Source organism: Phocoena phocoena, chromosome 16 (assembly GCF_963924675.1).
Source record: "Phocoena phocoena chromosome 16, mPhoPho1.1, whole genome shotgun sequence".
Lineage (NCBI taxonomy): Eukaryota > Metazoa > Chordata > Mammalia > Artiodactyla > Phocoenidae > Phocoena > Phocoena phocoena.
In genome coordinates this window covers 73781229-73853317 of record NC_089234.1, presented here as the reverse complement: position 1 = coordinate 73853317, position 72089 = coordinate 73781229, and the positions used below count along the sequence as shown (strand labels likewise).

Genomic DNA, 72089 nt, shown 5'->3' with positions numbered 1-72089 from the left:
TTCTATTTTTATTGCATGTTAGATGTTCATCTTTCAACTGATTTGTAAGAGCAGTTTATCAAAAGTGTGGAATCTGTGTCTCATAGTTATTAAATATATTTTCTCAGTTTGTGTTTTAACTTTCTGTTATATCCTTTCTGGTTTCTGCCTTTTGTTTCATGCTATATCAAATTATGTTCTTTAAAATCTTTTATTTATCTTCTAGGTAATTGATGGTTTACTTTTTAAATTTACATGCTGAATTCATGTACCATTAACCTTATTTTCTCAAATCATTAACTGAACATTCCAAACTATCTCCATTGTTTGAAATAACAATGAAAAAATAAATTTATGTATTCATTTATTTTTGGGTGCGTTGGGTCTTCGTTACTGCACGCGGGCTTTTCTCTAGTTGCGGCTAGCGGGGGCTACTCTTCATTGTGGTGCACGGGCTTCTCATCGCGGTGACTTCTCTTGTTGCAGAGCACAGGTTCTAGGCACGCAGGCTTCAGTAGTTGTGGCTCGCAGGCTCTAGAACACAGGCTCAGTAGTTGTGGTGCACAGGCTTAGTTGCTCTGCGGCATGTGGGATCTTCCCGGACCAGGGCTCGAAACTGTGTCCCCTGCATTGGCAGGCGAATTCTCAACCACTGCTCCACCAGGGAAGCCCTGAAATAACTATTTTAACATATACTCAATTCTTATGTATTTGGATCTGTTTCCGTTCTTCTTTGAAGCCAGCACCAAACTTTTAAATTATGTTTATAATAATATGCATTTCCAATAAAATTTCCTCCCTATTCTCTGAGGTTATATATTTCCTGATGAAGTTTAAAATTATTTGTCAATGAAAACAAAACCAAACTCTCAGAAAAAAATTGTCATTTTGAATTAAATTGTTAAGTTTTATAGTTTCCTGTAAGAGTAAACACAAATATTTAAAAATTGAATTTTCCCTGGTTCAAAAAGGGGAAAAGATTTTCCTCCCCTCTTTTCTTAGAGCATTTCCTTGAGAAAACTGAAATCCTTTTTTCTGTCCCTTTGAGATGCATGCGAATGTTTTTAAAAAGTAAATAAACCTCTTGTTAGTTTTACAACCCAGGATTATCTTTGTTAAAGGCCTTGGAGCTATGTCTTTGAAATGTAAATAAACATCAAGGAAGATAGCACCCCATCTCCCTGTGTCTGTGGTAAACTCCTAGGCTTTTGGCTACAAGTTGTAGCTACTTGCTTGTCATAGAGATGCAAGAAGCTTTACTTTTCATTTGGATAAAGGCAATTAACTAATAGAAATGGCCACCCCAATTACCATGTGAATTTAGGATGAACAGTGTGTAGTAAATGGTGTTGTCAAGTTCTCTTAGTACAAAGAAAGGGTTGTATCTGCCTGGCTACATAAAAGTGTGATATTTCTGTCTGCAAACTCATTAGCAGATTGCCTGGAATGCGCACTGCAGTCTAGTTTAATGCTTAGTTCATTAATAAAATAATTAATAATAATTAATAATTTTTCTTTCTCCATTTCTGGAGAGGATTTTCTGGGTTGGCAAGAGACTATTTTTAATCATTTCCCCAACACCTCCCACCCAGGATATTGGTGTGTGTGTGTGTGTGTGTGTGTGTGTGTGTGTGTGTGTATACAGCTATGCACACATGTGCACACATTATTCAGATATGTATATATATTTTCTCTATATGAATTCCACGTTTTTTAAGTTAATTTTATTATAAAAATTTAGTATTTTTGTCATTACCTTGAGAGGAAACATTTCTATTGTTGGCCCAGAGTAAACTGATGTCATAAAGTTAGATCAGAAAATCAGCATACATTCAGTATATATTCCTTAGTGAAGTAATAGTCAAAATATACCATTAGCGTAAAATTTGAGTAAAAATCTCAGAAGAGTGTGCACCTAACATTAAGCGAGGTTTTTTCCTTTTGTAAAGTGGGATGTGTGCGACTCGTCTTCTGTTTTAGCTTATTCATGTTTTCATCACGTTTCATGTGTCATTTCCATAATTCTGAAAGCTAATACTCCTAAAATAAAGTCAGCTGTTACAGGGTGTTATTCTTTGAATGTACTACTGTACTTAGTTCCGAGTACTACCTTTCGATTACTATCGATATTCATCGCACTACCTCAAGGTAGCTTCCTGCTTTCAAGCGGGTGGCCAGTTCTAATCCGTTACCGCTGCGAGTGAGGAAAGGACCGGGCCAGCAGAAAACACTCGGACCGCGGGAAGAAGCCGACCCTCGTGACGTCATCCGAAGTGGAGGCGCCGGGAGCCTCCCGGGACGCGCAGTGCCTGCGTGGGGCGCGGGAGTGTTTCGCGCATGAGCAGTTCCACCGCCCCTCAGCAGCCGCCATTCTCCGTCTCGCTCCCCGGCGGGGAGAGGGCTCAGGCGCCTCCACTCTGCTCGGCGCCGCGGAGGGCGGGGCCTGGAACCTGCGCGGGTCGGGAGCTGAGGCCGAGCCCCTGCAGGTGTGTCGGAGGCTTCGGTGCGGGTGCTAGGCCGGGGGCAGGGGGAAGCCGGTCTCCACGGCCGCGCCGAGTCGGAGACCCTGGCAGCCACCGCCCCCCACCCCGACTCTGAGCGCCGGACTGGCCTCCGAGGAGGGCTGGGGAAGAGGCCAGGCAGGGGGCCTGGCGGGGAGGCTGGCTGTCCGCAGTGCGGTTCCTCCCCAGAAGCCTTGTTTCTCGACCTGCGTGAAAGGGGCGGCTGGAGGAGGCCTGGGGCGCCGGGCTTATAGCGGGACGTACGCGCGCGAGAACAACCGTTTGTGACGTGGATGCCAAACCCGTCACGTCGGCGCTGGCGCGTGGGCGGCGCAGGCTGTTGGAGATGTGGGTTGTAAAGCCTGAGGGGCTCGGGCTTAAGGCCACCGCCCGCCGGTAAATGGGCAGGTTAATCTGGGTACGACTCGGATACTCATCTGTAAAATTATAATAGCCTTTAGGGTCGTTTTTTGTATTGAGTAGGGTAGTGTATATAAAGTACGTTAAGGATTCAATAAAGGTGAGCTGCTTTTCTCATTAAAAGGTATGCTGTTCTTTTCATTATTGGCTCATTTAATCATCTTAATCATCATGACCATCCTTTGAATCCGTATTTACCACCTCCATTTTAATAAATACAAGTACCGAAGGTTCAGAGAGATAACTGGCTTAGCCATCATTAGCAGGGATTTGTTTTACTCTGTATCTCATGCTGTTTTCCACCCTAAAATCCACAGGCTTGGGTTGTATTTAATCCAGTGACTGTCCCTGAGCACCACCAGAGTAGAGTGTAGTGGACCTAATTGTACAATGTAGTATTCTATTTTCAAAAATTCTTGAGGCTTCCTTAAAACTCCTGTGTAAAAGGTTAATTAAGGCCTTTCCTGCATTCTCTAACCTGTCTCGATACCCAGATGACTGTTACACATGTGAATTTAAACCATAGTTGAAACCCTGAATTTTAAGTTTTACTGGAGAAGCTGAGAATCCTATCCAGGCCAGAGGGGAAATGGGACAGACTTTTTTAAAGATGAAAACTGCGATTTCATCCATGCTCCATATTATGAAGGTGATATCATAATGCCTCTGATTGGATGGTGTATCTAGGCTCTAGTAAGTAGGCATCATGTAAGCACCAGGGAAGTGGTTTCTTCTGCATATGAGAAGGACCTCGGCATCTGGCACCTTTTGCTCCCCATGTGAAGTGCCTATTTTGGGATTATGGTGCCAAATTGTTATTTTAGAAGTTATATTTGTGTTAGTGTCAACAGTTTAGATGGCCATGTCAGAATTCATCAAGGCCTAATTAACATTTTACTCTAGGCCCCAGCCCAGGGTTGGAGGGGACAGTGAATTCTGGGGTTCTGTTGGATTTGTGGTACTGAATGAAGACTTATAGAATCAGAATAGTGCATGATTGTTTAAAATTACCTAATTCCTTCTCATGTTAAAGATAATAGCATAAGTGGGAAGCAGCCACATAGCACAGGGAGATCAGCTCGGTGCTTTGTGACCACCTAGAGGGGTGGGATAGGGAGGGTGGGAGGGAGATACAAGAGGGAAGAGATATGGACATATATGTATATGTATAGCTGATTCACTTTGTTGTACAACAGAAACTAACACACCATTGTAAAGCAATTATACTCCAATAAAGATGTTTAAAAAAAGATAATAACATAGAAACTAAGATAGTCACTAGGTTTGTTAATAGCAGAGCTTAGCATAGAACTGAAGCCTCCCTGTCACTGTACCATATTTTAGTCAAAATAGGGTTTTTGGAGAAGTGATTCTGGAGAAACTGAAATTTAGAGAGATGAAACATCTTATTTTCAAGAGCTCTGAAGACTTTCTAACCTTGTGGGGTTTATAGTATCAATAGGAAAAATTGTTATGACATGTAACTTAAAAGATTTTCCATATCAATAGATGTTTCTCTTCAACATCATTTGTGATGTCAGCATAGGGTTCCATACTTTGGATATATATTATATACCTTGCTTAACTAATCTGCTATTATTGGACATTTAAGTTTTATATTCTTTTGTGTTATTTAGTAATGGACATATAATTTTCAAAACAGCCAATAGGAAAGAAATGTTTAGATTCAAAAATGTCCCAGATTCATCAAGATTATATGAGAGTCACCAGTGGACAGGTGGGTACTCCTTTCTCATGGTCCTTCCTATTCCTTCTAATGGCTCAAAGAGACATTTTCCCAGAGGTTTATCTTTTACTAAAATGTTGTATGTAAATTTCTCACAGGTGATTCCTGACTGCAAGATAAGGTCTCTTATGACTTCTGTCTTCCAACTTTCCCTGTTTTGACTTCATAGTTTCTATACTTTCCAATAGCAGCAGAAAATGAACAAGTTCCGGGTGAGTCATTTATTTACCTCTTAACTTTATTTCACTCTGTGTGTGTTTTCAGTGAATTTTATGAACGAGAGCCCATATATTAAATTAGAAAAGTGGAAATCATTAAAAATCACCTTCAGGGAAAATACTGTTTGAATACAACAGCAATTCCAAGGTGTGGTCTGGGAGCCCCAAGACCCTTTCCGAGGGTTTGTGAAGTCAAAACATAATACCAGGATGCAAATTGCCTTTTACACTGAGGACATTAGCACTGATGGTGTAAAAGCAATAGATTGCTGCCTATCTGGCATACATCAGGATGATGACACCAATGACCTTGTCTTCCTCTGCAGTAGTAAAAAAACTGCTACCTTTACTTAAGGATATCTTTGATGAAACAGTAAAAGTTCCTAATGTTATTAAATCTTGACCCTTGAGTACACATCTTTTTAATACTCAGTGGGATGAAATGGCAAGTTCACCTAAAGTACTTTTGCGGCATACTGAAGTATGATGGTTGGTTGTCTTGAGGAAAAGCACTTGTGTGATTGATTTGTGAGCTCACCTAGCCACTTTTTTTCATGGAATATCATTTTTATGTGAAAGAGCAACTGGCAGACAAACTACGGTATTCACATGGTATTCAAACATTTTCTCAACAATGAGTGATGTGAGCCTGTCATTTCAAGGAAAATAACTTAGTATTTGTTGCTAATATTAAAAGTTGAGCTTTCAAGTGAAAATTAGAATGTTGGAAAACTTGTGAAGTTGACAAATGCTGATACTTAAAGACTTTTCTGATGAGATTGGTAAGGATATTAACAAATGTGATTCTTTAATATTAAATAATAAAATGTGTCAACATTTGAGTAATATTTCTGATGTATCTGCTCAGAGGCAAACTCAAGCAGTTTAAGAGGACAGAGTGTTAGAAGTGAGGAACAGGGAATAAGTTGGTTAGGGAATGCCACTCTAAAAGGTAATATTTGAGGAATATCTTGAATTAAATGAGAGACAGCCAGGTAGAAATCTGGAGGAAGAGCATACTACATAGAAGGAATAGTAAATGCATACACCCTGAGGCACGTTCCAGAAACAGTATTTAGGATACTGAAACTAGAGAGAAGTGAACTTGGGGGAGAACAGTAAGAGGTAAAGAGGTAGAAGAGAGTAGAATGTATATGACTTTATAGGCTGTAGAAGACATGAATTTTGATTTTATTGGTTCATTAAATATTTAAAAAATCATACTTTATGCAAGTAATGTACATAATGTATATGTATAATTTAGGGAATACTGATTAAGTAACACCACTGTATCCCATATCTGGCTTAAGCAATGAAAATTACTAGTACTTTTGAAGCCCCTGTATGCCCTTCCTTAATCTCATCCCACCATTACCCAGAGAAAAGGAATCCTGAATTCTGTGGTAACCATTTCTTTGCTTTTTAAACTTAATTTTTAAAAACAAAATAGCATATTTAGCAATTAATTAAATGCCCAGCCCTTTGGTAAGCCCTTGACGTAGTTTATCTTACATAATTCTCACAGCCAACTTCTGAAGTGTTGTTATTATGACTATAACATAAATTTTCAGTGTGGACATTATCTATTATTAATTAGAGATCATAGCCTTTAGGCCTGATGGTGGAAAGAAAGAGACTCTAGAAAAATTTAACCTATTCTATGGTTCTGCTTTGGTCAGTCTTGAACTCATTTATACCTTATATATGAAAATTTCCTTATCCAGCATTTGTTCAGGTGTGGCACATGATGTTTTTCTTACCTTATGCTCTGTAATTAACTGCTGAGTGGTCAGTCTGGAACAAAAGAAATAACTAGTGAGCCTTTTTGTTTTTTGAAGTAGTTTTAAGTACAGTCATCACTACCTACTCTTGGAAAAATTTATTTTGTGCAGATAATTGGATTTTTTAAGGCATTTTGGCCAGATTAGAAAGTCTTTTTTATTCCTTCTTGCATCTCTCAAGTTCTGCTGCCATCAATTTCTGCTGTTTGAAAACATCCTTTATAGTTACTGTTTTTATTCTGCTTGCTTGTTGTTTTAGTGAGGGTCTGCTGGTGGAAAATTCTCAGTTTTCTTTATATGAAATATCCACGAAGAGCTTTTTCACTGTGTATAGAAATACTGGTTGACAGTTCTTACCTTTTAAAACACTGAAAAGCATTCATTGTCTTCTACTGGTACTATTGAAAATTCACCTGTTAACTTGTCACACCTTTGAAATAAATTTGTGTTTTGGGCTAGCTGCTTTTTAAGATCTCTTTTATCCTAGTATGTTTATATCTATATTTCTTTTTATCCTAATTAGATTTACTGTACTTCCCTTGGGTTGAATATTTGAGTATTTTGTGTATTACACTGTATCTCCTTTATTGACTTTGAAGCTTTTTTTGTGTGTGTTATTTTGCTTATTGCTGAATCTGGAGATTACAACATGCACCATTAAAATAATGGTGTCTTCAAATACTGTATTCATGAACAGTGTAATAAACTTTTATCAGTATAATTCTCTTTACAGCCTCCTCACCCTGTGGTCCTTGTCTTATATCTCACTTATACATATATTTTTAACCCCCAATACTTGTTATTTTTGCTTTAAACAGTATTCATCTTTTAAAGAAACATGTGTGTGTTTGTGTGTGTGTGTGTGTGTGTAAATAAAACTCTTTTGTGTTTATGTACATATCTGCTTTGGGAGCTCTTTATTCCTTCCTACAGGTCTGGGGTTCTCTCTGATATCTTTTCCCTTCAGCCTAAGCAACTCATTTTATTATTTCATGTATTATTTCAGCACTGATGGTGACAAATTTACTTGGCTGGTCTTTCTGAAAATGTCTTTATTTCACCTTGGTTTTTGAAGGATATTTTGCCGGATATAGAACTTTATCGAGAGTTTTCTTTGTATCTGCATTTTTAGGATGTCTTTGTCTTCTGGCTTCTGTTGTTTCTGATGAGAAGCTAGTCTTCATCTTACTGTTACCCACCTGAATATAATGTGTTCTTTTCCTCTGTGCTTAAGATTTTCATTTTATCTTTAGTTTTCAATAGTTAGACCATGATGCACACAGGCATGATTTGTTTTGCATTTATCCCTTTTGAAGGATGACAAAGATTTGTGGGTTGTTGCCTTTTTTTTTTTAACATCTTCATTGGAGTATAATTGCTTTACAATGGTGTGTTAATTTCTGTTGTATAACAAAGTGAATCAGCTATACATAAACATATATCTCCATATCTCTTCCCTCTTGCTTGTCCCTCCCTCCCACCCTCCCTATTCCACCCCTCTAGGTGGTCACAAAGCACCAAGCTGATCACCCTGTGCTATGTGGCTGCTTCCCACTAGCTATCTATTTTATGTTTGGTAGTGTATATATGTCCATGCCACTCTCTCACTTTGTCCCAGCTTAAGCTTCCCCCTCCCCGTATCCTCAAGTCCATTCTCTAGTTGGTCTGCATCTTTATTCCTGTCTTGCTCCTAGGTTCTTCTGACCATTTTTTTCTTTTCTTTTTTTTAAGATTCCATATATATGTGTTAGCATACGGTATTTGTTTTTCTTTCTGACTTACTTCAGTCTGTATGAGACTCTCAAGGTCCATCCACCTCACTACAAATAACTTAGTTTCGTTCCTTTTTATGGCTGAGTAATGTTCCATTGTATATATGTGCCACATCTTTATCCATTCATCTGTTGATGGACACTTAGGTTGCTTCCATGTCCTGGCTGTTGGAAATAGAGCTGCAGTGAACATTTTGGTACATGACTCCTTTTGAATTACGGTTTTCTCAGGGTATATGCCCAGTAGGTTGTTGCCTTTTATCATTTTTTAAAATTCTTGGAACTCACTCTTCAGATAGTTTCTTTGCATCATTCTCTTTTTCTTTCTAAAATCCCAATTACACAGTGTTGAAATATGTACATATTGTCCTAAATGTTCAGATGCTCTGTTCAGTTTGGGTTGTTTTTTGTGTGTGTGTCCTTTAGTTTGGATATTTCTGTTGAGCTGACTGTTTTCAAGTTCATGGCATCCTTCTTTTGCTCTGTCAGTTCTCTTCACTCATAAGCCTGTAGAATCCACTTCTGATATTGTATCATTCAGTTCTAAAAATTCCTGTTTTTTCTTTTGTCTTTCTTTCTCTGCTAAGATTTCGCATCATTTCATTTATATTCTCAATTTTTTTCTTCACTAGGTCATTTGGTTTTATTTATTTAGTTTTAGTGTAATTACTTTAAAATCCTTATCTGCTAATCCCAACATCTAGGTTAATCTGTAGGTCTGTTTCAATAGGCTCCTTTCTTCAGTATGAATCAAAATTTTCTACCTCTTTACATGTCTCCTATTTCTTTATTATTGCTAGACATTATGTATAAAAGTACAGTAGGGATTGAAGTAAATAATACCTCCAGAAAAAGTCACGTCCCTTCCTCTGTCTGCTCGCTAAGTCAGATATGTAGCTGAGACGGCCCTGGGCTTTAGTGAGGTACTGTTCACCACCAAGCTTCACATGATTGAGGGCAGTATCAAGGCTTTCCCTTCAGGGGGCTTGGGTTGTGAACACCACCAAAGCTCCACTGATGTGCTTTTAGCTTAGCCACCAGCTTTTCTTTTGGGTGACTGAGGAGTTGCTGCCCTGTAGAGCTTTAAGTACCAGAGACATCTCTTCCTGCCCTGGTGCTCTGCTCCCAGCCTTTGGAGGGTTGTGGCCATGCACTCAGTAAAGGCCTGTGGGGGGAAAATGGTGAGTGTTTGTATTTCAGAGCATCCATATAAATTATGGAGCTTTCCTTTGGTTCCAGAAACCGCTTCCCCAACTTAAAACAAACTGACCACTTTGAGACATTTGATAGGAAGTAAAAAAGTTCTACAGAGGGGGCTTCCCTGGTGGCGCAGTGGTTGAGAGTCCGCCTGCTGATGCAGGGGACAAGGGTTCGTGCCCCGGTCTGGGAGGATCCCATATGCCGCGGAGTGGCTAGGCCCATGAGCCATGGCTGCTGAGCCTGTGCATGCCAAGCCTGTGCTCTGCAACAGGAGAGGCCACAGCAGTGAGAGACCCGCGTACCAGCACGACCACAACAAAAAAAAAAGTTCTACAAATACTAAGCTTATGTTTGGGGACCTCTTGAATATGAAACTCCCACTCAGTCACCAGGTAGTATCAAAAGGCAAGTTGGTGTTGACTTGCTTTGTGACCAGGGGTCTTAGGGATGCTAATACATCACACAAGACCATAAGCAAACATTAAAAGTTTGTTAAAAGTTGAACCAGTTTCCTCTCTTCCCTACTTGCCCCCAAGAATGAAATAAGTTGTGGTTTTCTGTTGTCTTTTGAAATATTTGTCTCTTCTGAATTTTATCTTTTGTTCACCTTTGGATTCTCAGATCTCTGATTTTAGAAAACACTAGGTTAGAGGCTTGTTCTCATTAAGGTTAAGATCAACTTCTCCTTTGCTTCTCAGAATTTGTTTCTATTCAGAATTTCTTTCTTTATGCTTATTTTAGAGATGCTGGCTCTGAGCTGCTTTCTGCTCTACATTTTTGCCCTGGCTATGAAATTGGAAAATGCCCTGAAAATGCTAACCAGAGGTATAAGACTCATCATAATTAATTTCACTTTTTTCTTGGATCTTTACCTCTCAAATTCTAGTGCTTAAGTTAATATTTGATGCTTTTGTATAGCTATTTTTAGTGTTTTGTAGTTTTTTTTATTTTTCTTTTTTAAAATTAAAGTATAGTTGACTTACTTTTAATTGTAGTAAAATACACATAACAAAATTTACCATTATAACGAATTTTAAATGTATAGCTGTGTGGCATTAAGTACATTCACATTGTTGTGCAACTGTCACCACCATCCGTCTCCAGAACTCTTTTCATCATCCCACACTGAAACTCCGCACAAATTAAACACTAACTCCCCACTCCCCCCATATGTTGGGAACCACCATTCTACTTTCTGTCTCTATGAATTTGACTACTCTAGGTGCCTTATATAAGTAGAATCACATAGTATTTGTCCTAGCTTATTTCACTCAGAACAGTGTCTTCAAGGTTCATCCATGCTGTAGCATGTCACAGAATGTCCTTCGTTTTAGAGGCTGAATAATATTCCATTTTGCTTATGTAATGTACATAATTTTGTTTACATTTGTTGATGGACACCTGGGTTGCTTATACCTTGTAGCTATTGTGAATAATGTTACTGTGAACATTGGTGTACAAATATGTTTGTGTCCCTGCTTTGAATTCTTTTGGATACATAACTAGGAGTGGAATTGCTGCATCATATGGTAATTCTATGTTTAATTTTTTTTGAGGAACTGCCATACTATATTCCATAGTGGCTGGACCACTTAACATTCCCACCAGCAATGCACAAGGGCTCCAGTTTCTCCACATCCTTGCCAATAGTTGATATTTTCTGATTTTCTTTGTTTTTTGGGTCTTCTTTTTTTTGAGAGTAGTAATGGGTGTGTCATGGGTGTGAAGTGGTTTTAGTTTTGTTTTTATTTTTATTTCTAACTTACAGCAAAATTCACTTGTTTTGGATGTACATTTCAATGACTTTTGACGTATGCATAAAGACATGTAATCATCACCACAGTCAAGATACAGAACAGTTTAATCACCTCAGCATTTCCTTGGTTCCCTCTATGTAGTCTCCCCATCACTAATTCCTAGCAATCACCAATTTATTCTTCATCTGTATAGTTTTGCCTTTTCGTGAATGTCATGTAAATTGAATCACATAGTATGTAGTTTTTTGAGACTACCTACTTTCATTTAGCATGACGCATTTGAGATTCGATCATGCTGTTGCATGTATCAGTAGTTCTTTTTTTACTGCTAAATAATATTCAGTTGTATGTGTATACCCCAAACACCAGCTGAAAAATATTTGGGTTGTTTCTGGGGTTTTTTGGCAATTATGAAAAGAGCTGTTATAAACATTTGCATTCAGATGTCTGTGTGTACACAGATTTTAATTTCTCTTGGGTAAATACCTAGGCATGTGCTTACCATGTCATATGGTCCTGTTATAATTAACTTTATAAGAAACTGCCAAACTGTTTTCCTGAGTAGCTTGTATTCTTACCACAATGTATCAGAGTTCCACTTGCTTCCCATTCCTTTGTTTTTGTCTAATTTATTTCTTTATTTTTGGCTGCATTGGGTCTTTGTTGCTGCATGCGGGCTTTCTCTAGTTGAGGCGAGCAGGGGCTACTCTTCCTTGCGGTGCGTAGGCTTCTCATTGCCGTGGCTTCTTTTGTTGCGGAGCACGGGCTCTAGGCGCACGGGCTTCAGTAGTTGTGGCACGCGTGCTCAGTAGTTGTGGTGCACGGGCTTAGTTGCTCTGCGGCATGTGGGATCTTCCCGGACCAGGGCTCAAACCCGTGTCCCCTGCATTGGCAGGCAGATTCTTAACCACTGAGCCACCAGGGAAGTCCCTTGCTTCCCATTCTGGTCAGTACTTGGTATTTCAGGGTTTTTTTTCATTAAGTCATTTTGATAGGTAGGTATTGCTATCCCATTATGGTTTTAATTTTCATTTTTCTAATGACTAATGATACTGAAAATCTTTTGATGTGCTTGTTTGTTATCCATATATTTTCTTTTGTGAGTGTCTTCAAATCTTCTGTTCATTTTTAAATTGGGTTGTTTTCTTAATGTTGAGAGTTCTTTATATGTTCTGGATACAAGTACAATGCTTTGTTAGATTTGTGATATTCAAGTATTTTCCTCACTATCTGTGGCTACTCTTTTCATTCACCTAACAGTGTCTTTCACAAACATGTGATGAACTCCAAATTTTTCTTTTTAGTTTCTTTTGGTATCATTTCTAAAAAGTCTTTGCTTATCTCGAGGTCACAAAGACTTTTCTTCTAAAAAATTTTGGAGTTTAACATTTCATATTTAGGTCTATAATTGGTTTTGAGTTGATTTTTGTATAAAGTATAAGTTATTGGCTAAGCTTCATTTTTATATATAGATGCCCATTATTTCCAGTGCCATTTATTGAAAAGCAAATGTATATATGTTATCTTAATACATATCAACTTAGCATGTATACGATAGATACAGAAATAATTAAAGATATGTGTATACACATGAGTTAATATGCAAACATACATTTACTAACTGTCTGCTGAAAGGGCCTATAAGCAGTGACACCTCAGTAGCCATGAGCAAACCCAGCACACAGATCTTGGTTTCTAACTATCTTTCTACAATAAAAGGAACCAGCATTCCGTGGAGAAATTGATTGATTTTGGGGCTGAGGCAAGGGTAGTACAAAATAAGTCCAGAGCATTTTGTACTGTCAGAAATTAAGGAAGTGCTCAAAAACAGGGTGATGGGGACATGTCAAATGAACATGGGCACCAACCCAAAAGAGCTTCTCATGGCAAAGCTAGAACAATTTGAGCAACAAAGTAAATAACATGGTATTGGATTCTAACCCAAAGCATTAAATATTTGAGAACATACTTATATAAGTAAATGATTGAATAAATGGGAAAAGAGAGCCCTTTGAAGGATTCCAAGTAATATATCTAGATTCTGCCCCCTCTTAGAGGTGGGGCTTATTCCCTCCTTTCTCGATTATGAGCTAGACTTAGTGATTTGCTTTCAAAGAATAGACTATGAAAAAGAAACATAGTTACTTTACAGTGGAGAAAAGTGGCAAACACTACCTTAAAAAGTGATCCAGGTTAACATCACCCATGATATCATGTACCCCCTGATATATTGTGATAAGAAGCATTCTTTGTTATTCTCCCACAAAACCTAAAATCTCAGTCTGATCAAGAGGGAAAAAAAACACCAGACAAATCCAAATTAAAGGGCATTCTAAAAAGTATCTGTTTAGTATTCATCAAAATTGTCAAGGTCATATAAAACAGGTAAGACTGTCACAAACCAGAAGAGACATGACAACTAAATGCAATATAGTATCCTGAATTAGATCTGGAATAGATAAAGGGACATTAAAGAAAAGACTGGTGAAAGTCTGGAGTTGGCTTAATAATCCATTTGTTCCAGCACTTGTTTTTTGAAAAGACTATCCTTAATCCACTGAATTTCTTTTGAACCTTTATCAAAATTATATGTGTGGTTCTATTACTGGACACTGTTTTTGTTCCAATGATCTGTGTGTTTATCCTTTTGCTAGTAACACAATTAATATAGCTTTGCAATAAGTCTTGAAATCAGGTAGTGGATTTGCTGATATTTTGTTGAGGATTTTTGTACTTATAACTATGAAAGATATTGGTTGGTAGTCACTATGGTGGTAAATGTTTAATCAGATTTTGGGGACTGGGAGAGAAATCTGGTTTGTACTGTTTACCAATTTCTATGGTATAAATACCCCTGCCAGGGCTAATTTCAAGCTACAAAATGCTGTTAATCAATTGCCCAAAATTTGACAATCAGCACTCTTGATCTGGTACAAACAGGTGCAAGCCACCACTGTAGTTTTCTTTCCTGATAATCCTTTTGTTAGGTTTGGGTATCAGGGTAACGTCGGCTTCATAAAATGAATTGAGAACGGTTCTCTCCTCTTTGTTTTATGAAAGAGATTGCATATAATTGGTATTGTTTCTGCCTTAAATGTTTGGTGGAATTCACCACTGAAATGTTTGGTGGAATTCACCACTGAGACCTGAAGATTTCTTTGTTAGAAGGTTTTGTTGGTTTAAATGAAGTGAAATTCACATAATATTGACCATTTTAAAGCGTACAGTTAGGTGACATTTAGCACATCCACAATGTTGTGGGACCACTACAACATATAGTTCCAAAACATTTTTGCCATCCCCAAAGAAAACCCCATTCCCATTAAGCAATCATTACCTAGTCCCTCTCCCTTTAGCCTCTGGCAATTACCAATCTACTTTCCGTCTCTGTGCATTTACTTATTCTGGATATTTCATATAAGTGGAATCATATAATATGTACCTTTTCTATTTGGCTTCTTTCACTTAGCATAATGTTTTCCAAGTTCATTCACCCTATACCATGTATCAATACTTAATTTTTATGGCAAAATAATATTCCATTGTATGTTTATACCACAATTGTTTATCTGTTCATCCACTGATGGGCATTTAGGTGGTTTTCACTTTTTGGCTGTTGTGAATAGTGCCACTGTGAACTTTTGTGTACAAGTATGATGGGTTGTTTGGTATTTGTATGTTTAACTTTCTGAGCAACTGCCAAACTTTTCCACAGCAGCTGTACCGTTTTACATTCCCACAAGCAATATATAAGGGTTACAGTTTCTCCACAACTCCCCATCACCTGTTATTTTCTGTTTTTTTTTTAAAAAAAAAACACCCATCATAGTAAATATGAAGTGGTATAATTGTGGTTTTGATTTGAATTTCCCCTAAGGACTAATGATGCTGAGCATCTTTTCATGTGCTCATTTGTATAACTTAAAGAAATGTATGTTCAATTTCTTTGCCCATTTTCTGGCTGGGTTATCTTTTCTGTTATTGAATTGTAAGTATATTTTATATATTCTGGATAATAACACCTTTATCAGATACGTGATTTGCAAATATTATATTACATTCTGTGAGTTGTCTTTTTCCTATTTTGGTAATATCCTATGATGCATACAAGTTATATATATATATATATATATATATATATATATATATATATATATATAAAATTTCATTGGCTGCCACGCCACATGGCATGTGGGATCTTAGGTCCCTGACCAGGGATCAAACCTGCGCCCCTTGCATTGGAAGCGTGGATTCTTTACAGCTGGACCGCCAGGGAAGTCCCCATAAAAATTTTAAATTTTGATAAAGTCAGCTTATTTTTCTTTTACTGCTTGTACTTTTGGTGTCATATCTAGAATCCATTGCCAAATTCAAGGTAAGGAAATTTATTCCTATGTTTTCTTCTGAGTTTTATCTCTTAATATTTAGGTCAGTGATCTATTTTGAGTTAATTTTTTTTTATATGGGGTGAAGTAGAGGTCAGGTTTCGTTCTTATGCATGTGGACATTTGGTTGTCGCAGTGCCATTTGTTGAAGAAACTATTCTTTCTCCATTGAATGGTCTTGTCTTCCTTGTTGAAAATCAGGTGGCCATAGATGTATGGTTTTATTTCTAGACTTTCATTTCTATCCCATTGCACAATATGTCTATCTTTATGCCAATCACACTGTTTTGATGCTTTATAGTAAGATTTGAAATAAGTGTGAGTCCTTCAACTTTGTTTCTTTCCCAATTTTGTTTTGGCTATTAGGGACTTCTTGCAATTCCATATGAATTTGCGGATTGGCTTTTCCATTTCTGTGCAGAAGTCATTGGGATTTTATTAGGGATTTCACTGAACTTGTAGATTCCTTGGAGTAGTACTGTCACTTGAACCATATTAAATCTTATAGTCTATGAACATAGAATGTCATTTCTTTTATTTAGGTCTTCTCTAATACTTCCAGCAATGTTTTGCAGTTTTCAGTGTATAAGTCTTACACCTCCTTGAGTAAATTTATCCCTAGGTATTTTATTCTTTTTGGTGCTACATTAAATGGAATTGTCTTAATTTCTTTTTTGGATTTTCATTACTGGTATATAGAAACACAACCAATTTTTGTGGGTTGATCTTATAATTCTGCAACATGCCGACTTTGTTTATGAACTCTATTAGTTTTCATTTTTGTGGATTCTTTGGGATATTCTATATGTAGATTAATGTCATCTGCAAATAGAGATAGTTTTTTTTTTTTTTCCTTTCCAGTTTGGGTGCCTTTATATCCTTTTCTTGTAAAACTGCTCTGGCTAGAACTTCCAGTACAGTGTGGATTAGAAGTGGCAGAAGCAGGCATCCTTGACTTGTTCCTGGTCATAAGGAGAAAGTTTTCAGTCTTTCACTACTGAGTATGCTATTACCTGGGGTAGAGGTGGATTTAAAATGTTGTTTATCATTTTGAGGAATTTCCTTCTATTTCTAGTTTACTGAGTGTTTTTTTTTGTTTTTGTTTTTTGTTTTTTTTTTTTTGTTGTTTTTTTTTTTTTTTTTTTTTTTTTGTGGTACGTGGGCCTCTCACTGTTGTGGCCTCTCCCGTTGCGGAGCACAGGCTCCAGACATGCAGGCTCAGCGGCCATGGCTCACGGACCCAGCCGCTCCGCGGCATGTGGGATCTCCCCGCACCGGGGCACGAACCCGCGTGTCCTGCATCGGCAGGCGGACTCTCAACCACTGCGCCACCAGGGAAGCCCTTACTGAGTGTTTTTATCATGAAAGAGTGTTGAAGTTTGTCAAACACTTTTTGTGAGTCAATTAAAATGATCTTCTACTTTTTCCCCTTTGCTCTATTACTGTAATTGATTGACTTTTGTATGTTGAACCACTCTTGCATTCCTGGGATAAATCACACAAGGTCATGGTATAGATTATAATTTATTTTTTTATTTTGTTGGATTTGATTTACTAGTAATATGTTAAAGGTTTTCGTCTTTATATTCATAAAAGATATTTTAACTCTTTATAGGGTAGAATACTTATCTCCACTTCATTTAATTCTTTTTCTGAGGTTTTGTCTTGTTCTTTTGTTTGGAACATATTCCTCTGTCTCCTCATTTTGCCTAATCCTCTGTTTTTATTTCCATGCATTTGGTAGGTTGGTTACATTTCTCAATCTTAGAGAAGTAATCGTATGTAGGAGATGTCCTCTGAGGCCCAGCAGTATATTCCCCTGTGATCACCAGAGCTATAAGCTCTACGGGTTCCCTATATGTGGGCTACATGAATCCTTCCTTGTTGCGGGGCCGACTATTGTGGGCACACTGGTAGGCAGGGCTGACCCTCAGCCCTGTTGGAAGCCAGGCCCTGCCTCATCCAGTGGCTCCCGGCCCACTGTTGGGAGGGGCTGAGTCCCTGCCTGGCTAGCTGCACGGCCTGTGGGGTGCCTGGAATGGGACCCAACGTGGCTGGCTGCATGGCCTGAAGTGTCCTGGATTGGTGATGACCCATTGGTGGGCATGGAAGCCTCCAGCACTAATAGGCTAGAGGGAGGACTCCAGAATGGTCCCTATTAGCACCAGTGTCCTCATGGTAGAACAAGCTCCCAAAATGGCTGCTGCCAGTGTCTGTGTCTCCAGGGGGAGTTCCAGTTGCCTCCTCCCTCTCCAGGAGGCTCTCCAAGGTCAGCAAGTGGGTCTGAGGAAGGCTCCTTTCAAATTACTCCCTCTGCACTGTGACTTGGAACGTGTCAGATTTTTGCATGCACCCTTTAAGAGTGGAGTCTGTTTTCTACAGTCCTCTGGCTCTCAAGCCGTACTGGCCTTCAAAGCCAGATGTTCTGGGGGTTCGTCTTCCTGGTGCAGGACCCCCCAGGCAGGGGAGCCCAATGTGGGGCTCGGACCCCTCACGCCTTGGGGACAACCTCTACAATTTTGGTTATCCTCCCATCTGTGGGTCACCTACATGGGCGTGTGGGTCTTGACTATACTGTGTCTCTTCCCCTCCTACCCATGTCACTGTGGTTCCTTCTTTGTATCTTTAGTTGTGGGGAATATTTTCTGCTACTCTTCAGATAATTTTCAGAGATTGTTGCTCTGTGAATAGTTGTAATTTCAGTGTGCCTGTGGGAGGAGCTCAGCTCAGAGTCTTCCTTCTCCACCATCTTGGCCATCCTTTGTGACCATCTTTCATCTTGTACATACTTCTGTCATAGCACCTGCTATGCATATTGCATTTAAGAATTTAATCTTTGCCTCCCTGTCAGCATGTAAGCTCCTTGATGACAAGAACAGTTGCTTTCGGGACTTCCCTGGTGGCGCAGTGGTTGGGAGTCCGCCTGCCGATGCAGGGGACACGGGTTCGTGCCCCGGTCCGGGAAGATCCCACATGCCGTGGAGCAGCTGGGCCCGTGAGCCATGGCTGCTGAGCCTGCGTGTCCAGAGCCTGTGCTCCACAACGGGAGAGGCCACAACGGTGAGAGGCCCACGTACCACAAAAAAAAAAAAAAAAAAAAAAAAAGCTTTCATTCATCTCTGTATCTCTGGCAGAGTTCCAGGCATGGAGTGATATCTGAGTAAATATATACTGAACAAATATTTTATATATGTATAAAGCAGGGTGGCAATATATCTAACTGCAGAATAAATACTATAGTTAGCACATTAACAGTTCACATGTCTTTTTGATGGTACTGTATTTTGATCGCTTCAGTTTTAACTGAAATACGTTGTTTCAGGGACCAGTAACATTCAAGGATGTTACTGTGGAATTCACCCAGGAGGAGTGGCAGTTGCTGGATGCTGCTCAGAGGACCCTGTATAGGGAGGTGATGCAGGAGAACTATCGTCACCTCATCTCAGTGGGTGAGGAAATCTTCCCTATCTGTAGCTCCCAGTAGTTTGCATTTCCTTTCTCAGTTACTGGAATTTGTTAAGTCCCCTATAGCGTTGAATACTAGCTTTGTTTTAGGGGTCAAAGTTGATGAATCCATTTTGGGTACCAGAAAAATGTGTGTGTCCCCATGCACTCCACTGATACAATCTAAATTTGCCAAGCCTGTGTGGGACCTTCCTTGTTCTGCTCCTAAACTGCACTTCCTTATCCTTCAGAGTTGCTGTATTCCAAGCAATTTGTATTGTTTTCTTTATCTTTCTATTAATAGGTTATTGTGTGAATAAGCCAAATGCAGTCTTCAAGTTGAAGCAAGGAAAAGAGCCATGGATATTAGAAGTAGAATTTCCACGTCAGAAGTACCCTGGTAAGTTAGAAATTATAACCTGTGAGGAGGTTGGTGCCTTTGACTTTTGAAATTTTTTTTTTCAGGAATCTCTTTTTTAAATGCCCTGTACTTTTGGAAATGATTGAGGATACTTGATCTGCATATGTAAGCAACATAAATCACAATTCCAGTTTTCGTTCTCCATCTAAATTCCCTCTTTTGCTTGACATTTTTTAAATAGATTTACTTCTCTTCCCTATATACTAACTTTGACTTAAACTTTCATTTTGTCTTTTTTCTAGAATTCCCAGTTACTACTTGCCATTAAAGTATGCAACTATAATCTTAAAATCTGTCTTATAAATTTTGTCAAATGGCATTTTCCTCCTTTCATTAACAACAAAATGCCTTAGTTTTTTCAGCACCCATTTTAATTTCCTATTCTCTCTTTAAACTCTGAAATCAGTTTACAAATCATTATGCCTTTCATCGGTTATATTATTTCGGAGTAGATACAAAATACACCTAATTTTCTGTCAAGAGCTAGTCTGGCACTTTATTGCCTACTGCATCTTATTATTTATTTATGTATTTACTTTTGGCTGCGTTGGGTCTTGGTTGCTGCACGCGGGCTTTCTCTAGTTGCGGCGAGCGGGGGCTACTCTTGGTTGCAGTGCACAGGCTTCTCATTGTGGTGGCTTCTCTTGTTGCGGAGCATGGGCTTCTAGGCGCGCAGGCTTCAGTAGTTGTGGTTCACGGGCTCTAGAGCGCAGGCTTGGTAGTTGTGGTGCACAGGCTTAGTTGCTCCGTGGCATGTGGGATCTTCCCACACCAGGGCTCGAACCTGTGTTCCCTGCATTGGCAGGCGGATTCTTAACCACTGGGCCACCAGGGAAGCCCTGATTCTTATTTTTCCTTGTGGCCCCAAAACACATGCTAATTTTCATTTCATCTGCTCTCTTAAATGTCTTTCATATGTAAGATCTTATGTCATGAGTATCCAAGTTAACCTTGTACATGTCCTTATCAAATAACTTTTTTTATGTTTTCCCCACAAATGCCATGAAATTCTAACCCCAAGCCTCTGCTCATAATCTTTCACTTTCTTTCAAGCATTTAAAGATGAATAAATATGAAGGTCCATAAAGATTCTAGAACAATGTTGAATAATTACTCTTTAAAGATCAGGCAGCAAATTGAAGCAGACATGTGGGAGCTAAGATGTGAAAGCAGAATAAAACTAGTGTTGAGTCATAGGTAACTCTCTTTTGGAGATGCAGTATTTGGTGGTCAGCATTGAAAATCTCTGGTGCTACAACTGGGAATTCGTTCTGTTATAAGGATGGCTTGCACTCTGCTTTTCTTTAATCTTTCCTTTTGGATGTATGTGTTTCTGGGTCTTCTGAACCAGCAAAAATTAAGCCAACTAGACAGAGCGGAATTTTCCTCTGAACGTTAGGAAATGGATGTTTTGAGAAAGTCACTTTAGTGTTGGCATCGAGATTGTTGTATTATGGGTAAAGAGAAATAAAGTGGAAGTTTATAGTCTACTGATTACTAGGAATCCTAACACAGTAAACTAGGTTTGAGTGGGTAAAGACCCTATACTTTAGCTCTTTCATCCAGTTTAATCTTTCCTCTGATATTTGCAGTGAACACAGTTGTCTACTAATTTTTATTTTCACCCTACTTACTATTCATTGTCCTTAATGGACTCAGAGCATTCTCTGTGTCTCACATTACTGTTCAGCAGCACTTTGAATGTCCTTTGTTCTCTGCTCCCTATTCTTTGTTTTTTTTTTATTTTTTGGCTTAACCTTCTCCAGGTTTTTAAGATCATATTTGTAGTGTCAAAGATACTTGGGTTTATAACCAGGTCCCTTCCCCTCTGCTATAGCAGTTTTTAGTGTTATTTATGTTTCTTCTAAACCACTGAGATAGAGGAAGTTTGCACTTGAGAGTTCCTTCATTTGAGGATATTGGCCTGAAGCCTAAGAATCCACCCTATGACCATAATAATGTGTTAAGATTTATACGGTATTAAATTTTGGATTCCTTTGTAGAAGACCTATGGAATACTCATGACCAAGGAGCAAGATACCAGGAAAGCCAAGCTAAAAATTCAAGGCAAGTTCAAGAATTCAATTTTGAGATTAGAAGCTTCGTAAGAAAGGGTCTTGATGGGGGTACTAGAAGTGAGAGAGCACTAGTTAATAATAAATGTGAAAAAACTAACACTGGAGAAAATTCCAAATAACATAATCCAAATGGGAAAGCCTTGTTTCATAATAGAGACCTTGTTTATAATTCAAGATCAGGAGATTACAACTTTGCAACAGTCTTTTGATTCTTCTTACTTACATGATAAGGGAGGCTTTATTACACAAAGTGGAGTTCAGGCAGTTGAGAGACCTATAATGCAAGTGAAATTCCTTCTACCAAATGTTAAGCCATAATGTATTTCAACATAGAATATTCACAATGGAGAAGCCCTATGAATCTAATGAATATTGGAAAAATCTCTAGAAATTGGTTCTCAGAGTTACTTGGAAAATATACACAGCAGACCAAAAAAAAAAAAGCCTTATACATTAATGAATCTGGAAATTTCTCTCTAGGAATGGAGAACTCACAAAACATCAGAAAACTCATACCAATGAGAAATCCTATAAATGCAATGAATGTGGAAAGTCCTTCTGCCAGAAGTCTGTCCTCATAATACATGAGCATACTCATTCAAACGACAAACCCAGTGAATGTGGGAAATTTGTCTCTCGGAATGGAGACCTCACAAGACAACAGAAAACTCCAACCAGAGAGAAGACCTATGAATGTAAAGAATGTAAGAAAACTTTCTACCACCTGTCATCTCTCAGTAGACATTTGAGAACTCATGCAGGAGAGAAACCCTATGAATGTAATCAGTGTGAGAAATCCTTCTACCAGAAGCCACACCTCATGGAACATCAGAAAACACACACAGGAGAGAAACCCTATGAATGTACTCAATGTGGGAAGTTCTTCTACGTTAAGGCATACCTCATGGTACATCAGAAAACACACACAGGGGAGAAACCATATGAATGTAAGGAATGTAGGAAATCCTTTTCCCAGAAATCACACCTCACAGTACATCAGAGAACACATACAGGGGAGAAACCCTATAAATGTAAGGAATGTGGGAAATTCTTCTCTAGAAATTCACACCTCAAAACTCATCAGAGAACTCACACGGGAGAGAAACCCTATGAATGTAGGGAATGTGGGAAATGCTTCTACCAGAAGTCAGCCCTAACAGTACATCAGCGAACTCACACAGGGGAGAAACCCTTTGAATGTAATAAATGTGGAAAAAACTTTTACTATAAATCAGACCTCACTAAACATCAGAGAAAACACACAGGGGAGAAGCCCTATGAATGTAATGAATGTGGTAAATCTTTCTCTGTGAATTCAGTCCTCAGATTACATCAAAGGACTCACACAGGAGAGAAACCCTATGAATGTAAAGAATGTGGGAAATCCTTCTCTCAGAAATCACATTTTGTCATACATCAGAGAAAACACACAGGAGAGAAACCCTATGAATGTCAGGAGTGTAAGGAAACTTTTTTCCAGAAATCAAAACTCACTGCACATCAGAAGACACACACAAAGGGAAAAGCTTATAAAGAGTATAAATTGGGAAGTTCTTCTGTCTGAATTTATCCTTCAGAATAATCAGGTAATTACATGAGACAAAAACCTTATGAAATATCAGTATGGGAAAATTTCAGCCACAGTCTTTCATCATGGAGAGAAAGTCTGTAAATATTTTAGGGAGAAATTTTTACCATATTTCAGACTTTCACTAAGTATCAGACAACTTAGATGGTAGAAACACTACAAATTGTAAAACATGAGGGAAACCTCTCTTTCAGAAGTCATACTTTATTGTACAGCATAGAAACCATACGAGAGAAATCCTGTAAGTAAATGAATGTAAGGAAATTTCTGTCAGGGTAGCCATCATTTAGACATCCAAAAGCTCACATGAGTGAGAGATTCCTATCAGTATCCTGACCATTCAGAAATCTTTTTATATCAGTTGGACTTAGAATACTGTAAAAGGGGATAATCACAAAGACTGAAACACATATGGAAGGTTTTATCAAGAAGTGATGTTTTGGTGAATGTCAGATCAGTGATAAAGTATAGAACCTTTATAAGTATTTAAATATGTGAAAGCTTTTTAACAAAAATTCCAAGAGAATCTGTACCTAGGGTAACACTTTTACTAGAAGTCATGTTGCAGAAATCTGATTACAAGGTGGTTGTTTTTCTTTTAAAGAAACCTGCAAATATCTAGATATATGGAGCTTCTTAAAAAGCACAAATAAATTGAATAACCAGGTGACATCATTAAACACATGTGAAGAGTCCTGTAGTATGTAGGACTTATGTGTGAATGTCAGTGTGCTACAGAACACAGATTGTGGATGTTTGATGTGCATGTGGACCCATCCATAACTGTACATAGGGAAATATGTAGCCTTATTTAGTTCAGTAACTTTTTTTTTTTTGCGGTACACGGGCCTCTCACTGCTGTGGCCTCTCCCGTTGTGGAGCACAAGGCTCCGGACGTGCAGGCTCAGCGGCCATGGCTCACGTGCCTAGTCGCTCCCCAGCATGTGGGATCTTCCCGGACCGGGGCACGAACCCGTCTCCCCTGCATCAGCAGGCGGACTCTCAACCACTGCACCACCAGGGAAGCCCTTAGTTACGTAACTTTTATGTATATGAAGATATTAAGTCTCAGCAGTGACCCTTGTTAATAGAATGTGTATTTAAGTGTAATACTCTTTTAAAATTATAATGTATCTTTTCCTCCTATTTCTGAATGGATTTGGATTTTACTGAACTAATCTTTCAGAAAGAAGCTAAAAATGTTTTTGTAAATTTTTCAACTCATGGTCAGCCAAATTTTACATTAGGGATACATTTATTTATAGGAAAAACCTAAGTTCATTTTAAGAAACAGCTGAAAACACCCTACACAATAAAAAAATGCTATGTAAAGAAACGTCTGTCTTAGTGTTGTTTTAGCAGATTGCAGAGCTGTCTGAATTTGTATTTTGTATGAGAGTCCTAAACATTCTTCACTACCTTTTTCTTCCTGGTAGAAGCAACATGATATAGAGGTTAAGAGTGTGGACTCTGGACTCCTACTGCCCAGGCTCAGTTTCCAGCATGAAGCATGCACTTAACCTCTCTGTGCCTCAGTTTCCTTTTCCATAAAAAAGAAGTGATAATGTGTTAGGATTGTTGTGAGGTGTAAAAAGTTAATATTTTTAAAGCACTTAGAATAGTGTCTGAGACACAGGAAGAGCTATATGTTAGATACTATCATCATTATAATTTGTATTTCTTGAATTATGTTGCAAAATAAATAAAAGGTTGACTACCAGCATTCATCCCTCACTTCATTGCTGTAGTGCTTTGGTTTGGTTTGGTTGTACATTTTTCCACAAGTGATTCAGATCTGGCCCACTGCCTGCAAACTAAGAATGGTTTTACATTTCTGAATGGTAGAAAAATTAAAGAATATCTTGTGACATGTGAAAATTATATGATATTCAAACTTAAGTGTCTATAAATACGAATTTTATTACAACACTAATACAAAAACAAAGCAAAAAACATTTGTACCTGTTTTGCCTGTGGCTGCCTTCACATTACAGTAGCAGAGGTGAGTGTTATGCCTCACATGCCTAAGATGAGCCTAAGATAGTTACTATCTGGTGCTTTACAAATTTAAGTTTTCTTAGAGCTGAAAACATCACAGCCAATGTAAAGGTATACTTTTATATATGGTATGTGTTTCAGAAATGATGCATATAGCAATCTGTGGGTAGGTGGGGGGTTTTCCAATATATTATGTGCATTATATTTATATGTTACAAGACTAAGCATTAGAATTTTTTTTCAAATGTGTTTTACCTGCTGGACTGTTGTAACATCAAAGCAAATTTCCTGATGGAATGTAGCAGTAAATTATGAAATAAACATTGTCTAAGTTAAATTAATTGATCCCTACTCACAGTATTCCTGTATTTTCTTCCATGTCAGTGGCCAGTTTTCCCTGTATCATTTTTAAAAATATATTTATTTATTTTGGCTGAACCAAAATAAGCCAGGTCTTAGTTGTGGCATGCGGACTTCTTAGTTGTGGCACACAGACTTCTTAGTCGCAACATGCAGACTCTTAGTTGTGGCATGCGGGATCTAGTTCCCCGACCAGGGATCGAACCCAGGCCCCCTGCATTGGGAGTGCAGAGTCTTACCTACTGGACCACCAGGGAAGTCCCCCTGTATCATTTTTTAATTTTCTCACTATCTCATAATAAACTACATCTTTATGTCCTACTTAACTAATGCAACCCAATAACAAAAGCAAAATAGAATACCCAACTCCACCAGCTACATTACTAGTAAAATTATTTTATTGCCCACGCTTCATAGAATTGTTAAATGCTGCTCCAATCTAAATTCTGCCATCTTGGACCAATGCAGCCTGTGGTGGGGGCCTTGGAGGGCAGGGGACCCAGCCTGGGAGCCCAGCAGGCTTCCTGGGCCTGAGTGGGCAGAGCAAATGCCTTTTGCTGCTCCTCTCCTCCTCCGGTCCTGGAGGGCCCCTCCTGCCTGCCTCTCCTGTTCTCCCCCGGCCTCCTTCCTATGCCCCCAGGATCAACACGGACCGGAGGGGGCCTCTGGGGGCACAGGACCTGGCCTGAGAGCAGGGCAGACTTCCCTGGCCGGCTGGGCAGGGGAAATGCTCAGTGTGCTCCCCACTGATCTGAGCCCCAGAGGGTCCCTCCAGGTGTGGGAACCCCTCCCCCTTCTCAGCCACCCCTCAGGGGTGCCAGTCCTGTCAGGCCTCCACTTCTCCACATCCCCCAGTCCCCGCACATCCTACTGGTTCACTTGGGGTTCCTCATATCTCCTTGGGTGTTGAGGTCCCTCACCAGCATCTGGCAGGCACTGGTGGTGTGGGGAGATACTAACTCTGAGTCTTCCCATACCGCCATCTTGACTCTGCCTTGGGGGCATAAGAAGGAAGCCAGGACGAGAACAGGAGACACAGGTGGGTGGGGCCTTCCAGGACTGGAGTGGGAGAAGGAGCGGAGGATGTCTGCCCCGCACACTTGGGCCCAGGAAGCCTGCTGGACTCCGAGGCAGGGTCCCCCACCCTCTGAGAGCAGGGGCATGCCTGGGCCCCTTCTGTTCCGCTGAGCTTAAACCCCACCCCCCCACACACCCCAAGGCCTTTTCTAGCCCTGTGTCTCCTAAGCATAAACCCTGCCCACCACCCAAACACCACCTCTGATTAGGCCAGGCCCTCCACAGCCAAGGCCCTTTCCACCTTTTTGTTGTTGTTCTCCTCTTTTTTACTATTGTGGTTTTACTTTCTGGTTGTTGTTTCATCTATATTTCTATTTTTATATTCTAATATATCTGTTAGTTTTCCAGTCTAATTTTATATTTTACTCTTTGTTACTGTTTTTTTTTTTTTTTGCTGCCCCATGTGGCTTGCAGGATCTTGGTTCACAAGCTTGTGGTCGGGCCAAGCTCCTACAGTGGGAGCTCCAAGTCCAAACCACTGGACAAATAGAGAACCTCAGACTCCAGGGGATATTCGCTGGAGTGACGTCTCCTGGAGGTCCTCATCTCAGCACCAAGACCCAGCTCTACCCAACAGCCTACAAACTCTGTTGGAAGCCTCAGGTCAAAGAACCAGTAAGACAGGAACACAATCCCACACACCAAAAAAATAAAAAAAGAGACATGGCAAAAAAATATGTCACAGATGAAGAAACAAGGTAAAAACCTGCAACACCAAATAAATGAAGAGGAAGTGGGCAATCGACCTGAAAAAGAATTCAGAGTAATGATACTAAAGATGATCCAGAATCTTGGAAATTCCTAGAATGGAGGCACAGATTGAGAAAATACAAAAAATGTTTAACAAAGATCTAGAAGAACTAAAAAACAACAAACAGAGATGAACAACACAATAACTGAAATGAAAAATACAACAGAAGGAATCAATAACAGAGTAACTGAAGCAGAAGAATGAACAAGTGAGCTGGAAGACAAAATGGTGGAAATAACTGCTGAGGAGCAGAATAAAAAAAAAAAGAATGAAAAGAATTGAAGACAATCTCAGAGACCTCTGGGACAACACTATACACACCAACATTTGAATTATAGGGGTCCCAGAAGAAGAAGAGAAAAAGAAAGGGTCTGAGAAAATATTTGAAGAGATTATAGTGGAAAACTTCCCTAACATGGGAAAGGAAATAGTCACCCAAGTCCAGGAAGTGCAGAGAGTCCAATACAGGATAAACCCTAGAAGAAACACACCAAGACACATATTAACCAAACTAACAAATATTAAATTCAAAGAAAAAATATTAAAAGAAGCAAGGGAAAAACAAAAAATAACATAAAAAGGAATCCCCATAAGGTTATCAGCTGATTTTTCAGCAGAAACTCTGCAGGTCAGAAGGGAGTGGCAGGATAAACTTAAAGTGATGAAAGAGAAAAACATACAACCAAGATTACTCTACCCAGCAAGCATCTCATTCAGATTTGACAGAGAAATCAAAAGCTTTACAGACAAACAAAAGCTAAGAGAATTCAGCCCCACCAAACCAACTTTACAACAAATGCTAAAGAAACTTCTCTCGGCGGGAAACACAAGAGAAGAAAAAGACCCACAAAAACAAACCCAAAACAATTAAGAAAATGGTAATAGGAACATACATATCGATAATAACCTTGAGTGTAACTGGATTAAATGTCCCAACCAAAAGACACAGACTGGCTGAATGGATACAAAAACAAGACCCATATATATGCTGTCTACAAGAGATCCACTTCAGATCTAGGGACACATACAGAATGAAAGTGGAGGGATGGAAAAAGATATTCCATGCAAATGGAAATCAAAAGAAAGCTGGAGTAGCAATACTCATATTAGACAAAATAGACTTTAAAATAAAGACTGTTACAAGAGATAAGGAAGGACACTACATAATGATCAAGGGATCAATCCAAGAAGAAGATATAACAATTATAAGTGTTTATGCACCCAACACAGGAGCACCTTAATAAATAAGACAAATGCTAACAACCAGGAAAGGGGAAATCAACAGTAACACAATAATAGTAGGGACTTTAACACCTCACTTACCCAATGGACAGATCATCCAAACAGAAAATAAATAAGGAAACACAAGCATTAAATAACACAATAAACCACATAGATTTAATTGATATTTATAAAACATTCCACCCGAAAGTGGCAGAATACACTTTCTTCTCAAGTGCACACTGAACATTCTCCAGGATAGATCACATCTTGGGTCACAAATCAAACCTTGGAAAATTTAAGAAAATTGAAATCGTATCAAGCATCTTTTCTGACCACAATGCTATGAGATTGGAAATCAATTACAGGAAAAAAACTGTAAAACACACAAATACATGGAGGCTAAACAGTGTGCTACTAAATAACCAAGAGCTCACTGAAGAAATCAAAGAAGAAATAAAAAAATACATAAAAACAAATAACAAAAACACGATAACCCAAAACCTATGGGATGCAGCAAAAGCAGTTCTAAGAGGGAAGTCTATAGCAACTCAATCTCACCTCAAGAAACAAAAATCTCAAATAAACAATCTAACCTTACACCTAAAGCAACTAGAGAAAGAAGAACAAAGAAAACCCAAAGTCAGTAGAAGGAAAGAAATCATGAAGATCAGAGCAGAAATAAATGAAAGAGAAATGAAGAAAACAATAGCAAAGTTCAATAAAACTAAAAGCTGGTTCTTTGAGAAGATAAATAAAATCGATAAACCCTTAGCCAGACTCATCAAGAAAAAAAGGGAGAGGACACAAATCAACAAAATCAGAAATGAAAAAGGAGAAATCACAACTGACACTGCAGAAATACAAAGGATTATAAGAGACTACTACAAACAACTATATGCCAATAAAATGGACAACCACGAAGAAATGGACAAATTCTTCAGTTTGTCCATTTGATCTAGGTCATCTAGATTGTTGTCATGCAACTGCTCATACTATTCTTGTATAATCCTTTCATTTCTGTAAAATCATAGTAATATCCCCACTTTCATTTCTGATATTAGTAATTAAATTCTTTTTTAAAAGTCAATCTAGCTAAATAAAGATCTGCCAATTTTGTTGATCTTTTCAAAGAAATTTTTTACATTTTGTCTTGTTTTTCTATTTTATTTATCTCAGCTGTAATCTTTATTGTATCCATCTGATCTATGAATGTAAGATGTTTTTCCCAGGTACTTAAAGGTCATTTCAAAGTTTCTTTCAACAGTGTTTTGCATTTTTCAGATTATAAGTTGTGCAGTTCTTTTGTCAAATTTACTCCTAAGTATTTTATTCTTTTTGATGCTATGTAAATAGAATGACTTTTTAAATTTCATTTCTGAGTTGTTATTTGCAAATGTGTAAAAATACAATTGAGTTTTCGAATACTGATGTATCCTGCAAACTTGCTGAACTGGTTTATTAGTTCTAATTGTTTTTTAGTGAATTAAGATTTTCTATATATTAGATCATGTCACCTGTGAATACAGATAATTTTACTTTAATTTTCTATTGGTGTGTTTGTGGAACGTTTTCGATACTTTTGTTTTCACTCATTCTATATCACTATGTTTTATATCTACTGTAAATAAAATGTAGATACTATTTTTAAATGGGGTCTGTCAAATTCTGTACTCTATTTAGTCAATCTATAATTACTGTAATTAATATTGATATATTTAAAATTCCATCTACTCTGTACCTTCTATTAGTTTTACCTCTCCTATCCATTCCCTTCCTTTTTCTCTTTTTTATGAATTCTTTTATTTTTTCCCAATTTTACATTTAACCCTCAATATGGTTAGTCCACAATTCTGCTTTGTTGGGTTCTACTGGATCAGTCCATAGTTCCACTTCAAGAACTGCTGGTTTTGTTGGTGTACTCCTAAGGCCTTCTCTTGGCTACTCCAAAGGACCATTTCTTTGATTACTGCTGGTGTCCACAGTTCTGTTTCTTCAATTACTGTTGATTTCTGCTAATGTACACATGACATAAAGGAATAACAGATCTGTTATTAATGGGAATCTCACTGAGAAACCAAACCTGCAAAATTGGTGAGCATGGGTTGAACGCTTAAATGGTGTGTTCTCCACCTAACTCTTAAGACTCCTGTGCTAAAATAAACTAGTCATGGAATGGGGTAGATTGTCACTAGGTCAGCTGTCAGCCTCGAGAAAATTTCCTTGCAATGAGGTATACTGTAAAGCACCGCAAAATCCCCAACCCAATGGCACATCCCTCTTAGGTATTAATATGGTTCTGAGAGATCCAAGATTAGTTAAAGAAATGGGATCTTCAAGTTTCAAAGAATTGAGTGTGCCACCTTCCAGCACACCTCAAGAACTGTGCTCCTAAAAGCTGTGGTCCCAAAAATGGCAAAATTTTACTAAGATAACCTAGAATTACAATGGCCATAATGGGGAATGTTCCAATTAGATATGATCATTCATTTGAGAAGTACACTTGAAAGCAAGGGCTCCCAAATCAAACAAACAGAATGGGATACTTATTTTATATGCAGAAGCCTCCAAAAGACTTCAGGATTCCAAAACAGCATCACTGAAAGACTCATTACAAAGGCTAATGAAAAATTAAAGACACAAATGTACCTAAAACAAAAGACTAAATGACTGATGTGTCTCCGACCACTCCCTTTCTACCCTCATTTACCTGAGTGCTCAGTCTACTATCTTAATTGCCTTTCCACTCTGAAGACATTGTAAGGCTATAAACAAAAGACTACCAAGTTAGTCGCCTTATAGCTGCAACAGCTCCAAGGCCAGAAACCTAGAACACCTGAGCCTCCCCTGTTGCACCCTCCTAGGGGTCCATCACCAAAACACTGGCCCAGAAACTAGTGTCTCATTTGTAGTAAACTGGGGTAGTGAAAAAAGATTGTCCTTTGTCAAATCCTTCCATAAAAACTTGAATGCCCCCATTTTCACCCCCAAAGAAGACACCATATGGGGCACTCCCAGGGCTGACAGGACTCCGGGGAATCCTCCAGCAAACTTCTAGCAATTATTCCCTTAAACAGCTAAGAGAAACTGAGAAAGGAACGAAGGGGGACAGGGCACAACCACTAAAAGAATGAGAAGGGGGACATGGCCTTTAAGAAAAACAGAATATGACAGAAACTTATTAGAACCAACTAGACCCAAGATGGCAGAAGATCTGACTTCCAGGAGACCTTATGCCTCATTGTATGCTCACTGTAATACATAAGCATGCTAAATGACACACCAACCAGTGCCACGACAGGCACCATGACAGTTCCAAGGCTGACCATAAAAGGTCAAAAAGTGGGCAGTGGCCCAATTCCTGGAAATTTCCATCCTTTCCCCAAAATAGTTAAAACATTTCTCCCACTCATTAGCATATTAAATTACCCAGCTCATAAAAACTAACAACCCTATACCCCGGGGCCATTCTCAGCCCGTCTGCATTCTGCCTATGGAATATGTATCTCTCTAAATAAACTTGCTTTAACTTTACTTTGGCTCACTCTTGAATTCTTTCCTGCTTGAAGCCAAGGACCCTCACTTGGTGGTCCATCCCAGGGATTCACTCACACGTCCCAGGACATGACATTTCTCTCTCCTGCAACAAAACTAAAAATTAGTGGAAAACTGCCAAAGTATGGTAGGTTCTGGGGCAACTCTCTCTCTACCCAACTTGCTCCACAGCCTGTAGATGGGATCCTAGGAAAACTGGCAGAGCCAGCAAAGGGTGAGAATTCTTACCAGAGTCAACTGTCCTAGATCTATGTAGTGCCTGGTTGAGAGAGAAAGATAAAATTTCATATTGTCCCTTTCTTTCCAAATTCAGATTCTTGTGAATTTGGTTTTGAGATACCCATTGGTTGTCATCCTTTCTCTTCCAAGGACAACTACTGCCTTCTTGTTTGTCTTATATTGTGTTCTGAGAACTGGCTTGGTTTTCTGCATGCCTGGGACATGGAAATTGTTGGTTCTTACATATGCAGGCAGCTCAACAGTCAGGTTGGAGGCCAAAAAATGTGGCCTGACAGAAAAGGTGGGTTGCACCCCATTTGCGGCTAGGATCCTATCAACCATTGCTAGCTCCCAGAGGGACTGTCTTACTTTCTTTTGGCTATCTTTGGAACTGGTTCTGCATCTTGGGAGGGCAGTATCTTTTGCACCCGCTTTTTGGGAGGCCTCTTGTGTCCAAGAGGTTATTCAATACTGACAGGTATATTTACTGTTTGTCTCAGCTGAAACCTGATAAGATATCGGAAAAAAAAATTTTTTTAAGGGGCACTATGATCAAAAGTTGACCAAACTGGAAGCTGATATTCAGAGCCCCATAGGAACTTTTTAAAGGCCTTCTCCCCTAAGCTAAAATGAAACTGTGTACCCAGAGAAAGAAAAGCATTCCAAAGGGAAACAGCTCTAAATCAAGACCAATGGAATCTTTTGATTTCCATCTTGGTTGAGGATCTCCTCTATAACATAAGGGAGCAAGCTAAAGATAATACTGTCTGATGAGTGGGTTAGCTTCTTGATGTCATTCAGGTTGCAACCCAACTCTCTAAGGAATTAAGAACAACTGTCCTTGTCTTACAAATTTAGTCTTAGCAAGAACAAAAATGCAGCTGTAGAAGCAATTCAAAGCCCACCTAACCTTTTTACCAATCCCCAAAACTTCCCTATTCATCTCAAAAGTGTTATAGATATTGTTAAAAATCTGGACTCAGGGAACAAAAGTCCTCCTTGGTAGAATTTGTATATATATATATAAATTTTTTAAAAGTTGGCCCTCTCTTTTTTTTTTAAATATGTATTTATTATTTATTTGGTTACGCTGGGTCTTAGTTGAAGCAGTGGGCTCCTTAGTTGTGGCTTGTGGGCTCCTTAGTTGCAGCATGCATGTGGGATCTAGTTCCCTGACCAGGGATTGAACCCGGGCCCCCTGCATTGGGAGTGCAGAGTCTTAACCACTGCACCACCAGGGAAGTCCTAGAACTTACATTCTTTCTCTGTGCCTTTAGAGAGTCATCTCTAGGAACCCAGGTCATTCTTATCAGAATTCAATGGAGAAAGGATAGTCTTGTCAACAAATGGGAGTGAACAACTAGAAATCCATATCCAAAAAAATGACCACAGACACAGACTTACAAGTTTAGCAAAAAGTTAACTCAAAATAGATCACAGTGGTGTCAAAAATGGTGGAGTAAGGAACTCAAAATTATGCAACTCCATAAAAGCAACAAAAATATGGGCAAAAACTGTCACAATCAACGTTATGAAATCTGGAATTCAATTAAAGCCTTGCATCCAAGTCAGAATGCAAATTCAAGGAACATGGCTGATTTTTGGTAAGAACAGTGAAACTGTGGGACATTCTAACTTGCCCCAATCATGGTCCTCACTCTCCAGCTTAGGAATAAAATGTCAAAATAATAGCCCACATTTCCAATATTAGAAGAATCACAACAAACCCCACTCACAAACACTTATATTTATCTGACCTGTCTGATAGCACAGCTCAAAGGCCTTGTATTTCTTTCAGCTAATTCAAAACTGGCCCAGTGCTAAAGTTGCTTCCTGGGGGGCATCTGTCAAAAATATTTACAGACTGATGTTGCCTAAGGTGATGGATGGCATTTGAGGTGAAGCTACAAATAGAAAATCCCAATAAATTCACACAAAAAGGGATTAAATCCAAAGCAATTCATCAAGTGGCACTATACAAGATTAATCCACAAAAATCACTGAAACTACAAAACATCACAGAAAGAATTAAAGACCTAAATAAATGAAATGACATCTCATGTTCCTGGACTGGAAGACTTAATATGGTTCAGATGACAATATTACCCAAGGCAATCTACAGATTTAATGTAATCCTTATCAAAATCCAAACAGCTTTTTTCTGCAGAAATGGAAGAGGTGATCCTCAAATTTACAAGGAATTGCAAGGGAACCCAAACAGCAGAAACAATAATGAAAAAGAAGAACAAAGTTGCAAGATTCACGTATTCTGATGTCAAAACTCATTACAAAGCTATAGTAATCAAAACAGTGTGGTACTGGGACTTCCCTGTTGGTCCAGTGGATAAGACCCTGTGCTTCCAATTCAGGAGGCATGGGTTTGATCCCTGGTTGGGAACTAAGATCCCACATGCCACATGATGCGGCCACAAAAACAAAACAAAACAGTGTGGTACTAACAGAAGGATAGACATATAGACCAATAAAATATAATTTAGAGTCCAGAAATAAACCCATACATCTATGCTCAATTAATGTTCAATGGGGGTAGGGGTACCAAATCATTCAATAGAAAAACAACAGTCTCTTCAGCAAATCGTCCTGGGACAACTGGTTATTGACATGCAAAAGAATGCAGTTAGACATTTCCTTCAGAATATATACAAAAATTAACTCAGAACAGACAAAGGCCTAAGTGTGAGAGCTAAAAATATGAAACTATTAGAAGGAAATAGGTGAAAATCATAATTAGATAATTTCTTATATATGAAACCAAACAACAAAAGATAAATTGGAGTTGACTGAAATTTAAAACATTTCTGCATCAAAGGAAGGACATTATCAAGAGTAAAAAGACAACCTTCAGTATGAGAGAAACTATTTCCATATTATATACCCGATAAAGGTATACAACCCAGAATATATATAGAACACTTATATCTCAAAAACAAACAAAAGAATCCAATTAAAAATGGGAAAGTAATCTACTGCATAGACATTTCACCAAAGAAGATATGCCAGTGGCCAACAAGTTCATGAAAAATGCTCAATATCATTAGTTATTTGGGAAATGCAAATCAAAACCACAATAAGATACCACTCACACCCATTAGGATGCCTAAAATTTTTTAAATACAAAATATCAAGTGCTGGTAAGTATTAGCGAAACTGGAACCCTCATACATTGCTGGTGGGAATGTAAAATGGTGCAGCTGCTGTGGAAAAGTTTGGCAAGTTCCTAGTAATTCCACTCCTAGTTATAAAAAAATTCACACAAAAACATGTAATATATGTGTTCATAGCAGCATTATTTACAGCAGTCAAAAAGCAGAAACCGGGCTTCCCTGGTGGCGCAGTGGTTGAGAGTCCACCTGCCAATGCAGGGGACGCGGGTTCGTGCCCCGGTCCAGGAGGATCCCACATGCTGTGGAGCAGCTGGACCTGTGAGCCATGGCTGCTGAGCCTGCGCGTCCGGAGCCTGTGCTCCGCAACGGGAGAGGCCACGGCAGTGAGAGGCCCGCGTACCACAAAAAAAAAAAAAAAAAAAAAGCAGAAACCATCCAAATGTCCATGAACTGAGGGATGGATAAACAAAATATGGTAACTCTACAATGTAATATTTATCCAGTCATAAAAAGGAATGAAGTATTCTTACATGCTATAAGAAGGATGACCCTTGAAAATATAATGCTAAATGAAAGAAACCAGACAAAAAAAAGGCCACGTAGTATATGACTCAATTTATATATAAAAAGTGCAACTCCATAGGCAACTCCATAGAGACAGAAAGAAGATTTATTGGTTGTTAGGAATGCGGATGAGGGTATAATTGAGACTAAGTGCTGATAGGTATGGGATTCTGGAAAAGAAAAAGAACATTAGGGAAAAGTTACGGATATCTAAATATTAAAGTACTGATATGAACTTCAGTTAACAATAAGGTGTCAATATTGGTTCACTAATTATAACAAATGTACCATATAAAGATATTAATAATGGAAAATAGCTGTGGGGTATACAGCAACAGAAAAAACAAAGCAAAATAAAATGAAATAAAACAAAATAAAAGGCTTAGTGTCAATGACACAATACCTACTGGTCTAAAATATATGTAACTAAAGTATTAGAAGAAGAGAAAAGACAGACAGGAAAATATTTTTTAAATAAATAGGAAAATGGGTTCCAATACTGACCAAAACTACAACCCTAAGATCAAAGAACCCTAAGCATGATAAATGCAAAAAACAAAAAAACAAAAACAACCCAACCAAGGCACATCATAATCAATTTCCTGAAAAAGATATGAACAAAAAAGTTTAAAAAAAAGTTTAAATGAGTCTGAGGGGGGGGAAACATGTACAGAGGAACAAAGATAAAAATTTCCTCAGACTTCTTATCACAAACTACCTAAGGCAAAAGACAATGAAATGACATCTTTAAAGCCTTAGAAGAAAACAAACTACCAACATATAATTCTATATCCAGCTAAAATAACCTTCACAAAAAGGCAAAATAACTCCCCTCCAAATAAAGAAACGAAAACCTGTGAAAATTCATTACCAGAAGTACTGCATTACAAGAAACGTTAAATGAAATTCTCTTAGGCTAAAGCAAAATGATATCAGATGAAAATGTGAATACACACAAAGTAATAACAAACATCAAAATTGGTAAAATAAGACAAATATAAAATACTTTTCACTCAAATTTATTTAAAAAGAAATTTTAAAGTAAGCACAATAGTATATCGTGAGATTGATAATGAACAAAGAAATGGAAAATATGATAAAAAACAGTGCATAATAGGAGAAATTTAAGTACACTCATGTATTTTAAATATTAAATGATCTATTACTTAAAAGTAGACTTGACAAATTAAAGAAGCCTACTGTAAATTTAAAAGAAACATCTATATGGTAATTTTAAAAAGAGGTATAGTAAATAAGCCAATAGCATTGATAAAATGGAATATGGAAAATATACATTCAAATTCAAAAAGGTGAGAGGAAAGGAGGCCAAAAGTATAGATGAGATAAATAAAAAACAAAAGCAAACTATTGGTTTATACAATATGGTGTAGAGCCATTTCTCCCTGCTCCTCTCTGTAAAACTCTTCCTATGAAACAATATGAGACAATCAACAGTGAACTGTGAAAAGTATTAAGAAAAAGGCAAACTGGTTTATGACCCCAGGACTGGAGGAACAACTGTAGCACGTTCCTCCACTCAACAGAAGAAGGCCATCCAGACTCACTGTTTCCCAACCCTCAACCTAGCAACAGAAAGTAGGTAGTTTCATTCTTCTCCCCAGATTAAAAGGGAGTCCTTTTGACAGCTCCAGGCAAGCCAGAACCGCTGGCAAAGGGGACTGATCTAGAAGATCCCATCCAACAACAGGCAGCCTGGGGAGGCACCCCCCTCCCCTACCAAGAAACGGAGGTGGGTGGGCCGAAATGACAAGAGAGACCCAACCAGCACAAGCACCTTGTCAAGGAAGCCTCTTTGCCTCCACAGGCTAAGATTTCTCTTTTCACTGAGACACCAATCGAATGGTGAGATATATCATATTCATGGATCAGTAGAGTCAATATTATTAAGAGGCCAATTTTCCCCAAACTGACTTACAGAGTCAGTGAAATCATAAAACAATATTAAAGCAGTCTTTTTTTTAAAAGAAATTGACAAGTTCATTCTAAAATGTATGTGAAAATGCAAAGGACTTAGAATAACCAAAACAATTTTTAAACAGGAGAACAAAATTAGAGAACTTATACTATTTCCAAAAAGATTTACTATAAAGATAAGGGAACACAGACAGTGTAAAGAAGATATAAAGGTCAGAGGAACAAAATAAAGGGTCCATAGATAGACCCCCCCCCCACATAAACAAATAATCAAATGATTTTTAAAAAGATACCAAGTTAATTCAGTGGGGAAAGGGTAGTCTTTTCAACAAATGGAGCTGAAACAGTTGAATATTCAAATGAAGTAATATAAATCTAGACCCTTACCAAAGACCACATACAAAATGTACTCAAAATAGATCATACACCTAAACATAGAGTTAAAACATTTAGAAAACATGGGGAAAAAATCTTCGATGCCATTGGATCTGCAAAGATTTCTAAGAAAAGAAAAAACTGATAAGCTGAACTTCATCAAAATGAAAAGCTTTTTGTGAAAAACCACAGACTGGGGAAAATATTCACAATTAAGAAAGAACTCTTATAACTCAATAATAAGAAGACAAACAACCCAAACTAAGAAGAGGCAAATGATATGAACAGGTGCTTCACAAAATAAGATATACAAATGGCCAATAAGTAACTGAAAGATGCCTAATGTCATTATTCATCAGGGATATAAATGAAAACTACAATGAAGAACCTATACACTCCTTAGAATGGCTACATCAAGAAGTGACAATACCAAGCATTGACAAAAATGTGGAACAACTGCAACTCTTGCACACTGCTGACGGAAACGTAAGATGGAACAACCACTTCAAAAAAGTTTGATATTGCACATAATAACCATACCAACCCAGAAATTTTACTCTTAAGTATTTAACCGAGAGATATAAAAACACCAGTTTACACAAAAATGCACATTAAGTTCATTACAGCTATGTTCTTAACAATCAAAAACTGCAAAGAACAGGCGAATGGATAAAAAAACTAATATATGCATACAGTGGAATACCACTCAGCAATAAAAATGAAGGTATTTACTGATACATGCTAAAACATGTATGAATCTCAAAACCATGCTGAATGAAAGAAGACAAACAAGAGGACATCTTGTATAATTCCATTTATGTGAAATGCAATTTAAAAAATCAATCTAACCTAGTGCTAGAAAGCAGATCACTGGTTTGCCAGGGGCCAGAAGGGAGAGGGACATCCCAGGAGGGACTGGGAAGGGGAATGAGGAACACTTCTGCATAAAGGGTATGCTGTCTTTCTTAATTGCAGGAGTGATTATATATGGTTATACTCTTATTAAAACTCATTAAATCAGCTACTTAAATAGGGTATATTTTACCACATTTAAATTACACTTCAAAGTTGATTTTAAAAAAACTCAAACCTTATTACTTTATATTGAAAATGAAAAATTTAAAAATCATAAACAGAAAAATGGACAATATTTTTATAGTTACATAGTCATATATTATGCTATTTTTTTAAGTTTTCTTGATATGGACCATTTTTAAAGTCTTTATTGAATTTGTTACAATATTGCTTCTGCTTTATGTTTTGGTTTTTTGGCCACAAGGTATGTGGGATCTTAGCTCCCTGACCAGGGATCGAACCCACACCCCCTGCATTGGAAAGTGAAGTCTTAACCACTGGACTGCCACGGAAGACCCCATATATTACGTTTTATTAAAATGAGTCAACTAAAGCAAAATATATCAACATGTATAAATACCAAAACCATGCATTTGAAGACAAAAGTTGCAGAACATGTTCCCAGTGATATACCTGTAAAACAATGTTATATCACACACATACACGCAATAATATATGTGTATTATTGTAAAAGTAATGAGACATGTGGGATCAGTATTAACCAAATTTAGAATACTGTGGAAGGTGGTAACAGCTATAGGATGTAGAATGGGCTATGAAAAGCTTCCTGTAAATTTAAATGGGAGCACTGAGGTCTTATGTCCTAGAGTATTCTAGCCAGTACTCTAGCTTCATTCACACTCAATGTTTCCGGTTACTGAACCTAAGAAGAGGAAGCAGAAGCAGTCTCAATGCTGCCCCTGGCTGATCCTGGCAATTGTTCTGAGGATCTAGTCCATTCTGAGATCCCCTAGAGGTAGGCCCCTGGATGAACCAGACAATTAGGCAGTACAGTCATCCCTCAGTATCTGCTGGGGACTGGTTCCTGGACACCTCTTCAAATACCAAAATCAGCTGATGCTCAAGTTCTTTACAGTAGGCCCTCCATACTCTTGGGTTCTGCATATATGGATTCAACCAACCACAGAACCGCAGATAGGAAAACGCAGACATGAAGGACCAACTGTATTTGCATGGGTAACAGCACAGTTGGGGTGCAGACTCATCAAAAACATGTGATGGCTCATGATATGGAAGGCCATGGGCTGATACGTGTTTCTCCAAAAGTAGAATCAGAGACTGAGAAGATTATTCAATTTATTTGTGCTTTTAAAAAAGCTTCATATTCCAGTTAATATTTTTATAAATGTCTATTTTCAGTTTTATTTCTACTAAAAGATTTGAAATAAGTGCAAAGTATAACTTTTAGAATAACATCATATCTAAAGGAAAATTTCTGTCCATACTTCCTAAGTTGACAGACTTCCTTCAAAACAATCTTCAGATATAATAAAGTCTGAATTCTGTTAAAGCCTTCACATTCAAAACATCTTTAAGACTTCATCTCAACATTGCCTTGTTCAGTAAAATGGCATTTCTTGAAATAGGCTCAACTATATTTGCTGTATTCTTCAGGTCTCTTCCCTATTATTTCCCTGACATACAGCAAGTACAACTTGTGTATGAAGTTTCCAAAAAAATACAAGATGTTGACAGTTCTCCCCGGGTGTGGTTTATCTGACTGTTAGTAATGGCCAAGTTCTGGAAGAACATTTTCCTACATACATTTGATTCACAGGATTATCTCCTACATAAGTTATTTGTTTAACAAGCCCTAACTTATAATATTTCCCCACATTTCCTATATACATTAGTAGGGTTTCTTCTACATGTATTCATTTATTAGTTGTCTTATTAATAGATATTCATTACATTCATAGTAATTTCCCCTGTGGTTACTCTTTCATTTACTTTGGAATATGACTTAGGGTAAAAAAATTTGCCACTTGACATTCATAGGGGTCATGTTCTGTGTGAACTCTCCATAGTATTTCAAGGTATGAAATGCTAGATACTAAGATTTCTCTCATTGCTAAATTTAAAAGATTCTTCCCCTGTATGTAATTTTGAATGTACTGTGAGAACTGATTTCTTAGAGGTTTTCCCACACTCAATACATTCATAGGGTTTCTACCTTATGTGTCTTCTCTGATGTACTTTGAGACCTGAGTTGCAACTGAAGGTTTTCCCACAATGATTGCATTCATAGGGTTTCTCCCCCGTGTGTGTCCTCTGATGTTTAGTGAGATCTGACTTATGATAGAAGGGCTTCCCACATTCATTACACTTATAAGGTTTTTCCCCTGTGTGTATCCTCTGATGTACAGTGAGGACTGATTTCTCAGAGAAAGATTTCCCACACTCCTTACATTCATAGGGCTTCTCCCCTGTGTGAGTTCTCTGATGTGATCTGAGGACTGAATTGCAAGTGAAGGTTTTCCCACACTGATCACAGTGAGAAGACTTCTCCCCTCTGTGTGTTCTCTTATGTACTGTATAGTCTGACTTATAGTAGAAGGTTTTCCCACATTTTTTACACACATAGCGTTTTTCCCCTGTGTGAGCTCTCTGGTGTACTGTAAGGTATGAATTTCTAGAGAAGAATTTCCCACATTCCTTACATTCATAGGGTTTCTCACCTGTGTGAGTTCTCTGGTGTTTAGTGAGATCTGACTTATTGTAAAAAGTTTTTCCACATTCATTACACTTAAAAGGTTTTTCCCCTGTGTGTATTCTCTGATGTACCGTGAGGACTGACTTCTCAGAAAATGATTTCCCACACTCATTACATTCATAGGGTTTCTCCTTTGTGTGTGTTCTCTGGTGTACTTTTAGGCCTGAATTGCGACTGAAGGTTTTCTCGCACTCATTACATTTGTAGGGTTTCCTCCCTATGTGAGTTTTCTGGTGTTTAGTGACATCTGACTTATGACAGAAGGTTTTCCCACATACCTTACATTCATATGGTTTCTCACCTGAGTGAGTTCTCTGATGTACTGTAAGGTATGAATTCCTGGAGAAAAATTTCCCACATTGACTACACTCATAGGGCTTCTCACCTGTGTGTGTTTTCTGATGTATTGTGAGAACTGAGTTGCTTATGAAGGTTTTCCCACATTGATTACATTCATAGGGTTTCTCCCCTGTGTGAATTCTCTGGTGTACTGTGAGATATGACTTATGGTAGAAGCTTTTTCTACATTCCTTACATTCATAGGGTTTCTCTCCTGTGTGAGTTCTCTGATGAATTGTGAGGTGTGAATTCCTAGAGAAGGATTTCCCACATTCATTACATTTATAGGGCTTCTCTCCAGTGTGGATTCTCTGATGTAAAGTGAGAAGTGACTTCCTAGAGAAGCATTTCCCACATTCATTACATTCATAGGGTTTCTCTCCTGTATGTAGTCTCTGATGTTTGGTGAGTTTTGATTTTTCACAGAACACTTTTTCACATTCATTACATTCATAGACATTGTCTCCTATGCCTGTTCTCTGAGTTACATTAAGAACTGACTTCTCCCAGAAAGGTTCCCTCAGGCTGTTACATTCAAATGTTCTCTCTCCTGTGTCAGGAAAGTTTGATCTGCTGAAATTATCCACTTTTTCAATATGTTCATAATCTTTCACCTTCAAATAAACTCTATGTTTCAAGAGAGAGAATTTCTCAGAGGCTTTACCATGTTCATTAAACTCATAAAGACTTTCTCTTTTTTGGGGGGTTGAATAATTACAGAATGTTTTATCACATTCCCTATGTTCACAAGGACTCTGTCCCTTGTGAGCTTGTTTATATGTGATGAAAAGTGTCTTCTCACAGAAATCTTTCCCACGTTCTTTGTAGTCAAAAGACTGCTCTACATTTTTAATTTTCTCATATGGCATGAAGTCTTCATTATGACTGAGGTACTTTCCATTTTGAATGAATTCATAAGGTATCTCTCCCACATGAGTTTTTTCATGGTTAATATGAAGGAATAATTTTCCATATGTGCTGAGATCATCAGACTTCTTTCTTAAATAGTTTTTCTCAATAATTAATTCTGAAATATATTTCAAACTCATACCACTTGTGTCACATTTACAAGGTATTTTTACAGAAGAAACTGGATATGTGCTGAAATTAAACATGTTTCCTAATACATTACCTCTCTCTATAGTCAGTGTTTTGTTGTTGATAAACGGAGCTTGCCCGAAATGTCTGTCCTGGATTTCCTGACTCTGCTCTAGTTGATTATCAACTTTGCAGACTTCTGGAAAAGAGAAAAAAAAACACTATAAGTTATTAATTTTATTACTATTATGATAAACTTACACTTACATACAAATGCCCTTTTATATGATTGGCTCAGTTTCTTGAAATAAGAGTAATCCAAGATGTTCGTGTCCCTCATCCTTTTGGCTTAGAAGAAATAAACAAAACCTGACAGAGCAGAAATGGGGGATAAAAACTTAGAATGCACCCATCTACATTTAACAATTTATAAATATGTACTTCAAGACTTAATATAGAGGTTAAAAATAAATACAAATCACAGTGAATAAAGGAAGACAGACTTTGAAAAAAGAAAGACTGATCCAGGTGTTGGAAATGCAGAGAAGCAGAGAGGCAATGATTAGTAGGTAAGAGTACCCTGGAGAAATATCAGAGGGACTGATTTGATCTTTTGAAGGATACAGATTAGACTTTACATGATATACTTAAAATACTGCAGCTAAATCTCTATGATTTACGTTGCTAGTTCAATTCTCCTCTTTTTAAAATTATTTTAATTTTCTCTTATATATTGCTAATTTATTATACTGTTAATACCAAATTAAATTTATGGAAAAGTACCAATTTGTTCCTGCTTAAGGAGACCTGTAGCCTACTTTCTTATTCATTCTCTACTCATGTGACTTACAAAGAATACAAATGTCTACCAGGAAATGTAAAATCAAAGAGACAAGGAAGACTGCCAGAGGGCCAGATCCATTTGTTTTTTTGTTTGTTTGTTTGTTTTTGTGGTACGCGGGCCTGTCACTGTTGTGGCCTCTCCCGTTGCAGAGCACAGGCTCCAGACATGCAGGCTCAGCGGCCATGGCTCACGGGCCCAGTCGCTCCACGGCATGTGGGATCTTCCTGGACCAGGGCACAAACCTGTGTCCCCTGCATCGGCAGGCGGACTCTCAAGCACTGCGCCACCAGGGAAGCCTGTTTTTAGTTTTAGTATATTCAGGTTATTCTCTAAGAGTTTTTGCAAAAGTTAACCTATCCAACCATCAAATGCTAACTTTTCCTCATCTTAAATTTTCTGTGACAAATTTAATATGTTAATATATTTTTTTGTTTTTAAACCCAGATCTCTACATTTCTGGGTTTTATTTATATTTAAAACCATGGAGGACCTGACCTAAAATATTCACTGATACATTTATTTATCCTAATAATTCTCAGCTAGACTTCATCTTGTTATCTTCCTGTTCAGTATTTGCAATATAACAATGATGACCCTGTTCAAAAACCTGTCCAGAGCCCACTGTCTCCAAGCATCATTAGACAAAATAGACTGTAGTTACCATTCTGGGGGGAAAAATACTTTTTCCAACTATATTCATATTGGGTAACCACAATATCACTCCACAAGGCCATAATAAATGTATTCTTTCTAGAAATGACAGGCTATTAATTTGCCAGAAATTGTTCAAGTTCAACCAAGACTTTCACTAAGCTGGTTTACATTCCTATTTTGGCTTTGCTTAGAACTTAAACATTAAACATCAGGGAAATGACACTGTCTCATATCTGCTTCCCAATATGTCTTTACAAACATCTCTACAATTTCAAGTTCTATTTACACTGAAATTTAAAATTTATTACATTCTGTACATCTCATTCTATCACAACACTGGACAATACTCCTTTGTAACATAAACATCCTCTATTAACTGCTGAAATTTAAAATACTCAGTTGTCTTTTTTTTTTTTTCCTTCTTTTCCCAACTATAACCCATGGTCTTACAAGTGTTTACCTCTGATTTCCTTTGAATACCTTGAGTGGATATGGAATTAATAATGGTCCTTAACAAGCAGTGTGCTTTTCAAAACACAAATCTCAAATTTTATTCAAACCTGTAATTTTTGAACAAGAATCTAAAGGTTTAAAATTCAATATGTGCATTCAGAAGTTAATTCTTTTGTAGTGTCTTCTGAATGAATCAATATAAAGGCCCTCTCACTCATCAAGAGTAACAAGTAATGATCCAGTATCCATTATAAGTTATATAACAAAATAAGATATGCTCTCTTTGGAGAAAGCATAATATACGTAAGAAAACAGCCTCATTCGATATCCATACACTATCAAGAATTAGAATCTACAGCAGATAATGTTTATCTAAACAAGTAAGAAACATTTCATAAAAGCTGGGGAACCTTGAGATTAAATTTTAAAATTTATCAAAATATTTTTACTTCAAAGGATAAAAATTAAAAATAAAGTGAATACATGTTGCAACATGTATACACATATATCATAAGCTAATGGGAAATATCAAGATTTGTTGGAAATACCTCTTTAAAATAACTGCTTATTAAATCTATAATTTTTATTATGAAAATAATGTACAAATATCTCATTAATGGGTATAATCAATATTTAAAACAAATCATTCATTTCAAAGCACTGTTAAAAAGCACAAAAATACAGAGACTTTCAAGCTTTCTCTTTTATATCAATAAATTCTAAACTGATTTTTAATGGATATAGTTTCTATTCTGTTTCATGAATGGTAAAGCCAGGATCTGAAGCACAAAGACAAAGGAAGTAGAAAACCACAAGTATTTAAATAAAAATCAGTGGATGGTCACCTTAAGGCAAGCACTGAGTATAAAAAAAAAAAACTAATTAATAAATATAGCATTCTATATAGTGGAATAACATCCCTTTTTGGATCACTAACCAAAAAGGGCTAAATTATTTAAAAACAAATATGCTAGTACTGAGTTTATACCAGCTATTAGACCAAATTCTTTGGGAGGGGCACATCAATGAATAAACCTTAATCCTGACCCCATGACCTTAGTACATAGTAGAGGAAATGTGGAAAGTGGATGCACAAATACAGCTATACTATATTGCAGAATATAATAAACACATAAAAGAGAAATGAAGGATTATGAGAGTGGGAACAGGTAGAGATTTTTTTTTTGAGGGGATCTATGAAGGCTTTTTAGAGGAAAGGGTAGAGATTTTTTTGTTGTTGCTGTTCTGGACTTACAGAGGATATAAAAATTATAAAACAGATTTTTTTAGTACTATATTTTGAAATGAATAAGAAAATCAAACAATGGCAAAATGTATAGCTCCTTCTGAATATTAATAATTTTTATCATGGTAAATGAAGCATTATATGAATCTGCTGTACAAATACTGAACTATGACCAATTTAGTCATTAATATGTAGAGGGAATAATTTCCAAATTCTAAATATGAGTTTGGGTATTTTTCATCTTATAAATATTACTTGTTTTGTGAAAATATAATTTTAAGCAGAGTGCTCTTTTTTGCTCAAAATTTATTTATGGAAATATATTATTTTTCTCCTTCGCCTCAGATGTTCGACAAAGTCAATAAATAATCTAAAAAGAAGAGTAAAAAAACAAAAAACAAGAAAAATGCTTAAAAATATTAATAATGATAATAACAAGAAGAAAGATAACAAACCATCTCCATGAGCCAGGCTCTGTTCCATGTACTTTTCACATATTAATTCATGAGAATCACTGAGTACATAGGAATCAAACATAGAGCTGTAGGGAAGGAAAGCATATATATGGGTGATACTCAGGAAGGATTAAATGGGAGTTTAGCACCCCCAGTTTTGTGCCAGCATTATTAAGGGACTTCCCTGGTGGTCCAGTGGGTAAGACTCCACGCTCCCAATGCAAGGGGCCCAGGTTTGATTCCTGGTTGGGGAACTAGATCCTGCATGCATGCCACCACTGAGTCTGCATGCCGCAACTAAGAGTCTGCATGCTGCAACTAAGAAGTCCACATGCTGCAATTATGAGCCCGCATGCCGCAACTGAAAAAAAAAGATCCTGCATGTCTCAACTAAGACTCGGCACAGCCTAAGTAAATAAATAAATAAATATTTTAAAAAACCATCATTAAAAGAGAAAAACTTAAATTTCATATACTACACATTGGGAAAAATGTAACTCAGGCTACTAACATGATAAATTAGATGCTTTGGGGGGAAAAGTATAATTTCATTTAGAAACTAGAACAAACTAAAACAATATGGTTAGTGTTTTGGGTGGTGTCAGTGGAAAATGAGAAAATAAAAATATTTTTTAAACACTTTTACAAAAGTATAACAATAATAGTGATCTAGGGACTTCCCTGGTGGTCCAGTGGTTAGGAATTCACCTTTCAGTGCATGGGACGCAGGTTCAATCCCTGGTCTGGGAACTAAGACCCCACATACCACAGGGCAACTAAGCCCACGTGCTGCAACTAGTGAGCCCGCGTGCTCTGGAACCCACACACCACAACTGGAGAAGCCCAAGCCGCAACAAAGATCCCATGCATGGCAACAAAGAGCTGGTGTGCCACAATGAAAGACCCCGCATGTTGCAATCCCGTGTGCCTCAATCCTGTGTGCTGCAACTAAGACCTGATGCACCCAAATAAATATTTTTTTAAAAACCAATAACAGTCATCTAATATCAGTAAGAAAGGATGATAGAGAGAAAAATAAAATGCTGCTATGTCAGTTTTAAGAGTAGAAGGTTCACAGAACCTAATAAATGAAGACTAGTAGGGAAGATTGTGATTTGTGAATGATGATTTTAATAGTAGTTCTTGCCACATTAGAGGAATTGGAGTATCCTGTTAGAGATGTTCTGCAGACACATAAAACACAGAATTCTGAGTGAGCAAAAGATGCTGAAGATACAAAGTTACTAAAACCTGATGTCTTAGATATAGGTTATTTTATTATTTGAAGATCCAATTTGACAATTTGGTAAATTTAGTCCTTTTATATACAATTATGGTGATTATTAAAATATGTCACGTTGTCTCCATTTTACTTGCTACTTTGTATTTATCACAGTTTTACTACTACTTTTATTGTACCTTTCTTTCTTTGTTTTAGACTGATTTTTTAAAATCTTTTCCACTTTTTTCTCTTTACAACTTTCGAGGTTATACATACCTGTTTCTCCACTTTAGGTGGCTGTCCATTAAATTCTGTCATTAATATTTAACTTAAAATCTAAGGTGATTCTATAACCGGAACCTCTTTTTCTGAATAAGAGAAGAGTCAAATGCCATTTGATCACCTCCCAACTCAATTATGCAACTATTTTTTAGTTTATCATAGTGTCTTTTTTAGCCTTACAAATTAGGTATCATAATGATTCTATCCACATGTTGTTTAGACTTAGCTATAAATTTCCTAATTTCTTATAACTTACCACTCCTCTCATCTCAAGCACTCTTCTGGGTTTCATTTTCTCTCTTCCTGTAGTATTTCTATTTTAATTTTACTAACAAAATTATACAATAAAAGATTGTTCCTATAATTTATTTCAGGACCAATCCAAATTTAATCATACACTCTGACAAAGACTCTCTCCTTGACTAAATTTTAGTTAAGCTCCTCTGAGACTTATTCTTGACTAGGTCTTGACCTTGGCCTTTCATGTCTGTCTCTACTGAGCAGTTTCAGCAAGAAACCTTGTCAGTCTAGTGACAATCTCCTCACCCTTGATATCTCCTCACCCATAAGTTCCTCATGCTCCAACCATGATTTATAAACCCTTGGCCTGCATTTAGCAAGAATTCTGTTAGGCCAGTTTAGCAAGAATATCCCTAACCTTGATGTCTCCTCTTAGTAATTTTCTATTCACTTACCCCTTCACTCTGCTTGTTGGCTACAAATCCCCAGCTGCCTTTGCTGTATTTGGAGTTGAGCTCAGTTTTATTGAAACTTTATCCCTCTATTTCAATAGTTACTGAATAAAATCTATATTGCCTTTAACTAGTATCTGGCTTTATTTCTCTTTGACAACTCTCATCCTTTAAAAAATAGCTTCCTGAGTTCATTATTCTAGATTGACAAATATTTTTTGCTTCAATTTAGATGTCTCTGGCAATGTCTCCTTCCTTAGGCGGTAACCTGATTTTCTCTCTGGCTGCTATTAAGATCCAGTGTTCTCAAGTTATACTAATAGTACTTAAGTATATATTACTTTTTATTTATCCTGCTTGGTGTGCATTTTGTGTCCACATATGTGGCCTTACTGAAGGATTTCTGGAAAATTCTAAGCTATTATTGCTTCAAATATTGCTTCTCCATTCTTCTTTCTGCTTCTTGTGATCCAATGATTCACGTTATATCTGTCTTCTCATCCCTATCCTATACATCTTTGAACGTACTGACCTATTTTCCTTCTCCTGTCACCCTATACTTGGACTGTGTCATTTATTTAGTGGTATTTTCTAGTAAAGTCTCTTCAGCTGCATCTAATCTGGTACTTAATCCATTTTTTAGAATTTCAACAACTTATTTTTAGTTCTAAAAATTCTAATGGGTTATTCAACAATCTGCCTAGCCATTTAGACATTCTTTCTTCCTTACTGATTTTATTTCATCTTTTATTTCTTTGAATGGATGCTTTACACTTAACTATCTAAAAAAGCCATTATCTTAATTAACAGGTGTTGGAAAATATATTTTGTTATTTCTGCTTAATCTCACGAACAATATATTTCTTTAAGTTTTTTTTTAAGCTCATATTTAATAAGTGAGAATCCTAATGTCCTGTATTGAGGGTGCTTTTCCTTAAGAGAGAACTCATTTTCTTTTGCTTAAAGCAAGCTACCAATCTGAGATGAATTTAGCCAACAATCTGGATCCCCTATTATGGGAGTATAGGGGGACAGGAGTAGAAGATAAATACTCTATACCCAGAGAAGGAGCAGAGAACCCATCTTGGGCCCAAAATCCGTAATTGATACAAAAGTAGAAGTCTCTTACCACTGAAGACCATTGAAGAAAATGGAGGTACGCTGAGGAAACCCCACTACTGAGGCCCAGGCTCACACCTAAAACTGAAGCTGGATCAGAACAACAAAGAACACCCTTGCCCCCACCAGAAGTACAGCATGAAGTAACAAGTAGTAGCAGCTCACTGCTGGAGGAAGAGCAAGAGCAGAAAGATAAACTTCTGTAATACAGCTTTGGGAGGACAGCTAAAAGCTGAAAATGGAGCACAAATACTGAGAAAATTCTCCTGACGTGAAAGATCCAAGAACCACGGAATAATATCAAACACAGCCACATATAAGTAACTGGAGTCGCAGAAAAAAAAGGTAGAAAAGATGAAAGACATCAAACCATGTATTTGAGAAGCTGAGAAAACAACAAAAAAGAAAAATACAGACAAAACAAAGCTAAACCTAGAAACATCAGAGCCAAACAGTTGAAAACCAAAGATAAAAAAAGTCTTGAGGCTTCCCTGGTGGCGTGGTGGTTGGGAGTCTGCCTGCCGATGCAGGGGACACAGGTTCATGCCCCGGTCTGGGAGGATCCTGCATGCCATGGAGCAGCTGGGACCGTGAGCCATGGCTGCTGAGCCTGCGTGTCCGGAGCCTGTGCTCCACAACGGGAGAGGCCATAGCAGTGAGAGGCCTGCGTACCGCAAAAAAAAAAGTCTTGGAGGCAGCTAGAAAAACCAGAACATTAAATACAGAAGAACAAAGGAGGAAGTAAGAGTGTAAGCCAGAAGACAGTGGATCAGCTCTTTAAAGTAAGGACAGAAAAAAAAGTGCCAATCCAGAAATCTGCACTCAGAGAAATTCTATGCTTCACAAATGAAGATTAAATAAAGGCCTTTTTAGGCAAATAAAAGCTGAGAAAATTAACTGCCAACAGGGATTCCCTGGTGGCGCAGTGGTTAAGAATCTGCCTGCCAATGCAGGGGACAGGGGTTCGAACACGGGTCCCACGTGCCCCAGAGCAACTAAGCCCGTGTGCCACAACTACTGAGGCTGCACTCCAGAGCCCATGAGCCACAACTACTGAGCCTGCATGTCACCACTGCTGAAGCCCACGTGCCTAGAGCCCATGCTCCGCAACAAGAGAAGCCACCACAGTGAGAAGCCTGCACTGTGAAGAGTAGCCCCCACTTGCCGCAACTAGAGAAAGCCCGCACGCAGCAATGAAGACCCAACACAGACAAAAATAAAATAAATAAATTTACAAAAAATAACGAACTGCCAACAGACCTGTGTTACACGTAGTACTAAAGGAAGTACTGGAGAGAGTAAGATAAACAAAGAAATAAGAGTGCTGAACATGGTTTTTAAAAAGGTAAATAAAAGACTTTTTAATCACTTTCAAAGATGATTGACTGTCTCAAGCAAAAATATTAATTATACATTGTGGGGTTTCTAAGTAAAAATGTATGGCTACCACATCACATAAAGTGGGAGGTGACAGGAGTATATTGTTATAAGACTGTAAGACCACATGTAGAATAGTATACATAGACTGTGATAAACTGAAGATGTATACAGTGTACCACAAGGCAACCACTTAAAAGATAAATTAAGACAGAGGTATTACTAATAAGTAAATAGTAGAGATAAAACAAACAAAAAACTCAATCTAAAAGAGATTTTTTTTTTTTCCTGCACCAGGCGGCTCACGGAATCTTAGCTCCCTGACCAGGGATCAAACCTGGACCCTCAGCAGTGAAAGTGCAGAATCCTAACCACTGGACTGCCAAGGAATTCCCCAAAAGAGATTTTAAAAAGGAAAAAAGGGGGAGAAAAGGATAGATGAGACAAATAGGAAACAACCGTGAAATAAATTTGAATCCAAACATACAAAAATTATGTTAAATTTAAGTGGTCAAAATACTCCAATTAAAAAGTAGAGGTTTTCACATTAGATAAAAAAGACCCAAACATATGCTATCTGTATGAAATCCACTTTAAATATAAAAGAATGGGAAAAGGTATACCATGGAAACATTAACTAAAAGAAAGCTGGAGTAACTATAATAATATCAAAGAAAACTTTAAAACAGAGAGTTCTCTCTGAGTTCTCTCAGAGTTCTCTCAGAGAGACATTACATAATCATAAAAGGATCAATCCATCAAGAGGACATAAAGATCCTAATGTGTATGCATCTAATAATTCTTCAAAATTCATAAAGCAGAAATCAATAGAACTGAAAAGGAGAAATAAACAAATGCAAAATTATAGCTAGAGACTTCAATACTGCTCTCTCAATGTGTCACAGACAGAGCTTTTGTTATACCCCAATCCCATTTTCCCATTGCCATGTGATTTTTAATATACTATTTTGCATAAAACAATGATTTTTAAGGAATGCACACATCCTGTTTTAACAGAATTCACTGTATTACTATATTCCTTTCCATGTTTTTAGCCTCCCCTTATCAAGAGATATAGCCTTTCTGTGTTGCTCAGATTTGTAACTGTTAAGGTCTGCACATCCTAACTAATTGTTATCAAGTAAGTTTTTGCTTTAAATTCTGTGTTCTAGGATCATCCACTAAGATAACATGTATGTTTATTTCCCCACATATAGGCGTCTGTGAGGGTTTTTTTTCCACAGATGGCAAGTCTCTCTTTTCTTACTTGTCAGAGAAACAATAGTGCTACTGAAAAACATGGCTTATGTGTCTGTTTCCACATGTAGCCTTAGTATGTCTGATTTGCAGAACCAAATTGTATCCAAAAAGGCTCCAGCTATCCTGTGCCCAACATTGTAGTTAATCTAAACATTTAGGTTTCACACCTCAGAGCGTTTACTTTGTCCCTGATAAGTACTTTGTCAATTCCTTTTAGTGTCAGAAATGCTTTTGTTTTTTATCCATCTGTTGATACATACACTCCTGCTTGATTTTTTCAGTGATTTTGCAGCTTCTATATTTGTACTGATGTGGGACTTTAGATGTTCTCTAGTGTTATTAAATGGAGTTTATATTGCTCACTTACTTTAATGTTTCTGGATGATTTGCAGGCAGGGATAGAGACAATGCTGACTTCACACATCCTTCTTTGAAGAAGTTCACTCTGTCCTTTAAACACTGTCTTCTTTTGGCTACAGGACACCACATTCTGTTTCCCCCTAATCTCCAAACTGCTGCTTCTCTTTTTTCTGCTGAGTCATCTCATTCTCATGGCTTCTGAAAGGTAGTGTCCCAGGGTACAACCTTCAGGCCTCTCAAATCTGTGCATTCCTTCTCCTAAGGAGAGACGTTATCTAATCCCTTAGCTTTAAATACTGCATTTTAAAACTTTAAATATTGCCATGGCTGATAATTTCCAAATAAATATCTCTAACCTGGACTCTCCCCTAATCTACCTCTGCTTATATACATACCCATATGTTTATTCACAAGTAAACTTGGATATTTTATAATCACCTGAAATTTGGTATATGCAATTTAAACTCCTAATAACTCCTCCCAAGTTGTTTCTCTCCAATTTTCCCAATCTTGGCAATTGGTGCCCATTCATCCAATTTTTCTGGATGAAATCCCTGGAGTCTTTCTTGACTCGTCTCTTCCTCTCACATTCCTTGCCCAATTCAAGAGCAAATCTTATAGGTCCCACCTTCAAACTAAATCCAGAAGTCAATCACTTTTATTCTTCCTCACTACTTCCAACCAAGGGTAAGCTACCATCACATTTACAGAGATTAAAATACTATTCTGACTGATGTTCCTGCTTTCAGCCCTCTGCCCTCAATAGTATTTTCTTTGCTCAGCAGCCAGAGAAATCAATTTAAAAAAACATATCAGCATATGTTGCTTACTGGGTTAAATTATACCAATGGCTTCTCATCTCACTCAGAATAAAATCAAAGTCCTTATCGTGGTCCAAATGGCACCACATAATTTCAGCTCCCATTACCTCTACAATGCCAACTCTTTCTACCCTTCACTCACTCATTTCCCCCAATCCACAGTCATATTTATGTGTCCTCAAAAACACCAAGTATATCCCTGCCTTGGTGGACTGACATTTGATGTCACCTCTGCCACCAAGACTCCCCATGATTCTCATCCTCATTTTATTCAAGTTGATAATATTAGAAAGGCCTTTTTGACCTCCTTTCTAAAATAAAATACTCCATCATTCTTAACCTTCTCTAATTTCCTAGCTATTTACTGGCACATTTAAGTGTATATATGTGTAATTGTTTGTTTCTTATCCTTCTCTCCCTATCAGAATGCAAGCTCCATGAGATCAGGGGCAAAATTTAGTTCACTGATATATTTCCAACACCTAAACAGAGTAATGAACGTAGGTACTCAATATCTGTTGAATGAAAAAATGGGGGCGGGGCGGGGGAGTCAAGATGGCATACTAGGAGGATGTGGAATTCACGTCTCCTCACAACTAGAGCACCTACCAGGCACCAGTGGGGGACCGCAGACACCTAAGGGGCCGGAAGTAACCCCCAGTGACTGGGTAGGACATGGGGCTTGGGAAGAGTAAAGCGGGAGGAGAAGTGGAGGCGGCAGAAAACTGGCGCTCCTGAGGGGTGGCTGGGGGAGGGGAAGTGATACCACGCGGGAAGGGGAAATTTGGGGAACCAATGGGAGGGCAGAGGATCAAAAGGGAGCGTGGCCAGGTTTCCCCTGCCCACTTGGACCCCCAGGAATCTGCTGAGATCCCGGGCCTGATCCTCTGCACACCCAGGCCTCCTCCAGCTGCCCCGATCCTGAGGGAGTGGGTGGGGGGAAAAGGGGAGCAAAAGTAAAGGCTGGACCTCTGGGACCGGCACCCTGAAGGGTGGCTGGGGGAGGGAAGGAGTTCCTACACCCAGTAGAACCCACTCACGCTTAGCGGTCCAGTGGCTACGGGGAAGATGGTGGGGGAGGGGCATGAAGGAACGGAGGGGAATGGGGCCAGCGTTTTCCCTGCCCACTTAGGCACGCGGGAGCCTCTTGGGCTCCAGGGACTAATCCTCTGCCCTCGGAGCCTCCCTCCTGCCGTGCAGAGCCCAAGCCTTGCCCCTGCACCCCCACCCGGTGCCCCACCTCTGCACTCGGAGACCCCCTCTGAGACCCCCTCCAACGGGCTGGGTCTAAACCCCACCGAGGCACCCTCACTCAGGGCCCTGCCTCCAAGCTCTGGAACTCTACATTCCAGAGGCCCTCCTTTCCACCTGCTGCCTCTCCCCTTCTAAGCAGGTCCGAAGCAGAGGCCCCACCCCACACTCAAACGTCACCCCATCTATGCCCCACCCCACACTTGAATGTCACCCCGCCAAGGCCCTACCCCATACTCAAACGTCACTCCCCCACCTGCCTAGGTCCTGCCCCACCCAAAATCCCGCCCCTGCCTAAGTTACAACCCCTGCCTAAACTCTGCCCCCAGAGTCGAGGCTTTTTTTTTTCTTTTCTTTTTTCCTCTTTTAGACTGGGGTTCTGTTTTACCTTGTTGATTCTTTTATATTTTTATTTTTCCTAATAAGTCTTTTATTTTTCTAATTTTATTTTATTTTTTATACTTTGTTAGTGATCTCTCCTTTAGGCTTGTTCCCCACCCCACCCCCCTTTTTTTTTCTGTTGTGGTTTTATTTTACCTTGCTGCAGTTGTTTCAATTACAGTTTTAGTTTTCCTAATATATTTTTTACCTTTTTAATTTTATTTTGTTTTTTATTCTTTGATATTATACTGTTCCTTTTTTTCTTTCTTTCTTTCTTTTTTAACCACGCCACAAAGCTTGCGGGATCTTGGTTCCCAGTCCAGAGGTTGGGCCCGAGCTCCTGTGGTGGGAGCTCTGAGTCCAAACTGCTGGACTAACAGCGAACGTCAGACCCCAGGGAATATCAATCAGAGTGAGGCCTCCCGGAGGTCTTCAGCTCAGCACCAAAACCAAGCTCTATCCAACTGCCTGCAAATTCCATTGCTGGGCATCTCAGGCCAAACAACCAGTAAGACAGGAATACAGTGCCACCCATCAAAAAAAAAAAAGAAAAATGAAACAACAAAAAAATGTGCTACAGACGAAGGAGCAAGGTAAAAACCTACAAGACCAAATAAATGAAGATGAAATAGGCAACCTACCTGAAAAAGAATTCAGAGTAATGATAGTAAATATGATGCAGAATCTCAGAAACAGAATGGAGAAAATGCAAGAAACATTTCACAGGATCTAGAAGAACTAAAGAGCAAATAAACAGTAATGAACAACACAATTACTGAAGTTAAAAATACTCTAGAAGGAATCAATAACAGAATACCTGAGGCAGAAGAATGGATAAGTGAGCTGTAAGATAAAATGGTGGAAATAACTCCCAGGGAGCAGAATAAAGAAAAAAGAATGAAAAGAATTGAGGACAGTCTCAGAGATGTCTGGGACAACACTAAACGCACCAACATTCGAATTTTACGGGTCCCAGAAAAAGAAGAGAAAAAGAAACGGTCTGAGAAAATATTTGAAGAGATTATAGTCGAAAACTTCCTTAACATGGAAAAGGAAATAGTCCATCAAGTCCAGGAAGTACAGAGAGTCCCATACAGGATAAACCCAAAGAGAAACACGCTGAGACACACATTAATCAAACTATCAAAAATTAAATACAAAAAAAAGTATTAAAGCAGCAAGTGAAAAGCAACAAATAACATACAAGAGAATCTCAATAAGGTTAACAGCTGATTTTTCAGCAGAAACTCTGCAAGCCAGAATGGAGTGGCAGAACATATTTAAAGTGATGAAAGAGAAAAACCAACAACCAAGATTACTTTACCCAGCAGGGATCTCATTCAGATTCGATGGAGAAATTAAAACCTTTACAGATGAGCAAACGTTAAGAGAATACAGCACCACAAAACCAGCTTTACAACAAATGCTAAAGAAAATTCTCTAGGCAGGAAACACAAGAGAAGGAAAAGACCTACAATAACAAACCCAAAACAATTAAGAAAATGGTAATAGCAACATGCATATAGAAAATTACCTTAAATATAAATGGATTAAATGCTCCAACCAAAAGACACAGCTGGCTGAATGAATACAAAAACAAGACCGGTATATATGCTGTCTACAAGAGACCCATTTCAGACCTATGGACATATACAGACTGAAAATGAGGGGATGGAAAGAGACATTCCATGTAAATGGAAATCAAAAGAAAGCTGGAGTAGCAATTATCATATCAGACAAAATAGACTTTAAAATAAAGACAATTACAAGAGACAAGGATACTACATAATGATCAAGGGATCAATCCAAGAAGAAGATATAACAATTGTAAATATTTATGCACCCAACATAGGAGCACCTCAATACATAAGGCAAATGCTAACAGCCATAAAAGGGGAAATCGACAGTAACACAATAATACTAGGGGACTTTAACACCCCACTTTCACCAATGGACAGATCATCTAAAACGAAAATAAATAAGGAAACACAAGCTTTAAATGACACATTAAAAGATGGACTTAATTGATACTCATAGGACATTCCATCAAAAAACAACAGAATAAAACAACAGACTGCTTCTTCTCAAGCACTCATGGAATATTCTCCAGGATACACCATATCTTGGGTCACAAATCAAGCCTTGGTAAATTTAAGAAAATTGAAATCATATCAAGTATCTTTTCTGACCACAATGCTATGAGACTAAATATCAATTACAGGAAAAAAACTGTAAAAAATACAAACATGTGGGGTTCCAAGGTGGTGCAGTGGTTAAGAATCTGCCTAACAATGCAGGGGACACGGGTTCGAGCCCTGGTCCAGGAAGATCCCACAGGCCATGGAAAACCTAAGCCCATGCACCACAACTACTGAGCTGGTGCTCTACAGCCCGCAAGCCAAAACTACTGAAGCCCGTGCGCCTAGAGCCTGTGCTCTGCAGCAAGAGAAGCCACCGCAATGAGAAGCCTGTGAACCGCAGCGAAGAGTAGCTCCTTCTAACCGCAACAACAGAAAGCCCACGCAGCAACGAAGACCCAATGCAGCCAAAAATAAATAAATAGATTAATTAATTTAAAAATACAAACACATGGAAGCTAAACAATATGCTACTAAATAACCAAGAGATCACTGGAGAAATCAAAGAGGAAATCAAAAAATACCTAAAAACAAATGACAATGAAAACACGACGACCAAAAACCTATGGGATGCAGCAAAAGCAGTTCTATGAGGGAAGTTTATAGCAATACAATCCTACCCCAAGAAAAAAGAAAAATCTCAAATAAACAACCTAACCTTACATCTAAAGCAATTAGAGAAAGAAGAAGAAAAAACCCCCAAAGTTAGCAGAAGGAAAGTAATCATAAAGATCAGACCAGAAATAAATGAAAAAGAAATGAAGGAAACGATAGCAAAGATAAATAAAACTAAAAGTGGTTCTTTAAGATAAACAAAATTGATAAACCATTAGCCAGACTTATCAAGAAAAAAAGGGAGAAGACTCAAATCAACAGAATTAGAAATGAAAAAGGAGAAGTAACCACTGACACTGCAGATATACAAAGGATCATGAGACATTAGTACAAGCAACTATATGCTAATAAAATGGACAACCCGGAAGAAATGGACAAATTCTTAGAAAAGCACAACCTTCTGAGACTGAACCAGGAAGAAATAGAAAATATAAGCCAATCACAAGCACTGAAATTGCAACTTTTATTAAAAATCTTCCAACAAACAAAAGCCCAGGCCCAGATGGCTTCACAGGAGAATTCTATCAAATATTTAGAGAAGAGTTAACACCTATCCTTCTAAAACTCTTCCAAAATATAGCAGAGGGAGGAACACTCCCAAACTCATTCTACGAGGCCACCATCATCCTGATAGCAAAACCAGACAAGGATGTAACAAAAAAAGAAAACTACAGGCCAATATCACTGATGAACATAGATGCAAAAATCCTCAACAAAATACTAGCAAACAAATCCAACAGCACATTAAAAGGATCATACACCATGATCACGTGGGGTTTATCCCACGAATGCAAGGATTTTTCAATATACGCAAATCAATCAATGTGATACACCATATTAACAAACGTAAGGATAAAAACCATATGATCATCTCAATAGATGCAGAAAAAGCTTTTGACAAAATTCAACACTCACTTATGATAAAAACCCTCCAGAAAGTAGGCATAGAGGGAACCTACCTCAACATAATAAAGGCCATATATGACAAACCCACAGCCAACATCATCCACAATGGTGAAAAACTGAAAACATTTCCGCTAAGATCAGGAACAAGACAAGGTTGCCCACTCTCACCACTATTATTCAACATAGTTTTGGAAGTTATAGCCACAGCAATCAGAGAAGAAAAAGAAATAAAAGGAACCCAAATCGGAAAAGAAGTAAAACTGTCACTGTTTGCAGATGACATGATACTATACATAAAGAACCCTAAAGATGCTACCAGAAAACTACCAGAGCTAATCAATGAATTGGGTAAAGTAGTAGGATACAAAATTAATGCACAGAAATCTCTTGCATTCCTATACACTAATGATGAAAAATCTGAAAGTGAAATTAAGGAAACACTCCCATTTACCATTGCAACAAAAAGAATAAAATATCTAGGAATAAACCTACCTAAGGAGACAGAAGACCTATATGCAGAAAACTGTAAGATACTGATAAAAGAAATTAAAGATGATACAAACAGATGGACAGATATACTATGTTCTTGGATTGGAAGAATCAATATTGTGAAAATGACTATACTACCCAAAGCAATCTACAGATTCAATGCAATCCCTATCAAACTACCACTGGCATTTTTCACAGAACTAGAACAAAAATTTTCGCAATTTGTATGGAAACAGAAAATATCCCGAGTAGCCAAAACAATCTTGAGAAGAAAAATGGAGCTGGAAGAATCAGACTCCTGGACTTCAGACTACACTACAAAGTTACACTAATCAATACAGTATCATACTGGCACAAAAACAGAAATATAGATCAGTGGAACAGGATAGAAAGCCCAGAGATAAAACATGCACATATGGTCACCTTATCTTTGATAAAAGGCCAGAGTGTAAAATGGAGAAAAGACAGCCTCTTCAATAAGTGGTGCTGGGAAAAATGGACAGCTACAGGTAAAAGAATGAAATTAGAACACTTCCTAACACTATACACAAAAATACACTCAAAATGGATTAAAGACCTAAATGTAAGGCCAGACACTATAAAACTCTTAGAGGAAAACATAGGAAGAACACTCTATGACATAAATCACAGCAAGATCCTTTTTGTCCCCCCTCCTAGAGAAATGGAAATAAAAACAAAAATAAACAAATGGGACCTAATGAAACTTAAAAGCTTTGGCAGAGCAAAGGAAACCATAACCAAGACCAAAAGACAACCCTCAGAATGGGAGAAAATATTTGCAAATGAAGCAACTGACAAAGGATTAATCTCCAAAATATACAATCAGCTCATGCAGCTCAGTATCAAAAAAACAAACAACCTAATCCAAAAATGGGCAGAAGACCTAAATAGACATTTCTCCAAAGAAGATATACAGATTGCCAACAAACACATGAAAATGTGCTCAACATCATTAATCATTAGAGAAATGCAAATCAAAACTACAATGAGGTATCACCTCACCCCAGTCAGAATGGCAATCATCAAAAAATCTACAAACAATCAATGCTGGAGAGGGTGTGGAGAAAAGGGGACACTCTTGCCTTGTTGGTGGGAATGTAAATTGGTACAGCCACTATGGAGAACAGTATGGAGGCTCCTTAAAAAAATAAAACTACCATATGACCCAGCAATCCCACTGCTGGGCATATACCCCGAGAAAACCATAATTCAAAAAGAGTCATGTACCACAATGTTCACTGCAGCTCTATTTACTATAGCCAGGACATTGAAGCAACCTAAATGCCCATCGACAGACGAATGGATAAAGAAGATGTGGTACATATATACAATGGAGTATTACTCAGCCATAAAAAAGAAGCAAAATTGAGTTATTTGTACTAAGGTGGATGGACCTACAGTCTGTCATACAGAGTGAAGTAACTCAGAAAGAGAAACATAAATACCATGTACTAACACATATATATGGAATCTAAAAGAAAAAAAAAAAGGTTCTGATGAACCTAGGGGCAGGACAGGAATAAAGACACAGCTGTAGAGGATGGACTTGAGGACACTGGGAGGGTGAAGGGTAAGATGGGATGAAGCAAGAGAGTAGCATTGACATATATACACTATCAAATGTAAAATAGATAGCTAGTGGGAAGCAGTTGCATCGCACAGGGAGATCAGCTTGGTGCTTTGCAACCACCTAGAGGGATGGGATAAGGAAGGTGGGAGGGAGATGCAAGAGGGTGGGAATATGGGGATATACATATGCATAAAGCTGATTAACTTTGTCACACAGCAGAAACTAACACAACACTGTAAAGCAATTATACTCCAATAAAGATGTTAAAAGAAAAAATGAACACATGAGCAATACTTAAGATTAATAAGAATTCATACCTATCACCAGGTGTCCTTCTGTTTAATACAGCCTAACTCACCTGGGGAGCTCTGGCTTGGGGACTCTTCCTCTAATACCCATGGTTGCTCTCCTTGTTCCAACCTGAAGATCAGTTCTGGTTTAGGGATGCAATACCCTGTGAATGGGAAATGACATGGGAATTGCGCTAGGCTCATGGGCTTTATGGCTCCTGAAGAAAACAGAAAATGAAGCTTCAGGGACCAATTTCAATCTATTATTGGGATAAGAAAAATTCTTTATGGTGTTTCAGCAGTCCTTCTTCTTATCACCCTGGATCTCAAGCCTAAGTATCTTCAAACTCAAAAAATTTCCACAGGTGTCAGCAACCAAGACAGGACATGCATACTAGGAATCGACATGGAAAACAATCCCTACCCACTGAGACGAGGTGACTATAGTTCTCCAGCATCACATCCCTGTACAGTGTCCTCTGAGCAGGGTCCAGCTGCTGCCACTCCTCCTGGGTGAAGTCCAAAGTCACATCCTCAAATGATAAGGATTCCTGAAATAGCACATTTGTGCTCAAATTTAAGTAATCAGAATTGAAAGACATGGAGAAGCTACATGAGAATGGCTATACTGTTCACTATTCAGAGTCAATCAGAATACGTTTTTGGATGTCTACTTCTGCACTGTACTTGGTTGGAGAGGGAGAAATCCTAACAGATATTCCCTACTAATTCCCTCCAGTTATTAATATGTTATTGATGCTTGCATGCCATAAAAACTATCCTATTTTGGGGGAATCTGAAGACAAAGCAATGTTACTGTTATCAAGAAGCATATAATCTGAAAAACAGACAAATATACAAGCATATAACTACAATAAGATGTTACTATTGTGAAAAGATGAGCAAAGTTGATTGCGGTTTCAAAGGGGACAAAAGTTCTATTCCTGCTATTAGGGTGGGTTTCACTGAGGAGGTAAAATTCTGAGTGGTTAAACAACATTAGAGTAACATTCATGAACCTGGGGCAACAGCATAACCATGGATACCTCTAAGAATAGTAGTTAAAGGAAAAGCAATTAGCACATAAGAGAGTACCATTTGGGACTATGATAAGATAAAGAGCTATGGAGTTATTCAGGGAGTGAGTTATTGAATACTTTTGGATATAACTCCTGTAGAATAGGGGTGTCCAAAATATCTGCTTACTCTTCCTTCTGGGAAACTTATTTATTTATAAATTGTAAACTTATATTGTCAATCTATATATAAAATTTCATTCTTATTTTTTTAGATTAAAAAAATGTAGGTAGGCATCTGAGTATTTTCTTCCCATAACTGAACAGTCTCATACAATCGTCACTAAGAGTAGATTCTATCTCAAGAAACCCCTTTCTTTGCTCATCTAGAAGGAGCAACTCCTCAACCGTTAAAGTTTTATCAAGAGATTGGAGTAATTCAGTAATATCTTCAGGCTCCACTTCTAGTTGTAGTTCTCTTGCTATTTCTACCATACCTGCAATTACTTCCTCCACTGAAGTCTCAAACTCCTCCAAGTCATCCATGATGGCTGAAATCAGCTTCTTCAAAATGCCTGTTAATGTTGATACGTAGACCTCTTCCGATGAATCACAAACATTCCTAATGGCTTCTAGAATGGTGAATCCTTTCCAGGTTTTTACTTTGCCAGATCCATCAGAGAAATCACTGTCTATGACAGCTATAGTGTTATGAAATGTATTTTTTAAATAACAAGACTTGAACATCAAAATCACTCCTTGACCCATGGGCTGCAGACGCTGTGTTATCAGGCATGAAAACATTATTAATCTCATTGTACCTCTCCATCAGAGCTCTTGGGTGACCAGGTGCACTGTCAATGAACAGTAGTATTCTGAAAGGAATCTTTTTTTCTGAGCAGTAAGTCTCAATACTAGGCTTAGAATATTCATCAAACCATGTTATAAACTGATGTGCTGTCATCCGGGCTCTGTTGTTCCATTTATAGAGCACAGGCAGAGCAGATTTAGCATAATTCTTAAGGGTCCTAGGACTTTGCAAATGGTAAATGAGCATCGGCTTCAACTTAAAGTCAACAGCTGCATTAGCCCCTAACAAGAGAATCAGCCTGTCCTTTGAAGCCAGGCATTGACTTCTCCTCTCTAGCCATGCAAGTCCTAGATGGTATGTTCTTCCAATTTAAGGCTGTTTTGTCTACATTGAAAATCTGTTGTTTAGTGTAGCCACCTTCACTAATTATCTTAGCTAGATCTTCTAGATAACTTGCTATAGTTTCTACATCAGCACTTGCTGCTTCACCTTGCACTTTGATATTATGGAGACGTCTTCTTTCCTTAAACCTCATGAACCAGCCTCTGCTAGCTTCAGATGTTTCTTCTGCAGCTTTCCTCACCTCTCTCAGCCTTACATGGAATTGAAGAAAAGAGAATTAGGTCCTTGCTCTGGATTAGGCTTTGGTTAAGGAAATGTTGTAGCTGCTTTCATCTTCTATCCAGACCACTAAAACTTTCTCCATATCAGCAATAAGGCTGTTTCACTTTCTTATCATTTGTGTGTTTACTGGAGTAGCACTTTTAATTTCCTTCAAGAACTTTTCCTTTGCATTCACAACTTGACTAACAGTTTGGTGCAAGAGGCCTAGCTTTTGGTCTATCTAGGCTTTCGGCATGCTTTCCTCACTAAGTTTAATCTAGCTTTTGATTTAAAGTGAGAGATGTGCGATTCTTCCTTTCACTTGAACACTTAAAGGCCATTGTAGAGTTATTAGTTTGCCTAATTTCAATACTGTTGTGTCTCAGGGAATACAGAGGCCCAAGGAGAGGGAAAGAGACTGGGGAACAGCTGGTTGGTGGAGCAGTCGAAACAGATACATTTAAGTTCACTATCTTATATGGGTGTGGTTTGTGGTGCCCCAAAACAATTACAATAGTAACATCAAAGATCACTGATCACAGATCACCATAACAAATATAATAATAATGAAAAAGTTTGAAATATTGTGAAAATTACCAAAATATGACCACAGACAAGAAGTGAGCAAATGCTTTTGGAACAATGTGCCAAAAGACTCGATGCAGATTTACCACAAACCTTCAATTTGTAAAAAAAATACAGTATCTGTGAAGTGCAGTAAAGCAAAGCACAATAAAACAAGGTACACCTGTATTATACATGACAATGAAAAATGGAAATGGCAAGCGTCTCTCAGTAAAGAAATGGAAAACTAAAATGTGGTATGGTCTCATAATAAAATATTATATGACATTAAAAATTTGGACCAATCTTAAGTACAATATTAAAATTTTTAAATCGGAGGTACAGTAACCTACATATCAAATGAGATAACTGACATAATTCTAAGAAGCATATAAAACAAAATATATATTCTTCCATGATACATACATTTCTGTCTAGTTACACAAATAGAATGAGAAATTAATGTATAAACATGTATATGAACAGTGAGTCAAGGATGAAAACCCAGATGTGGGAGGCTGAATAATGGCCTAAGGATATTCATGTCCTAATCCTGGAACATGTGAATATTACTGTATACGGCAAGAGGGCCTTTGTAGATGTGATTAGCTAAGAATCCTGAAAAGAGAGCATCCTGGATTATCCAGGTGGATGCTAAGGATAATCAAAAGTGTCCTAATAAATAAGAAGGAGCCAGAAAGAGATGTGACTACAGAAGAGGAGAAGGCAATATAAAGAGTTAACTGAGACTGATGTGATATGCCTTGAAAATGGAGGAAGGTACCATAACAGCTGAAAAAAGCAAGGAAACAGATTCTCCCACCAGAGCCCAGAAGGTACAAGTCCTGTCATCACCTTGTAAGATTAATTTGGACTTCCCTCTAACTTTGTATTGGTTTAAACCATTAAATCTGTGGCAATTTGTTACAGCTGTAACAGGAAACTAATATACAGGGATACATTAATTGCCAGGAGTCAAAGTCCTTAATTGTTCTGAAGGAGACATCACTAGAGGGGTAGAAGGAGGGCTGTATGAAGTTATAGGAGCTGCTAGTAGAGGCTGTGCAGAAGAGCAGGCAGTGAGGTCAAATGATGCAGAGAGGTCAAGTAACTCCAAAACTGCAACATATCATTGGTAACAGACTCTGACCAGGGAAAACAGCAGAGCACAGAACTCTCAGGGCCACATCCCTCCAAAGGAACACATAAAAACCTGGCAAAAACTATCAGAATCAACTTTAGTAGAACTCTGGAAAATAGACAAAGGTTACAACAATCAAGAGAATGATTAATCAAGAAAAATGCAACTGAAACCTGGTAGGAGGGATCTTGTGTTGTTTTAACTTACCCTTGCTTCATCTCACCCTCTCAGGCTGTATTAGCTTGCTACAGTTGCCATAACAAAGTATACAGACTGAGTGGCTTAAACAACATAAGTTTATTATCTCACAGATCTGGAGGCTAGAAGTCCAAGATTAAGATGTCAGCAGGGCTGGTTCCTTCTGAGGGCTGTGAGATAAGAATCTATTCAAAGCCTTTCTCCTTGGCTTTCAGATGGCTGTCTTCTCCCTGTAACTCTACAACGTCTTCCTGCTATATGTAGTTCTGTGTCCAAATTTCCCTTTTATAAGGACACTAGTATTGGATTAGGGCCCACTCCAATGACCTCACTTTAACCTGACTACCTCTGTAAAGACCCTTTCTCCCAGTAAGATCATATTCTGAGATATCAATGATTAGGACTTTAACATATAAATTTTCAGGAGACAGTTCAACCAGTAACATTTGGTCTTGAAGATGGACTCCAATATTCTTGGTGTAGATTCCTGGTGCCAGAGAGAGCAGAATGGAGTTGTTTCTCAACAATTGGGGTTGTTTGTTTTGAACTGTCTGGTGGAGACCTGAAAAGACTACAGCAGAATGCTCAGAACGTCTCACATCAGAGAAATGACTACATGAAGGGCATTTACTGAAAACATTTAAAGGCAAATGAACCAGCTGCTGCCACTGGGGCAAAGGACGTCAGCTGGAGCAAACAAAAGATATGTCAAAAAAGTCTGTGAAGAAAAGCTGGGGAGTGAAATACTTTGGGGCTTTGAAAAGTTTCCATATAGTCCTGGAAATCTAGAAGACCCACACATATCTAGGATGAGGCACGTGTTCAAAAAAGACATGACAAAATCCTAAGCTCTCAACTCTGGGTGACTATCAAGCTCTGTACAAATAAGAAGTGAGGGTGAGGGAAGAGTTTTAAACTGCCCAGTGTGGTGTTGAGGATATGCTCCAATACACACAAACCCTACAGTAAGGACTGGGGAGATTTTTAGTTTTGTTGACTCCAGGCACTTAAGGAAATCTCTGTTAAATCACTAGTTGAGCACTATGTAAATGGGATAGAGATTTCAGTAATGACATGCAACAAAGAAGACAGTCTTTACAAAAATAGTTTAGACATTTATGAAACAAACAAAAAACTATGCCTCACACAACAGTAACAACTCTGAGGGTTGGGGAGGAGATCTGATCTCTGAATTAACACATTATAATATTCAAAATGTCCAGTTTCACCAAAAAATTATAAGGCATTTAAATGAGAAAGTATAGCCCTTTCACAAGAAAAAAATTCAGACACCTTCCCTGAGGAGGCCTAATCTTTGGATTTACTAAACAAAGATTATAAATCAATTGTCTTAAATAAGGTTAAAGGAGTAAAGGAACCATGGGGGGGAAATTAAAGGAAACCAGAAGAATGATGTTCCACCAAAGAGAATATCAACAAATAGAAATCCTGAAGTTGAAAAGTACAAAAATTGAAATAAAAACTTCAGTAGAGGGTTCAACATCAGATGTGAACAGATGGAAAAAAGAATCAGCAAACTAGAAGATAGGTAAACTGAAATTATACAGTTTGAGAAAGAAAAAAGAATAAAGAAAGATAAACAGAGCCTAAGAGACCTGTGGGACACCGTCAAGCACACCAACATTTGCATATTGGGAGTACCAGAAGGAAAGTAAAAGACAGAAAAAATATTTGAAAAAATAAAAGCCGAAAACTTCCCAAAGTTGATGAAAGACATGAACCTACACATCCAAAAAGCTCAAGGAACTTCAAGTAAGATACACACAAAGAGACCCACTAAAACACAGTATAATCAATTGTCAAAGATAAAGAGAATCTTGAAAGAAATAAGAGAGAAGTGACTCATCATGTACAGAAGATCCTGAAAAGGAATATTCAATTTCTCATCAGAACCATGGAGAACAAGAGGCAGTGGCATGCATATTAAAGTGCTGAAAGAAAAACTTTCAATGAAGAAGTCTATATTCAAAAATACTGTTCTTCCAAACAAAGAGAAATTAAGCCATTCTCAGATAAACAAAAGCCAAGGGAGTTTGTTGCTAATAGACTTGTCCTTCAAGAAAACCTAAAGAGTCCTTCAGGATAAAATGAATGGAAGACACTAACTCAAAGCTAGTTAAAGAAATAAAGAACACCATTAAACTATAAAGGTAGGGACTTCCCTGGTGGTCCAGTGGGTAAGACTCTGCACTCCCAATGCAGGGAGCTCAGGTTTGATCCTTGGTTGGGGAACTAGATCCCACATACATGCTGCAACTAAGAGTCCACATGCCGCAACTAAGAAGTCCACATGCCACCACTAAAGGTCCCGCATGCCCACATGCTGCAACTAAGACCCGGCACAGCCAAAATAAATAAATAAAATAAATAAATAAACAAACAAACAAATAAATAATTTTAAAAACTATAAAGGTATATGTGAAAGCCAATATTATTATATTTTTGGTTAATAACTCCTTTTTTTCTCTAACTTAAAAGACAAAAGCATAAAACAATAATTACAAATCTATGCCACATGGATTAGATCCCTAGGGTTGCTATGACAAATTCCCACAAACTGGTGGTTTGTAATGAGAAATTTATCCTCTCATAGTTCTAGAGTCTAGACGTCCAAAAGCAAGGTGTTAGCAAGGCCATGCTCCCTCTGGGACTCTAGACAGAAACTTTCCTTGCCTCCCCCTTATTTCTGATGGTGGCCAGCAATACTTGACATTCTCTGGATTGAAGCTGCATTACTCCAATCTCTTCTGTCATCACATGGTGTTCTCCCTGTTTGTCTCTATCCTTCTGATACTGTGATACAGTAAGGAATATAGATATATTTTGGTCTTTGTCTCTGACAGGAGGAAGGAAATAATAAAGATTAGAGGAGAGACAAATAAGTGGGGGAAAAAAATAGAATGAACAAAACCAAAAGTGCTTCTCTAAAAAGCAATCAACAAAACTGACAAACCTCTAGCTAGACTGACAAAGTAAAAAAGACTCAAAATATTAAAATCAGAAATGGAGACATTACTACCAACCTAACAGAAATAAAGAGGGTTATAAGACAATACTAAAAACAATTTACGTCAAAAAATTAGAAACTTAGATTAAATGAATAAATTCCTAGAAACACAAATAACCAACTGATTCAGGAAGAAATACAAAATGTGAATAGCAAGCAAAGAGATCAAATCAGTAATCAAAAACTTTTCAACAAAGAAAAGTCCAGAACCAGATGACTTCACTGCTGAATTTTAACAAACATTTAAAGAAGAATTAACACTAATCCTTCCCAAACTCTTCCAAAAAGAGGAAGAAAAACCCTGAAAAACGTTTTTCAGACCCCTGAAAAATGCAGGGGTTAGGGGTGATGACCTCAGTGTGGTTGAAAATCCGAGTATAACTTCAGAGCTATCCCTCCTTATCTGCGGTTCTGCACCTGCAGATTTAACCATCCATGGATTGTGTAGTACTGTAATATCTAGTATTGAAAAAACTCTGCATATAAGAGGACCCATGCAGTTTAAACCTGTGTAGTTCAAGGGTAAACTGTACTTCTTAACTAATTCAATGAGGCCAGCATTAATTACCCTAATATCTAAGTTAGATAAAGGCATCACAATAAAATGAAATTACAGGCCAATATTCCTTATGAATATAAATGTAATATCCTCAACAAAATACTACAAAATTGAGTCCAAACAACATATTAAAAGGATCATGGGTAATTCCCTGGCGGTTCAGTGATTAGGACTCCACACTTCCACTGCTGGGGGCAAGGGTTCCATCCCTGGTCGGGAAACTAAGATCCCACAAGCTGCGTGGTGCATTATGAATGAATGAATAAACAAACAAATAAATAAACAGATCATGAATCATGATGAAGTAGAATTTATACCAGGAATGCAAGAGCAGTTCAACATGAGAAAATCAATTTAATATACCAAATGAAGATGAAAAATCCCCATATGATGCTCAAGTGAAGCAGAAAAAGCACTTGACTACATCCAAAACCTTTTCAGGATAAAATCACTCAATAAACTAGGAATAGAAGTGAACTTCCCAACCTGATAAAAAGGCTTTTACGAAAAACCCATAGCTAGTATTTAATGGTAAAAGACTGAAAGCTTTCCCACTAAAATGCGGAACAAGACAAGAATACCCACCTTGGTCACTTCTATTCAACACTGTAAAAGAAGTCCCAGCCAGAGAAACCAGGCAATAAAAAGAAATAAAGCCATCCAAATCAGAAACAGTGAAGTAAAACTATCTCTGTCTTTAGATGACATGATCTTACACACAGAAAATCCTAAAATATCCATCAAAAAATTATTAGAGCTAATAAATTCAATAAAATTGTAGAACACAAGATTAACACACAAAATATCAGTTTAATGAACAATCCAAAAGTAAATTAAGAAAACAACTGTACTTACAATACCATCAAAAAGAATAAAATACTTTGGAACAGAGTTAACCAAGGAGGTCCAAGACTTGTATACACTGAAAACTACAAAACTTTGCTGAAAAAAATTAAAGACCTAAATAATGGAAGGACACTCCTTGTTCATGGGATAAAATACTTAATATAGTCAAGATAAGAAGACTCCCCAGTGTTCCACAAATTCGATGAAAAATCCAACAACCTTTTTTGCAGAAATGGACATGATCTTTATATTCACGTGGAATTGCAAGGAACCTCGAATAGCCAAAACAACCTTGACAAAGAAGAACAAATCAGAGGACTCATGTGTTCTGACTTCAAAACTTGCCACAAAGCTAGACAATCAAAACAGTATGGAACTGGCATAAGGGTACACATATAGATCAAGTGAACAGAACTGAAAATCTGGGAAAAAACCTACACATCTCTGGTGAACTATTTCTCATCAAGAGTACCAAGACCACTCAACGTGAAAAAAACAGTCTCTTCAACAAACGGTGTTGGGACAACTGGATATCCACATACAAATATATGAAACTGGACCCCTTCCTCATGTTATATACGCAAAAATTAACTCAAAATAGATCAAAGACCTAAATGTAAGAGCTAAAACTGTAACACTCTTAGGAGAAAACACGGTAAATCTTCATGAACTTGGTTTGGCAATGAGTTCTTAGATATGACATCAAAAGCACATACAACAGAAGAAAAATAGATAAACCAAACTTCATCAAAATTAAAACCCTTGGGCTTTCCTGGTGGTGCAGTGGTTAAGAATCCTCCTGCCAGTACAGGGGACACGGGTTTGAACCCTGGTCTGGGAAGATCCCACATGCCATGGAGCAACTAAGCCCGTGAGCCACAACTACTGAGCCTGCATTCTAGATCCGAGCCGCAACTACTGAGCCCGCGAGCCACAACTACTGAAGCCTGCGTGCCTAGAGCCTGTGCTCCACAACAAGAGAAGCCACTGCAATGAGAAGCCCACCCACTGCAACGAAGGGTAGCCCCCGCTCGCTGCAACTAGAGAAAGCCCGCTCGCAGCAACAAAGACCCAACGCAGCCAAATATAAAATAAATAAAATAAATTTATAAAAAAAGAATCAAGCACCACTAAACTAATTTATTTAAAAAAATTAAAACCCTTTTTGATTCAAAGTATATACTATCAAAAGAATGAAAAGACAACTCAAAGAATGGGAGGAAATATTTGAAAATCATATAACTGATAGAAGCCTAGTACCCGAAATACTCTTATAATAAACAACCCAATTTAAAAATGGACAAAGGACACGAATAAATATGTCTGCAAAGTAGTTATAGAAATGTCCAAGAAGCACACAAAATGGTGCTCATTTGTCATTAGGGAAAAGCAAATCAAAACCACAATGAGATACGACTTCGCACATACTAGGATGGCTAT

The 72089-nt window shown here is 37.9% G+C and overlaps 2 protein-coding genes across 2 annotated transcripts; one reads left to right on the top strand and one right to left on the bottom strand.

Moving 5' to 3' along the window:
• Window positions 1-2815: 2815 nt before the first annotated feature.
• Window positions 2816-23668, top strand: ZNF25 (zinc finger protein 25). Its single transcript, XM_065894702.1, has 6 exons — window positions 2816-3000; window positions 4746-4859; window positions 19083-19209; window positions 19509-19604; window positions 21629-21692; window positions 22184-23668. Exons 2-6 carry the CDS (start codon window positions 4845-4847, stop codon window positions 23265-23267), a joined length of 1386 nt encoding a protein of 461 aa, XP_065750774.1. The 5' UTR covers window positions 2816-3000; window positions 4746-4844; the 3' UTR covers window positions 23268-23668.
• A 17848-nt stretch (window positions 23669-41516) lies between these two features.
• Window positions 41517-62341, bottom strand: LOC136136505 (zinc finger protein 33B-like). Its single transcript, XM_065894698.1, has 4 exons — window positions 62308-62341; window positions 61952-62047; window positions 43014-43636; window positions 41517-42944 (listed from the first exon to the last, which is right to left on the bottom strand). Exons 1-4 carry the CDS (start codon window positions 62339-62341, stop codon window positions 41517-41519), a joined length of 2181 nt encoding a protein of 726 aa, XP_065750770.1.
• Between the last annotated feature and the right edge of the window lie 9748 nt (window positions 62342-72089).

Coding starts and splice junctions, on each gene's coding strand:
- ZNF25 (XM_065894702.1), top strand. Junction 19,605..21,628: donor TCCACGTCAGAAGTACCCTG/GTAAGTTAGAAA, acceptor ATTCCTTTGTAG/AAGACCTATGGAATACTCAT. Junction 21,693..22,183: donor AGCCAAGCTAAAAATTCAAG/GCAAGTTCAAGA, acceptor ATTTCTCTCTAG/GAATGGAGAACTCACAAAAC.
- LOC136136505 (XM_065894698.1), bottom strand. CDS start 62,341: ATGCTGGAGAACTATAGTCACCTCGTCTCAGTGG. Junction 62,048..62,307: donor TAGTCACCTCGTCTCAGTGG/GTAGGGATTGTT, acceptor TCCCATTCACAG/GGTATTGCATCCCTAAACCA. Junction 43,637..61,951: donor CCCAAGCCAGAGCTCCCCAG/GTGAGTTAGGCT, acceptor TCTCTTTTCCAG/AAGTCTGCAAAGTTGATAAT.